This window comes from Manacus vitellinus, unplaced genomic scaffold, assembly GCF_001715985.3.
Source record: "Manacus vitellinus isolate BGI_N305 unplaced genomic scaffold, ASM171598v3 scaffold_2_pilon, whole genome shotgun sequence".
Lineage (NCBI taxonomy): Eukaryota > Metazoa > Chordata > Aves > Passeriformes > Pipridae > Manacus > Manacus vitellinus.
In genome coordinates, this window is record NW_021940208.1 from 30,091,943 (window position 1) to 30,164,031 (window position 72,089).

Genomic DNA, 72,089 nt, shown 5'->3' on the forward strand with positions numbered 1-72,089 from the left:
GCATTATGGGACACTGAGGCCACATTTCCCTTATGTCAAATGTGATTTGACAACACAGCAAGCAGTGGAGGTACGGCAGGACCTGCGTCCCTCCTCAGAGATCTCTATTACTTTTCACTGCTGTGGCTGATTGAGCCTTTCACTGTCACGTTACTTAACCACAGGACAGTTTCACTAACATGCAAGCAAACACAGGTCTTGAGGAGAAGGCATGTAGAGGTTGATGCTCCTAAGGTTTATCCACTACCTCTCAGACATGCAGGGTGTTCTGCTCCAGGGCTGCAAAATCAAGGGAGGGCACATTGCTGAGGGGCTGGCCAGAAGATACGTCCCCACCTTAGTGACAGACCAACACATGCTCTGAGGTGTCTGTTTGCTTAACTCCAGTGAAGAACCAGGACAACTTCATAGGCTGCCAAAGGTGCTTGGCAACGGGACACTGCTTTTCTGCCTACTGGAATCAAAGCAGCACCATGCTTGTCACTCGCCTGCTAGGAGATTTCCCGAGTGGATGTGTGGGGTTTCTCTCCATGCTTTGTGCATTTACAGATTTTCATTGCTGTAATCCTTTATATCCTTAACAAGTGCAGTAAATGAGTGCCTGTCCTGAAGGAGTTGAGTGTACCTATGCATGACTGGTTATGTAGATTTCTGCTCTTTTCACAAATTTAAGACATAGCATTACCTTTGAACACATGGTCTGTGTGAATTCTGACCTTTCTCAGCTTTGGACAATTTATCATGAATCAGTAATAGTAGTTTGCATCCTCGGAACAAATTAGGTTTCCTGTGAAGCACTGTTGCCTTTAAAATGTTATAAGGGCACAAAAAGTAAATAAGGTTCAATGAATACAGTGCTTAAAAAAATATAGTCATTTTACTCAGTGAAAACTAAAAGCTGTGTGTTACTTTCAGAGCAGCAAATGAATTGTCAGGAGAATGGCACAGTTTTCCTGATGGCAGAAGAGAACTGACACTGAGTGCTGACTAACAAAAATTATAAACAAAATGAGAACATTTTTTAAGTGATGCTGGTCCTAATTCAGAGTTTTCTCACACTAAGCTGTACAAAGTCCACAGATGTCACCTGGATATTAGGAAGAAAACAGAGCTCCTCTGTTTCGTATCCTACTTAATGAACTGCTTCTTAGGTTTGTGGATAAGTTTTAGCTCCAGTGTTGCTCAACACAGCATGCAATGAGAGCCGGGCATTCAGCAGTGGTGCTAATCTCTGCTGCTTGCCCTATCCACTTGCCTGAAAAGAACTGGACTTATGTGGCTGAGCAGCCTGAAGAAAAATGCTCCCAAATTCTTGTCAAGACTGTTCTTCAGATGGTGGAGGAGGATGCCAGAAGTAGCAGAAGATAGAGAGCTGGAGAGTCATGTTAGCAACTCAACACATGGGTTTTCAAGATCAGAGGCACAAGTATCCATTTCTCCATCGAGCTGAAAGTAGCAGTAGCTGAATAGTTGCTGTAGGACCAGTGCTGCTCATGTACTTTTTGCAGCCGTCTGCCAGAGACTGGGTCCTATTTTCCAAACAGAAGCCAGATCAAAGCTGCTGGTCAGTTAAGCAGCAATGAACACCAGGACCTGAAGTTTGTGATTAGGCTTGCAACAGAATTAAGCTGCACTTAGAAGGATGAGTGTCAGGTTGGGCTTTTAGTTCAGTTCCAACTCTGGAGGAAGTAGAAACATATCTTTACCTGTACAAGAGCACACAGCAGCCAGCCATACTGCTTGCTGACCCCTTCCCAAGGCCAGAACAGATGATTTCTAGCTAGGATAGATGATTTACAAGAAGGTGTAAAATCCTCATCATGCACCTAATTATACTTTACTACACTATGGGGGGATATTTCCTTCTGAGTCCATCTGGTGATCAGACTGTACCCTGAAGCATGTGGATTGATTGCCCTCATGTTTTTTAGTCTAACTGCTGATGCTTTATTTTTATTTCTATGAATGTCTAAGCCTTTTTGAAGCATTGAAAATTATGATTAATTGTGCAGTGAAGATCAATAATGGAAGTGCTTACAAAGCCAGCTTGATTTGGGAATGAATCCCAAAGGCAGCTGCTTTCTCTAAGAGTGATGGAGAAAGTTGGAGAAAAGCAACAGAAAAAAAGTCCTGGTGGGTTTTTTTGGTGATGCTTGTCTTAGGCTTAACCCCTTCAGCATCTGCTGGGAGCTTTGTTACTGGCTGATGTTACTGCTTCACAAAAGCAAAACCTCAAATCCATCAAATAAACAAGAATACCCAATTTAATAGGGATGCACTGAAAAGTGAGAATATTTACACTCCTGTACCAGAATGCAGCCCCATACCCTTGGGGTCATGACAGATCCATTTTTCAAGAGAGATTCCAGGGATAGGGATGAAGAAATGGCAAGGCATTTACTATAGTATCCCTGCCAACAGCACTTACTCCCTTTTGCACACTGACAGGTGCTGGCGTTTTGCCTAGGTTAAGTATCCAATTTTTTCTCTATTCTCAGAGGAGCCCATTGTCAGAGCTCATGCATGCCAGTTTCTAGAACTCCATATAGAGTGAGTGCCATCTCGTGGTTAGCTCTCCCTGCTGCACTGGGCCAGGGCTTGTGCCGGGGCTCTCAGCGCTGCTGCAGAGCTGCACGTTGGAGCTCAAAGATAGTGCTCCCAAAAGCAGCCTGGAGGCAGGGGACTAGATAAGGGGAGAGCTCTGTGGCAGGTGCCCGGCTCCAGTGCTAGGATACTAAGGAGGAGGAAAACCAGCCTCTTTCACAAAACATTCTTCAAATAAGAGTGTACATCACCTGGCCCCTCTCCAGAGACTGAGCTAGAGTCAGCTTTCAATCTCCAGGGCCCCTGCAGTCCTACAGAGTCTTAGGTCTTAAGCTCTGCCAGGGGAAGTTTAGGTTGGATATTAGGAAGAAATTCTTCACAGAGAGGGTAAACAGGCATTGGAATGGGCTGCCCAGGGAAGTGGTGGATTCTTCGTCCTGGAGGTTTTTAAGATGAGACTGGATGTGGCACTTAGTGCCGTGGTCTAGTAACCATGGCAGTGTTGGATCAAGGGTTGGACTTGATGATCTCAGAGGTCCTTTCCAACCCAGCTGATTCTATGATTCTATGGTCTTGCCTAGTGGAAATGCACAATGTGTGAAAGCCTCCTTTCTCTGCCTCTCTCAGCAGGCTCCTCTAAAAATCCTACCCCTATGCAAAACCGCAGTTGCTAAGGGCTGGTGTGGAAAATGCCTAAAAATCCCTTCTACTCTCTGAGTATAGCAAGTGACTCCATTCATTTGAGATCAACAGAAAAGCCACCCCTCTCACCCTGGCACTGCTGTTGTTTCCCATCTGTCAACTGCTTCATCTTTCATGACTGCCCCTGAGTCTGGGGTGAGACCATCTCCCTGACTGGGGAATGCAGAGCAGGGCTGTCTTCAGGCAAGATTACCTGGTCCTTTCAGATCTATACCACCTATCAAGCCAAAACAGCCTCTTCAATTTGCAAACATACACACATGTATGCAACACACATGAAACACATGGTCATCCCACCCAAGAGAATTGCTGCAGTCACAGGTTCTGCTTACACTTTCCTTTCTCTGGTGCTCCTCTGCAGGGCTCCCTAGTCAATCATAAGAGGAGAACAGCTGCTTTTTCAGTGCCACCCCTCTTCTCTAGCAACAGCAGGTCCTATCTCTGAAAACAGGAGGAGTGGCGTAGGGGCCATAGATAACTCCCTCTCTCTGGGCAGTAAGCTGGGGTGATATCTCCATCGTATAATACTTAAGATGTTCTCCTCCTTTATATTGTGACTGGACAGGATGGTCTTAGGATACTGTACCTTTCCTACCCTGTATTAAATACGTGGGCTCATAAGAGGAACAGGGCAGTCAGATCTGATCAGGAACAGGATCTGGCCATTACTGCAGAAACAAAGCAACATATTTGCATTGCAGAATGCTTAAAGAAGTTTATCGGTACATGAGCAAAGGAAGAGGATGATGGAGATGGTGCCAAATGGGGAAAAGCATACTGCAGGTCCAGCCAGCACAATATCCCACCTTTGGCAGTGTCTCAGAGTGGCATGTTCAGAAATAGCCTAGGAAATAATTTTTCCCACTCTGTGCAATCTGTGGTTTTGATAACAATACATAATACAGAAGACATATCCTTAGCGAGCCCACAGATTATTTTTAAATCTCTCCCTGTTTCAGCTATATGATACACACTTCCCAATTAGCACATGCACTACTTAAAGCAAAGACTACACATTTGGCTTTAAAGAACATTTTATTTGGAGAGACTTCTCACATCACTGAATATTGGTTTTTTATTAAGGCAATTCTGAAGGGTTGGAGGAGAGGGAGGGGGATAGGGAGAGAGCTGAGACTGTGTCAACGGGATTGCATTAAGGCAAAGTTCCCTCCTTCTGCATTTCACCACAGTAAAATCCACATAGAGGCCAGAACAGTAAATGTCTCATGCCAAGGAAGAGATTCAGTGCAAATATCCCGCTGACTATCTATAGACACGGCTAGGTCCTCATCTGAGACAAGTTGACAGTGCTTTGTTAGCCACAAAGCTAAGCTGATTTAGCCCCATTGAGGATCCCAGCCTGGGTTCAGGGAAGCATTTTAGTATTTGTTTCATATGCAAGCGCAGATTTAAATGCTCTCCTGAATCAGAGCCGCAGCCCTTTGAGTGCAAGTCTGTGAAGTTAACAGAGTTTAATTTTTATTGGCTACATAAATATATCATTCTGCATTCCTTTGGTTCACTTCTTACAGTATTGCTACCAACTGAGTACATTCCCTTAGTTTCTTTATCATGGTTTTCATTTCTACCATACTTTGCAATCTGTTTCTGTTTTAAGTATGTTATGACATAAAAATGAATTATCCTTTGGAGAATGTTTCTTGCAAAGGTTCCAGAGTTTGGAGGTCCAGGCTTCAGTATGTTTTTTTCCATGAGCAGTAATGTAATCTGTGAGTAATGCCACTGACAGCAGAGGCATAACTTGCAGGGAAAAGTACTGCTCAGTTCACGTAGCAGCAACACGTTGCAGACACCAAATACTTCTCTCTTTACAAAAGAATTTCCTAAGAGGATCCTACTATTCAAAAATATAGTCACTAATATTTGAATTGGCTTGGGGAAACCCCTTGAGTTATCCCAGGTGCAAACGGAAGGTAAGTATGGCAGAAATGCTATGAAAAGCATGACAATATTTTCAGGCAGAAGCAGCATATAACATTTCATAGTCCTAAAAGCTGTCTGTACCTCCCAAGACAAAGATCTCCAGGTGACCTCTGACAGAAAACCCTGGTATCCATTAATAAAACTGAAAGTATTGAAAGCTTATTCAGGAATATGAAATGGTTATATCTAGCAAAGTGGAAAATAAGGCAAAGAAATCAAGCACATATTACTGTTCAAATCAAAATATTTCCTGGATACACGTGAATACACAACTTCTGTATAATCTGGAACGATGTGTAACATTCATGCCTTAAAAGCATGAGCACCCTGCAATTTCTTTGATACAGAGAAGAGCATCCAGTTTGAGGGAATCTAAAGGATGAATAACAGGCACCAGTAAAAGTCTTTTGTGCTTTAAACTTTCTTCATGCCTTTTCCCATAAGGCAAGCAAAGACTGTCATGACCATTTTGGGTTTTACTTCAACCAAGTCTTCTGGAAGGGCATAGACTCTTGCTCCAATTTTTCTTGCCATAGAGATGGCATATCTGCATTTCAGGGGTGAAAAAAAAAAAGGAAAAAACAAAGACATAAATTAGTGCAGTAGCATTAATTTTCCCTCTGTTAAGTGTTTTACATGATCAATACCAGAGTGGGTTTTACTGATTCACCAAAGTTAAACTTTTCTACAGGAATGTATGAGACAGGCTCATAAAGAACTACATTTCTAGTAAAAGGTAGAGTGTATTTCCTGATGGTAAGAGCACTGATTACCCACAGGATGGGAGACTGTAGATCAAACTCTGATATGAAACATTTAGTCTCCCTTCCCCTGAAAGATTATCCTCATAACCAGCCATTCTGGTCTTGCTCCCCCTCAATCCCTGAGTCTCAGTCTGTGCATAAACAAGCTTGCAAGGATGGAAGCAGAAGGCTGATGTCAGTGGAGATCAGTGTTGTTGGAAATCAACATTCAGGGACTTCTATTTCAGTCATACCCAGAATGTGCAAGTTGACATTTCCGTCTCCCTGCTCAGAGTGCACTGATGCACAGGTACTGTCTGTTCTCCAGTGGGTTTGTCTCTTCTGTTTTTCATTTAAAAAGCTAGAAAATCCTAGGTTCTTCCTACTTCAAAGCACATACATTTGTGAAATTCTCCCCATAATGCAGAGAAACATTTGGAGGGTGAGGGGGATGGGAGTGAGAAATAAGGAAAAGAGCAGCAGAAGAATGAATAAGAACAGAGAAAAGCACACATAGTATTACAAGGAAAGAAAGAGAACAGATGGTAGGAAATGGAAGGGAAAAACAAGAGTGGGAAAAGTCTTCCAAAAAATGATGGCAGCTCTGATTGCCTTACAGTCATGTTTTTCTCTTTTGTAGTTACCACATAGAAAAAGAGAAGTTAAACTGATGATCAGACCAGGAGGTGATCTGTGTAACTCTGAAAGGAAAGGGAGATGCCCCTAGAATTGACTCTCTGCTAGGAAATCATTTGCATTCAGGGGAAAAAAAATCAATATCTGCATCCACAGAATCGGTTTTTCAGGCATGAATCCTGTCCTCCCCCTTCTCTCTTAAATATGCCTTTATTCCACCTGTATGTGCCTAAAGAGCTATCATGACCTCTAATCACTGTTTTCCATGGCTCACGATTGTTGGCATTGTTCCCTGATCTCTGAAAGAATTTTAAATTTAATATGAGAAAATAGAAGCCTGTGAAGCCAAGTGACTTTAATTCCTTCAAGGGATTTATAAAGCAGGAACTACATTACACATTTCATTTCCATTGATAGTCTTTTTACTACCTAATTCCTAGCCTTCATGCTTCTAACTCTTGTGGTATCTCTCAATTGAAGTTGTGCCAGATGGGAATGACAGAAGAGCAGTTTTCAAAGACAGAGTTAGGCAAGCCTGGGCAGGTAACTCATGTTAAGTGTCACTTGGCACAAACGTACTTAGCATTATTTAGTTTCTCCTCATCATTCAGGTCCTCTGTTTTCAAGAGGTCATACTTGATCGATCCTGGTTGAATGGCATCAATGAGATCCAGGACTGGCATGCTGGTGCTGATTTTGCTATCCTGCATACATGAAAAATAAAATTAGATGCAAGAAGTGGATGACAAATCTTCCACAGAGTCTAGACTCAAGAACAATGGACAGTTCAGTGAAATACCATTTAGATCTTCACAAAGGACTGCTTAGAATGATTTTTTATCTAAGGCAGACTAGAAACTTTTTCAAGGATCGTTTTTTACCCAATGAATGAGACATCATAGAATTGTTTAGGTTGGAAAAGACTTTTAAGATCATCAAGTCCACCCTTAACCTAGCACTTCCAAATCCACCACTAAATCATGTCCCTAAGCAACACGTCTGTATGTCTTTTAAATCCTCTAAGGATGGTGATTCAACCACTTCCCTGGGCAGCCTGTTCTAAGCCTGCACAACCCTTTCAGGGAAGAAATTTCCCCGGCCATCCAATCTAAACCTCCCCTGGCCATTTCCAAACTTGAGACCATTTCTTCTCATCCTGTCACTCATAACCTGGAAGAAGAGACCCCCACCTGACTACAACCTCCTTTCAGGTAGTTGTAGAGATCAATAATGTCTCCCCTCACCTTCCTTTTCCCCAAGCTAAACACTCCCCAGCTCTTCCAGCCCCTGCTCATAAGCCTCTCTTGTGCTCCAGACCCATCCCCAGCTTTGTTGCCCTTCTCTGGACACACTCCAGCACCTCAATGTCTGTCTTGTAGTGAGGGGCCCAAAACTGAACATAGAATTCGAAGTGTGGCCAAGTACAGAGGGACAATCACTTCCCTGACCCTGATGGCCACATTTTTCCTGATACAGGCCAGTGTGCCATTGGCCTTCTTGGCAACCTGGGCACGCTGCTGGCTCATGGCTGTTGACCAGGTCCTTTTCCACTGGGCGGCTTTCCAGCCACTCTTCCCCCAGCCTGTAGTCCTGTATGGGGTTATTGTGGCCAAACTTCAGGACTCAGCACTTGGTCTTGTTAAACCTCATACAATTGGCCTTGGTCCATCGATTCAGCCTGTCCAGGTCCCTCCACAGAGCCTTCCTCCCCTTCAGCAGATGCTCACTCCCACCCAACTTGGTGTCCTCTAAAAACTAACTGAGGATGCACTTGATCCCCCTGCCCAGACCTTCAATAAATATGTTAAACAGGATCAGCCTCAATAGTGAGCCTTGGGGAACCCCTCTAGTGAGCAGCCACCAGCTGGATGTAACTCCATTCACCACCACTCTCTGGACCCGGCCATCCAGACAGGTTTTTACCCAGGGAACATCCATGCCATAAGCAGCCAGTTTCTCCAGGAGAATGCTGTGGAAAACTGTGTCAAAGGCTTTACCAAAGCCCATGTAGACAACATCCACAGCCCTCCCCTCATCCATTAACCAGGTCACCCTGTCACAGCATACAGTGTCATTAAATCAAAAGATGAAGTGCGAGGCTAGTGAATTTGCTTCCTACGGGGAGAGGACATTGATACACATCTACTGATGGGAGGTGCAAGGGGGGACAGCTGGGTAATTTCTGAACTCTTTACATGAAGTTTCATAGATCTGTTCTCGCCTGGTGCAAACTGCTGATTTATATCCACTGAGTGTCCCCTAGCTTGGGAAGCATCATAGATTTGTTAGCAGAATTGGGAGCTCTCTAGAATTGGTCCATCTCTGTGTTTGTATGGTACCTTGCAAAGTAGGGTAAGGTACCCCTGAATAGTAGTACCAGATTATAAATGTATTGCTATTGTTCATTTTAACACTGTTATTTGTAATTGCCTTTAAATTATAATCAACAGCACAGCAGTTCTTGCTTAATTCCAGTCAGCATTCCTGGCTTCATACTTTGATGTCCCATGTCAAACTGGAATTCAAGGTGTTTTCTGTTATGTTCATATCATATTTTTATTACCTTTTCACATTAAAGCCTCTTGGATAAAATCTGTATATTTGAACATGCTTTTAAAAGGGAATACTCGAACTATGTAGTTAGTTATATCATAAGGTAGAGTGTGCAAGTATATGTACACATACATGTATATACAGGCAATGTATATAACATACACACAAACACACTGAATAAGAGTTTCCTAAGCAGAGACTTCTAACAAAAAACTGTACCTTGAAACTGGAGATGGTTGAATCCTTCCCAGCTGCGGTCAGTGTTTCATTGACCCAGCTGACAATGATTTCATCATTGACCTTTTCTCCGCCACCAATGTCTTCAAGGATATTCAGGGTGTACCTTAAAAGGGAAGCCAGGATCTTTTCTCAAAGTTTGCTGTAACCTCAGAACTGTCCTGTATGTGTGCAGATCGACTGGGATCACCCCAAAAGTCCTCTTTGACCTGATATTCCTCTGCCTCCCACACACTCGCCGTGCATATGATTTATATTATAACACAGTAATTAATCTAATAAATCTAATTCATCCCCAATTCCTTAATCACAGTTTTGGAAGTGTTAAAAGTTTTTGATACTCAAAATTCCTAGAAGGTCCCTCTTAATGGATCTCAGTGTAAGTGACTCATTCTCATGGTGCTTAAAAAATAATCACTGACTTCAGGAACAAAAGGGAATCATTCTGCTCACCTTCTGCATAAAAATAAGCCTGGAATATTTTTCTTATATGTGAGCATACACCTTGGAAAGACATCCGAATTTGATGGTAAATAATCACAACATTTCTAGCTTAAGTACCTGCCTGATAAACCTGTACCTTTCTCTATAGTCTGAATTTAGTCTGTATTCAGTTCCTAACTGGGTCTCTTTACAGCAGTTACAGAGCTCTTAAACACACAAACGTACACACACAGAGATTTCCGTTAAAGTGGGGAGAGCTACTGAGTTGTACCCACTTCAGACAGCAGGTTACACAACTTCTGCATCATTTCCTTGTCTCCAGTACATTCTCCCCATTCCCTGATATTGAGACCTTTCAACTTCTTTTCCTCTCTTCCATGCAATGAACATTTATTTATGTTATACAGGTAGTGACAATAATAATCTTCTGCATGTGCTGACTGTAATGGCCTTACCCACAAGACGTGCTTTCTGATCGTATCCCTAACTAGGATGCAATCCTAGCTAGGAATTCTGCCTTTGTATTTAAGTGCAAACAGAGGAGTGAGAAAGATGTAGCCTGTTGAGCCTTCTCAGAGATAGCATCAGGAAACTATTACAATGCAAACTGAGTATACCAAAATGCTCTGAAGTTTGTGGCTGACTGACATACCTTCTCATCAACTGCCAGATCAAGGCCAGGGTGAGTGTACGGTTTCCTTCATTGAGATCTTGCCCAGCAATGCCAACGAGGGAAAATTTGGCTTGATTCTTTCCCAGTTCCACTGCATAGTTGCAGTTTTCAAGCTGTTGATGGCACAGTCAATTGGTGTGGTTCAAAAACATAGGGAAAAAAAAAAAAGAAGACAAGATACTGTTACTTTAAATTCCTTGGATCACTCAGCCTAGATCTTCCTGGGCAAACAGAAACTTTGGGGCTCTGTGATAATATGGCTGCTTGACTACTAGCAGGCAGTTCCACCCCAAAAATACCATGGTAAACAGTTAATGTTGACAGAAATGTTATTCTTTGTCACCAGGGCCTGAAAAGTAGACTATCCCGGAAAATAAAAATTTTTGGCTCATAGGTACCTCCAGTGTCATGGCATTGCACTGAGACAAAGAGTTAGTGTCCCAGTTGATATTTTAGGTCCGTAGATTGCTCTGGTCTAACTGGATGAAATTATTCATCCAGATAGTTGCAAAAAAGCTTTACATTTAGCAGCAGCTGTGTGATTGGTTCTTGATGCATTTGGTCAAGAATGCTTATCATCACTCTCTTCATTTGATGTGGAGGGCAGTGATCCAGACAGCTGCAATTAAGCTGGTGCCACGTGTCTCTTGGTGCAGACACATTATAATTGGTGCTTAAAATAGTAGCAAAAGTGGTCTGCAAATACAGATTTTAAAGAATTATGCAGAAGTTGTCAAGTCTTTTTACTTTACAAATATTTTTCACCTGTCAACAGAGCGAGTTGAATGTATGTTTATTTTTCAGGATGAAAAATTAATCGCTAACTAGACAAAAAAATCATTTAATGTGCTGTAGTTGGCACTGGAGAGCAACATGAATATCCACACTGTTGTTTGAAACTACAGACATTCTCTAAGGACAAGGCATCACTACTGGATCTCTTCCAGGTTTTTTTACCTTCTTCATGTTGCCACCCAGTTTAGGATATGGTGGTTTGTTCACTCTGTTCCAGTCTACTGGCACTTTGATCTTTTCATAGAGCTGGAAGATAACCAAGGCATCTGACAGGTCACTGAAAGCAACAACAGAAAAAGAAACATTATTGTCTAAAGAACAGAGAAAGGAAACACGACTAAACTTAGTAGAGGTAAACTTAGTTTCCTAAAAAACCAAAAAGCAGCATATATTCTGTATATATATTTTGTAAGCAATTTCTGGCTGTGTTTATCATCTGAAGGAAATGTAATACCTTGTCTTACCTATATAAGTGATTTACACGTGGATTAACGCCCAGGGAATTCATCCAGTTCCTGAACGTCCTCTCTTCCCTTGTCTCACCTAAAACAAGAGATACATCAATCAACAAGCCTGGAAAACAAAACAATCCAGTAAAATAAGTGTCTTGTGAAGAAACACTAACTCTGAATTTACAGTGTGCTGAAATAACAAAAGGAGACACTGGTTGACGTGTGAAATAAGAAAGCATGGTACACCATGCAATATTTCTTCATGGCCTATATATTATAGTATTTTGCCAGATTGGCCTTTAAATGCCTTCAAGAAATCAAGAACGGCCTCTGCCCCAGCATGAACAGTTTCACTGTGAGGCTGAGAAAGAAGGACCTGAAGCTCAGCAAATGATCCGTACAATGATGCTCCTGACCCCAGTCCAGAGCAAGTAGGCAGCAGGTTTATGCAAGATCTGACTTTTAATTTATATCCTCAAATAAGAGAATGCCAGATCAACTCTAATTTCAGCTAAAAGCATGCTCAGTAGTCCGTACTGGTTCAGACATCCCAAAAACCTTTTTGTCTTTAAGCGTGTGTTATCCACAGAACAGAGCCCCAGATTACAAGAAGCTAAAAGCAGGTAAAGGACAGCCTCTGTTTCCAAAGACTGCCTGTGCTAACAGGGCAGTGAATATATGTCTGAAGGACATAAGATTAGGTTGATGTATCATCAATTCAAAGATGGGGATACTGTGGCACGGGTGGCCAGAAGCATCTTTTATTTGCATTTTCCTGACCTTCAATGGAGCTCCAGTCAATGTCCTGGTTCTCTGGCTTATGCAGGGCAGGGTATTTGTTGAACAAGTTGGCGATGAAGGCCAGATTTAGCTTGGGGTTCCCCCGGACGACATCAGTGGCAGTGACGAACTGCCGGCAGCCCAGGCGCTCCGCCTGCTGCAGCATGCACTCCGCTCGCTGGACATCATCCTTCTCCTGTGCTGGCACAAAGCAGGGCATCAGCCTCACCTCACTGCCTGGCACTGCATGCAAGACCCACCTGGGATCTCCATGTGTGGATCTAGATGTGGAACTGTCAAAGCTATTCCCTTTCCCACTTCTACTAATGGCAAGTTTGTGTTTTCAAATGGGCTTTGTCTATAATTCGACCATCTCACCATATTGCTTTTAAGTTGTATTCCTTACAAGATGTGATGGTTTTATGAAATTCCCAAATAAATTTACTTAAATACACTTGTTACATGGTAGTGTGGCTAAAGTTTTAGAGATAATATCTAACAAAAGTCGAAACACATAATTTAATTTTTTGAAAGCTTTGATTTCTGAAATACAAGATCATTTTGCAATGCTAAAAAGGATTTACTTGTTCCGACATCCCAGTGCAACCCTATGTTGACCAGCAATGCAAGTAACAGACAGAAAATATCGGCATTTACTCTAAACTTATCTCATCTTACCCTTAATCCTGACATGTCAATAGTAATAGCTGGAATGCCTTCTTCATCTCCCTTGGGGGCAACTTGGTTCAGCAAATGGTAATAAGCTCTTGAGTCCTGTGACAAACAGAGAAATTAAAGGGAAGAAAAATTACATCTAAAGCTAAGCCTCTGCATGCCAGTACTTCCCTGAACAATGCTTCATTTTTATTACATCGATCATTGGGCTACATAATTAAATTAATTAAGCTGGAAGCACTTAGCAATTCCTACTTTATGCTGTGTTTGCCAGATCTATTTCTTCCCTAAGCCCATGTGCTGCAGAATGTTCAACACACAATACAAAATCCTGTGTACTGCACTTACAAAAAGGACAGCAACAACAAAGAGATGTTAGAATTTACCTAATCTGAACATAAAATTAGAGATAACAAAATGCATACCTTTATAATGTTGTAGAAGTCAGGCTGCTGAGCATTTAAGAGAAGAAAATGCAGAAGGAGAAAGCAGATGTTTAAAGAGGATTTCTAAGCAATGCTTGAACAGTTATGGAAGAGAAAGCATAGTTTTCAAGGACAAAAGTTAAAACTAACAACAGTATCAGCATTTTTCAGGAAAAAGGGCAGGAACAAGACAAGAATTTAATATGTTGTGTCTTTAATCTTCTGTGAAGTATAACGTTGCTTCCACACGTGGAAAATATTAACTCACTTCAAAAATAGCTCAAAGAACTGAAAATAAAGCTACCTGTTAATGGCTAGGGACTTGACTAACTAACTCAACTAATGTTATTCAAAATATAAAGTAGATTACGTGCATTCAGGGCTACAGCAAAGGTTGGGGCAGAGGAGTGTGTAACCCAGGTGCCATACTGAAGGAAAGACCAAGTGGGGGAATTGGAAGAGCCCCATCCCCTTCCTCTACATCTAGTTACATATTTGAGTAAGGTTCAGGCTTTTCCAAACCAAAGTCAGGTCAAGAGTCACTTAAGGAAATTTAGGAAGGAGGAAAGCAATAGAGGCAAGAAACTGAAAATACAGTGGTAGAGTCCATATGCCCTGTCCAGAGCCAGCAGCCATTCCTTTCCCAGGCATTTGGTGTGCTGGGGCTGACAGTGATGACTGACTAAGAGGTTGGGACATGGAGGAATACTAGTGAGTGGAAAGGTAAACCCCACTAAAAACATTCTATGCACCCAGCTCCATGTCTTCAGCAAAGCAGTCTCAGCTGCTTGGATTGTTTCAGTGTTCAATCCCTGTGTGGAAGACAGAAATTTGGGTGGGAGCTGCTGTTTTGCTGTTGTTGGTCAGTGTTTCTCATACCTTGATGTCTGAGCTGAAGTTGTTGACTTTGTTGCATCCTGCATTTTCCAGATGATAGTTTGCCCACCTCAGCAGCAGGTCCTCTGGAGACAACTTCATCAGATCCTCCAGGCTCTCTCCTTCTCTCAGAAGAGCGATTAAGGCTAAGCAGGGATGGGAAAAAAAAACAACAAACAAACCAAGAAAAAAATAATAATGTGAATACTTTCTGAGGAGAATGTATGGCTGTTTTCTCTCTAAAGGTGAGTGGCCAAAGTGTTGCCAAAATTCAAGGTGTGTTAGCATGACAGAGGACATAAACAGAAAAAGGGTCTCATCAATAAAATGAGAAAAAGGCTGTTATTTGTGTATCTAGTAGTGGATCATGTAGAAGTGGAAGACAATTTCAGTGTGGTCTAAGAACTACCTATGAGAAGGGAAATCTTCAACTAAATCAGTTTGCTCAAAGCCCTATATGACCTGACCTTGAATGTTTTGGGGGATGGGACATCTACCACCTAGATGGAGCAACCTAGGCCAGTGTCTGACCACCTTTATCACAAAAAATGTCTTCCTTATAGCTAGTCTAAATCTACCCTCTTTTGTTTAAAACCACTATCCCTTATGTATCACAACAGGTCCTGCTAAAAAGTTTGTCCCCATCTTTCTTATAAGCCCCTTTAGGAACTGCTATAAGATCTCCCTGGAGCCTTTTCTTCTCCAGGCTGAAAAATCCCAGCTTTCCCAGTGTGCCTTCATAGAAGTGTTCCAGCACTCTGAGCCTTTCTGTGGCACTTCTCTGGACCTGCTCCAACAGGTCCAAGTCTTTCCTGAGCTAAGAAGTCCAGAGCTGGACTCAGCGATGCTGAACACAGGGGCAAGATTGGAATGAAAATATGAACATAGACTTTCTGCAGCTTAGATTAAAGAAATCTCAATGACCTTCACACTGAAACTGGATTCACACAGGTATTCTGGAGTACTTGCACATGACTTCATGGGCTCGCAGGCCAGTTGGGTTAACTCTTCTGTCAATTGGAGAAGATACCTATTTTATAGGAAAATTAATATAGTATTCATGTTCATAAAAGGAGAAACAGATAAGAGGGAAGGACTGACTCTTGCAACTGCAGTATGTTGAGCTGATCTCTGGATCATGAAAGGCTTTAGAACAAGTTTGGAAAAGAAGAACTAATAACCTGGAAACTAGTTGTTAATGTGATAAAAGGGGAGAGCATCACACTACTCTGATCTTCTTCCAATATCTTTTGTCAGTCCTTGAAAGAAATATGGATTTGCTACATAAAGGAAACAGTGGAGACATACTATATCTGGAGTTCCATAGATAATTTGATACAGGGTACAATGGGGTAAAACTGGACCAGAGGGGGATAATAAAAGCATTTGAAACTAGACAGAAGATTTTATGAAGGAAAGAGTGTTAACTGTAGGCTGGAAGAAGGATTCTTGTGGAGGATCATGGATTGATTTTCGGATTAATGTTTTCTTTCTTTTTTTTTTTTTGCATCAATCATCTTGGTACAAATACTAGCAATGTGCTAAAAATGTGAAGATGATATTCACTAGGTGGCATAGTCAATACAGAGGATGATCAGGAAATCAGACAGAACGGACTAGATGACAGTAATAAAAATGGAATGTAATTTAATAATGCCATATTCAAAGACTTTCACTAGGGAATTGATATGAATAACTGCTATTAGCTAAAAGCTTATATGAACAGAGGATGAGAACAACTTGAGTGTATTAGATATCTTCTGAGCTACTCTGAGCCACCATTTGATATGACCATAGGAAAAACAAACATGATATTAAGTGCATCCCAGGTAATTCCCATAGAGGTTGGGATGTACTACTGTCTTGATATCATATGCTCAGGAAAGTTCATTGGAAATACAGTGTCCCATGTTCAAGAAAGGGGAATTTTACCCAGAACAGCTGTAGAGAAGGGCTATCAGGGAAAGATAGAATCTGAAAAGAAATAAAAATTATCTTGGCTTGTCTACCCTGACAAACTGAAGTTTTAGATGAGAAGTGAAGGAGAAAATATCAGAAAGTCAAAAATAGCAATTAAGCAAGGCAAGGCTACCTACAGAGGAATGGAAACTGGAAACTCTGGGAACTGGTGACTCTGGCAATAAAAGGTATAGAAATGTGAAAGGGGTGAGGCAATAGAGGTAACACCTGCATGGAAACTAGAGGAAAGAAGTGTTGCTGTTGGTTGAGCAGACTATCCAGAGGCATGGGAAACAAGGCACAAGATGAGGTGCCATGTGAACTGCATGTACACACCCACACCCTCACCCTGCAGCTACTTCATGGAGAATTTTGGCATTGGTAGATACATCTGGAGTGCCAGTTTGTGGCTCCCCAATATGACAGAGACATTGACAAACCGAGGCAAATTAGTGGAGGGAGACCAAGCTGGTTGGAGTATGTAATATATGGGAAGAGGATGAGAAAACTGTGTTTGTTTAGCTTGGAAAGAGGTTTGAGAGGGGAACTAGTACTGTCTTCAACCATTATAGAGGAACCAGGTCTGCATTTGCCCAGTATGCAAAGCAAAAGCATGAGAAATTGCAGACACAAGGTGCAGGAAGGGAAATTCCAACTAGATATAAGAAAAAAAATTCAGAGCAAGAGTGGCTGGGCTCTGGAATAGGCTGCCCAAAGAATACTGGAGAAGGCCCTGAGCAACCTCATCTACCTGTACTGCTGTAAGCAAGTAGCTCGATGGCTGAATCAGAGGACCTCCAGAGGTTCCTTCCAGCCTAAATTATTCTGTAATTCTATAATTCTGATTTCACAAAGAAAGAGGAGATGTTTGGCAAGAAAGACCAAAGCTTTCTGAATGCAGACTTCCTTATCCCAGATTTAATACCAAAACACCAATACTTGGGTGTAGACCATTATTCCTGATCCAATGAGACTGAAATGGTCTGAACATATAAGTCTACAGACAGCCTTGGACTTTTGACTGCTGGAACTTGTGAAAAGCAAGGAAAACTAGAGCAGTCAAGAAAACAGGCGACATATACTTGAAGAAAAAATTATTTTTTTAAAAAAGACCTTTATCCTAAAGACTGTTCAGTGATAACAGTAGAGAACTGAAATCAAGAGCCATACGTACCTTCATTCCTGCTGATCTCTATGTCAGCAAAGAGTCCAATTTTGATGACTTGCCATAAAAGACCCAGAACCAGGTAAGGTTTTCCTTCTTTTAAGTCTTCAGCTCCAATGTTAACAACATGGCACCCAATGGCTGAAGCAGAGTTCAGGGCCAAGTTCAGATTTTCCTATGGAAAGAAGAGATGTTTTGAATGATGCAATAACTGGGGAACTGAGGATACAGGAAGGGAGCACAGCCAAAACTAGTGAAATCTGCAGGCAGCCTCACTGTGTATGCATTTTTATACCTAGAACCATGTCTTTCCTGATGCAGCACTCCAGGTGAAGTCTCACCAGAGAGAGGGACAGAATCACCTCCCTTGACCTGCTAGCCACACCTCTTTTGATGCAGCCCAGGATACATGTCTGACCACAGGGAGCAGGGGAATACAGTATCTCCTGAGGAGTACAAGTAAGTCTGGGTCCCAACATGAAGACAGAAAGAACCTCTCTTTGGCAAAGAAACCATGTCACCAGGCATTGGAGATCAAAGTGTATGTCTGCATTCACAGTGATGTCCTGGCTCAATCCTGGTTACCAAAGTCAGGATCTCCCTGTAACTAATGCTCAAGCACATACTCAAGTATAGACTTAGCTACAGCATGGGGCAGGCTCTCCTCTGCTCAGTCTTGCCCATGTGGAGGAACAAGGGAGCTACAACCCAAGTGACTGGCAGATATTCCAGGCCCAGCTCTCCCTAAGCACTATGCAAAAGCCCTGACGCCTAAGTTACAAGTTACTAGCTGGCAGTGTTTATAAAAAGCACACTGTCATAGGAATCAGTATGATTCCTGTTAAGTTTTTAACCTCACAGTTCAGCCAAGGTCAGAACTGGTGAAGTCTGGATATTTTCTTTCTGAACTTCAGATTATAGACTCCTGGGAGTGTTCAGTGGAATCAGAGGGACACAGTGATTCACAGTGAGAGGCAGAAAGCAAGTGACATTTCAGGAACATTATGTTCCTTTGCCATTTCCATTTAAAAAAAAGGAAATAAGAAAATTTGTTCCATAGGTCTATATTATTAAAAAAGGTGGCTTGGTAAACAGAGGACAAGTAAAGCGGGAAAAGAAGCCTGGAAAATATAATTTATGATACAGATTTGCAATTTTTCATGTGAATTTCAGCACTGCTGGCATGACAGGGAGATCAGATTAGATACCAAATGCAGAGAGAGACACAATGTAAATTCTCATAAGCTAGAAAAATTGGACCATTTCAAATTAATTACCTTTTCTCCACCAGACAGCTGTAAAAGGGTTAAGTTAAAGTGGAAGCTATATTGATCAAATCATGTCTATCTGTGACACGGATTGATCTGAGCTGCATCATTAAGCTATGCTGCTGACCAAAATGATTAGAACTGAAAAATGTGATATACAGCATAGAAATCCAATTTAATGGCTTTTGAGCTTACTTGAATCTGGCTAATGTTCCATCAATGCAGAGTAGCTGAGGGCTAAACTGGATTAGGTTCATGTCTATTTCATATATCTATTTATATTCTATACCCAGATACATAGATGCTGTTCATATAAAAATCTCTCTACATACTGCTCAGTGAGAAACACAATAAACTTTACATAGGTGAAAATTAGCACTATTATTTGTCCAATTTTAAAGTCATACACATGTGCATGTAATAGAAATAAAGAAGTGCTTCAGCATTCAAGGCGAAATAGCAAGGCTTGTAAAAGGCAGGCAAAGGCTATAGTCCCATTTCAGGCATGTTGCACCCCATGGTACTTCCAGGATCACAGTTAATATTTTGGTGAGAACATCAGACTGCTATACAGCAGTTGTGAGGTCAAGTCCATCACCATGCCTTAGATGTGGGGTTCAGCCTTTTGAGAGCTACTCCAGCTGGAATTGGTCACTGTACTATCTAGTTGCTCTTGCATTCATATGGCATCTGTCAAAAAAGTATCTAAAGCTTTGATCTGGTAAACATTATACATTGTGTTTGGTTAGTCAGATTGCTCATACGTTTGGAGAGAAACAGAAATATAAGTCTTTAAGTTTTTGTGACATGGACCTGAGCATCTCACTTTGCCACAAACAACTTTGCCTGATTGTGTTGGGCAGAACCATGGTATATCCAGCCTTTGCTCTAAGTGATTATGTGAAAGGATCCTAAGGGGAGAAGAAAAGAATCTTGTTGTATTTTAGTACCTGTATTGTGAAGGGTGTGAGTTTCTTTTTGTTGATTGTTCTCTCATCAATGGTATCTGGCACTGAAAAGTTGATCATCTTACTGGAAATATAAGGAAAAAAAACCAGAAATACACTAACAACTACACATGCACAAAATACAGATATAGCTCTTGTCACTACATTGTAGGACAAGTCCAAGAGCTGGAGAGTTACTTAACAAATATAGATAGTCACCCCCTGTTTCTACATATACACATAGAGGCACACACTCAATACTTGAGCAATTCTTTTGGGTCACATACAGATTGTACTACAGGTGCGAGGCCAAGAATGCCACAAGGTGAAGTCATGTGAAAAGTTTATTGGGCAGAAAATGTCTGTGAAAGCACTCACTATTTTGTGCTGCTTTGTGTGAAACCCCAAAAGTCCTTGGGCAAAAATAAAACCGAGTAGCTCCTCAAATTTCACTGACTTCATCTAATTGTAAGGGTCTAGAGGCAAGAAAAAATCCTCATTAAACATGAAAGATGCTTTATATTTTTGAAGATAAAAGAAGCAAAAAACCATAGAATTATTAAGGCCCTGAGTCTGCTAAGATTCATGAGCTTATTGTAAATTCAGCAGCTTCTGTTTAAGCAGAGATGTGAGTTTTTGCAGACTCATGGTTCCCATTTGTGAGAAAGACAGGTATTATTTACCAAAGCACTATGCCATCACCGACCGCCTGGAAGAGGTCATCTGTTTCTGGATTCATTGGGACCACGTGCTTACAGTCAGGGTCTTTCTCAAGGGCTTTGTTAATCCAGTTGACAAAGGCATATTTTTCTTCCTCTGCAGACACAATGTAAAATCCATAAGTTTGCTGTGCAGAACCTCTACCATCATTTTACTTACAAAGGCAGAACTCCTGGGGCAGACATCTCTCCCACCAGTGTAATTGATCAACAAAACCCTAAATGGAAGAAGGCTCTGAGGAGACAGGAAAATGAGCTGAAGACAGCAATCGGCTTGAGCTGGTTAATACACCGTTGATATTCCTTCTCACTCCCCAGGGTTGCCTGGTGTCATGAGGGCAAGCGTATTATAGAGACTGGTAGTGAAGCTCATGTGATTCAACTATATGGTGCAGATGCTAAGCTCTGCAAAGAGTATTTTGTACGTGCACCATAATTTGAATCCATTTTTGTACCATTCTGCTAAATAGAAATCCCACATAACTTCAAATAAATTCAAGAAAGTCAATTCTGTATTGTACTTTACACCCTCTTCACATGGAATATCTAGATTGGATTGGCCAATATTTTGAATGCATTGTTGTATCACTCTGCTAAATAGAAATCCCACATAGCTTCAAATAATCAATTCTGTACTGTACGTTACGCTCTCTTCATGTGGAATATCTAGATTTGCCAGGATTGGACTCTGACAAGGAGCATTCAGAGGGTAATGGGCAAATGTTGCCTGTAGTTCAACAGCATAGCTGTCCTGTACCAGCAACAGCTCACACTGCCCCAGTAGCTCAGAGAAGGAGACGTCTGTGCTCAGGTGGGTGGAAACATCACAGGAAGCATCCTCTGTTCTCCCTGCCCTGGAGAGAGTCAGTCCCCCACTCTTGCCCCTGGAGAAGACAGCCAAGGGTGGGACCTCCTCCCTGTGGAGTTGCTTCAGTGTGAGCTGTGCCCAGGCGGCAACAGAAGCAACCGTGGCTGCCCTGAACTTTCAGCTTGGAGAAACAGGCTGGGATAAGAGCCCTGATGGTGTTGTGCCCTCTAGAGAAAAAACGTCAGGAACTATCTGAGTTTACAGAATAATTGACAGATTACTGGTAAAATGTATGAGGAAATGGGTTAGAAACAGCAAGGAACTTGTGTCTTCCCTCACTGGTGAGCAGGACATCAATGGACCAGTCTCAACAGCTGCTGCAGCTGTGCCGGGAGGCTGTTCTCCAGCAGGACTGCAGTGCATTTAAAGTAGTGGAAGATAAATAGTTTGGAGCTTCCTCCGGTAGCCACAGCTGTGACCACCCCAGTAAACTGCCTCAGGCTACTTTTGACAAAGACCCTGCTCTGGTGCTTTGTCACCTTCACAGCTCTTTGGCACACACCAGCCTTGACTGAGCAGCCACCAAAGATCACTGAGGCCAGAGCACCTGGGCTTGCACTGAGATAAGGTGCACATGATCTCTGAGGCCTCACTTGTTGCTATCAACACAGAACAGCTGTACCTACCTGAGTAAGAATGTTGTGTGCCAGCACTGGACTGCTCGGATGTCCCACCAATAGCACAGATCCCCTCCTTCTTGTTGATTTGTTTTCTGAATGACTTGGCAACATCATCACTCTTCAGGTTTTGGAAAATCTTTCAAGCATGAGAGACAATTTTAAAATTTTAGAGAATTAAACCAAGCTAAAACAGTGAGCTCTTGGGCCAGGAGACACATTCTCTCTGCTTCATAAATAGGGAAGGACAGCTTGAGTATTTTTCAGTGGGTTTCTCTGTACAGTCTGTGTATCTGCTGTGGTACAACAGGATTATGCACAGCGTTTATGCTTTCAAAGCAGTGAACAACGACTGGCTAAATAATAGAAATGTTGCTTTGGAGGAGAGCAGTTTGGGTTTGAAGAAAGGGCAAGTAAAAACCTGCTTCTCCATCCCAAGGGAAATTCTACTATTTTAGTGTTTGCTTTTGACCCAGTTCAGACCAGAAAAAAGAAAAATGCCTCATAAAGTTTTCAGTTTCAATCTGCTGAAACTTTTTGTAATCATCTAGCCAGAATATAATCTTTTTGCAACTTGCAACTGAATAACTTTATCTTGCTGCATCAACCAAACTGAAACATACAAAGTCTGTGAAATGAGCAGCTGCATTCATGTAACTTGTCCCAGTTAATTGTAGGATTTCTAGTTTGGTTACCTTCTGCTTTCAACTTTTCCAGTGAGGAGACTCCTCGGATTAACGAGGTGCCCATGAGACCCTACGCATGTGCCTCTGCTGTGCCCCAGGGGCTGCCTTGAGTACCCCACCTGGCATTTTACTTACTGAAATAAATAATGTCTTACTTACTGAAATAAATTCATCAAAACTGATCCTGCCATTCCCTGTGGTTGTCAGATTCTGAATGAGTTCTCTGGCTTTATATCCTGGGAGAGGGAAATTGGCCGCCTTTAACGCTTCTGTTAATTCATTGGCATCGATGAAGCCATCCCCACTGATATCTGCAAAGATTAAAGCAAATTTTACATTTTACATCACCCAAATGAAATTTTCTGCATATAAAGGCTGTTGTTTTTATTTTACCCAAGAAAAGGCAGATTACATATAAAGATCTATTGTCTTGAAATCTGGTATTTTCAACTGCTTTGGTGTCATTCACACCCAAGAAAAAATTACAATCACCTTTTAACAAACAAAAACTCATAGTGATGAATTTATTTTTTTTTTACATATAACAAAGCCAGGTTTAAATGGATATAACTGCCTTTCCAAGATCTACATACAGACAAAGATGATTTATGGAGAAATCATCCTTTATACAGAACATTGAAAGAAAAAAAAGTTGATGCAATATACATGTGCATTTATTATATAACTTCTGATTTTGGCCTGTTTTCTGCATCTAATATCATCAGAAGTAATGAACTGAGAGTCTTGGAACTGCATATGGTTATCCTCAAAATAAAAACTTGGATGTTTCTTTGTGATAGTGCTAACATAAATAGCCATGCTGAGCTTCCTGCAAGATCTGGGGTAGTATTTTATAAGATCATAAACACAGGTTACACAGTCCTTTTTTCTTCACTAGTTTGTGAAAAAATCCACAGATAAAAATGCAAACTGAGTTTATCACATGGAGAGTTTCTGTTAAAACATTATGATTATGTACATAGATACATGTACATATAGTTTTTCATATTTGGCTTTTATATATCTGTGTTTCTTTTTTTACAGGTTTTTTTCCCCCGGCCTGCAGGCCGAGGTGATTTCAAAGAATTGCGTGCTGATTTCCTGCATAGTAAGTTGCAATTTGAGTCACTTGTTGCATACTGTGAAAAGGCACTCGGCTCTCAGCATCAGTAGCACGGATTAATACAGATTGCAAAGAATATCCTATCCATTTCTGAAGTCATAAGACAAAAGGATCTCGACTTGGAGAGGGAAATGTCTTGGAGAGCAATGAGAGCTGCTTTCTAGCATTTTGGGTTAGCAACCTGAGCAACCTGGTCTAGTGGAAGGTGTCCCTGCACATGGCAGGAGAGTTGGAACGAGATCATCTTTAAGTTCCCTTCCAATGCAGACCATGCTAGTATTCTATGATTTGTCTTGTCAGTGCATTCGGTGTATGGGACACTCACAGAGACCAGATTTTTAAGATTGCCAGCCTAGAGTACTGTGCGCTCAGAAATCAAACAACCACCGCCTGACAACTGATTAATGCAAGGCTGATAGATCTGCTAATAAAAGTTAAGTGAGCTGTGAGAAGAACAAGGACCTTTTCTTGGAATTTGAGTAGACAGTGATGGGTCTGTGTGATGTGACTTTGAAGGAGACAAATCAGATGAGACCTTTAAAGGTTTGGAAAGGAAACACATATTAAAAATATATGGGGTTTGAAAGATCATTGTAAAGGGATTACAAATTTTTTAGCCATTTGCACATTTGTCCTCTCCATATTCTTCCTTCCCATAGGGAGTACTCAATTCACATTAAAATACAACCTTTTTGCCTTCCAAATAATTTGTCAGAAATTAACAATATTCTTAGCAAAACATTTGAGCATATTTCCAACGTGGTTTTCTGTACAGCTTTTGATTTTTTCATAAACCCTGCTGGAGCCCAACATCCTCCTCTGATAAGAGGCCATTGCTCGGCAGCGTGCTGCTGTGGTTTCATCTGTGAGACCTGCAGTGGCAGGAAAAAGACTTTCTGTGGCTGCTGTGACACAGCAGATCAGTGCTGGAGCAAACTCCATTTCTTCACAGCTGGTCACTACATGACAAAAGAGCTTGCTATGGCTTCACACTTCAGCCATGTCTTTCCTGTTCTCTGTACTCACCGACTTTGCTGAAAGCCTCCTGTAGCTCTGCCATCTCCTCCTCTGAGAAGTGTGCTGTTGAAGCCATTTTTTATTTCTCTGAGTGGCAGGTCTGCAAGAAGAAAACACTTCTTTTTAATTGGTGCTTTTTGGGTTTGCAGTTGTGATGAAAAAGAGAGGTTTTCACTTGGATTTTCCAAGTCCCAGAGCAGCTCCCCATAGCCGAAAATCCAGCTCCTCTCTGTATCCTGAAATCAAGTGAAAGGGTAAAATCCTGTGTACTTGAAATACAAATCCATGTCCCTCTTGTTGTTTTGCCAGGCCCTGCTCAAAACCCCAACAGCTTTATTTATACTAATTTAATTGGAATTAAATCCCACCTTTGCAAACTTTTGCTTCTCAAGGAGAAAGCAGACCAAATTGTGCTGGCTCTTGCTATTCCCCCTTGGAAACACAATTCACAATGCATTTCTTCAGTAGTACAGGCAGAGAAGCAGCAGCCCTGGGTGCTTCCCAGGGCTCTGGGTTGGAGTGAGAGCCCCAGGGGATATTTGCACTGCTTACCTTTGGGTACCTAATGATGAGGCTGGGTCACCCTTACAAGGTGGAGGGTTGGAGAGAAGCTCCTTCACAAAGTGTTCAGAGCACCAGGTCTGGCTTCCCAGAAGTCAGCTACCTCTTTTAAGGACTTTCCTTCCCAAGCTATCCCAGTGCCTGAGGTTGGGTAGCTTTAGGAATGTGTGGCTGGAAAAAGTTTTCCTGCCTTTTCTCTCATCAAAGATATAAAGCAGGAGAAAGGACTGGACTTTCACTTTCTAGGTGCCTTTCTTAATAATCAGAACGGGAAAGTTTACTTCCTTGTATCACATCATTAAATACACTGCCAGAAGATGCACATTATACCCCTTTTCTTTTTTCATGCATCTACTGTCCCTTGCATCTATTCATGAGGAAACTATTCAGGAGACAGACTATCTATTATTCTATATTTGTGAGAATGACTCTAGTGTCCTATGTCTCTTTAACTATTAATTAACCAAGCAACTATTTAAATAGAATAGAATAGAAACCTGAGTTGATCTTGGGAAGTGGTTGCTGTAGCTACAGTGTTCAAATGAGAGGGGAAAAAAATCAGAAATACCTCATTCCCAGACTAAAGTTAATATTGCAAAATTAGAAAAAAAAAATACAGGTTTGCTATAGCCCTCAAACTGCCACACAGAGTTAGGTACAGCCTATCTGGGCTTCAGATTCAATGCTCTCCTGAACTCATGGATTGATTCCTTGTATCTGTGAAAACCACTATGGACATCATAGCTTTGAAATAGCCCAAAGGCAATCTCCTGTGATTAGCTTCTTGTCTGCTGTCTCTCTCTAGCATTATGCACCCTTTTTCTGCCTAGTCACTGTGGTTTTAGGATGAGGACAACAGTGAAAAAATCCATTTGTTCGCTCTAACCTTCACAACTAAAGAAATGCAGAAGAATCCACAATACTATCGCTCTTGTGGCATGAAAACCCATGTGAGGTTTTCAGCACAATGGAGCTGATGATTGCTATTGAAATATAATATTAAAAGTGGTTCTAACCACCATACTTTCAAGAATTACCTTCAGAAATCCCTCTGATACTCTAGCAATGTGGGTTATGTATACTAGGGTAAAACTAGATCCATAGTCTTCCCCCATCATCCTAGCATCTTTCCTGCCTCTGATGCCTCACTATCAATCTTTTTTGTTGCCTGCTGTGTGTTTTTGCAAATTGTGGATTAACTAAAATGCACCTGGACACATGAAAATCTTACACTATCAGCAAGAAAATCCATATTCTGCTGCAAGATCATCTCTTCTAGTCCAGTCACTTGATCAAGCAATATAATTTGCCACACAACTTTTGATAACATTAAGACTGTTCTAGGCTTAATGGGTAAGAAACACCACAGGTTGTTGCCTATAATATTGCTTTTGCAAAGTGACCTTGAGGAAAAATTATCACCGACATAAAACAGACTCTTCTTGATTGTATAAGAAGTTGTGGCCTCTGATAAGTGATCTGTTAAATACAGAGAATCCTATTAATAGTAAATCTGTTCACATGTGTGGGCATTTATACTACTAATAATAATAGGATGAAGGGCTTTGCTGTAATGACCCCTTTTGACATGATTTTTAGATCAGTATTATCCACTCCATTGTAAAGGTAACTACGCTTGGCTGAGCAACCAGACGCACCTCTGCACCGAGAACGAGAACTGGTCCTTGATCACCTGAGGAGTATTTGTACTCAGGCAACAGAAGGATTGTCACAGCCTGCTCCAACACACAACTGAGTTTCTTCTACATTTTCACCCCCCTATTATCTCTTGATTTCAGCCTGTCAGCTCCAGCATCTAACATCACTGGGTATTGCTGACTAATATCCCACTCTGCTTTTGCAGCCATGAGGTTTGGACAGGCACCCTGCTGCCATCTGCACAGCTATTTTGGCAGGTCAAATGCATCATAACCCATCATCTCTCTGAGGGTTAGACACTGGTGCTTACCACAGTATGTAAAATCCATACCAACAGAAAAAATCCATACCACATAATGCCATGTAAAATCCATACCAACAAAAAAATCCCTTTATAGCCACCACCTCTATATAGTTTCAGGGTTATCTCTAATGTCATTTTCAGCAAGGGAATGCAATAAAGGCAGGGAAAAAGTTTAATGTCTTCACTGCAGATCTTCTAGGCTCATCTGCAGCCAGAAGACCTCTGCCAACCCCCTTGGCAAGCATGTGAAAGCCCTTCAATTTACACTCAATTAATCAAAACCAGAATTTTTAGATTAAAGGTTTCAGAGTTATTCCCAGTTAAAAATCACTGTCATTTTTTAAATTGTTCAAGTAGTAAAAACAAAACATGAGGAAATCAAGAGATTAAAAGTCCAAAGCTTTAAAGGAGAAAATGGCAAAAAGGAGAAAAATCTGCTTTCAAAACCCCTACTTTTCAGTAAATAAAATGCTTATTTTGCTTAGATCATTAAATGATGATACTTAGACACACAGAAATGTAAAATGCTTCTGGATAATGCTGTGAGAGGTCAGGCTCAATATTTTCCTTCTGATTTTATCAGCCAAAAGAGAACCATTTGCTCCTAGGGGTCAATCACTTACAGCACTTCACCATCCTTAGTGCAAACTGAAAATGGTTTGGGCATCCCATCAAGAGGGCATCCAACAATCCTGGGTGAGTAGTCCAATAACTCACAACCCACAAGGCATTGCAAGCACATGGTGCACTGCTCTGCTCCAAACCATTTGCCAAATCAGTATGACAAGACAGATGCAGAGAAAAAAATGCAGAAGATAAGAGCAAAGGAGAATATGTGGAAATGATGAGCAATATGAACAAGTTGAAAAAGCTACTTTGAAGAGAATAGTTGTTGAGGAGCTGCCTGAGGGAGGCGCAAAGGGAAAATCAGCTGGTGAGACCCAAGAGATGGCTTTGAGCACAGTGATGTATGGCAAGAAGCAAAGAAAAAAGCTGGGAAGGGGAGAGGCATGGCAACACAGAGGGAGCTTAATAAGGACTGAATGCAAACAGCCTAGCTATCAGCACACATGAGATATTGAAGATCAGCAGCAGCTGATCTTGAGGAAGGATCTTGAATTTGGTGTGATGGAAGATCAGTGAAAGAACTGAAGTTCCTTGGAGAGAATGAAGTTAAAATCAGCACATGCTTGGATGCTGAGACAGGATGCTGAGGAGAGGAAGACAGCTCCCCAGGTTAGAGCAAGAAAGACAGTGGAACTGCCAACAAGAAAGAAATGGAAGGTAATAAACATTCAGAAGAAAAATAAAACACTCCCTGAGGCACTCTGAGACTCAGATGGCTTCAGGACATCCAGATTGCACACTGCCTGGAAGAGACACTTCCTTCTTGTTTGCCAAACAGCATAAACCCACTATTGCAAAAGTGAAAAATAAAATTGTGCACAGGCACTCTTTCCTCCTCAGAAGACTACTGAGTTACAAATTAACATTAAAAAAAGGGAAAATGATCTCACCTAAGCTGCTGAGAATTGTAACAAACTGACATCAAAAGAGCCTCTAACGAAGCACTCCCCTGCCATCATTTCCAAACTGATGTTTGGAAATGTCTCGTAAAGTCTCCTTTTGTTTGACCTTATCCTCAGAAGAACCTATGATCACACTGATGTTTTAAGAGATCTAATAACAAACTATTTTCAGACTGGAATATAAAGGAAGAGCTAAAATAATCCTAATACCTGAATGTTATTGCTAAATTGAAACACAGTGATATTGATTTTCTTACATTTTTTTTCAATTTTGAAGCCATAGTCTCAGAAGCAGCCTGGTTATGCATTGCTTGGCAAAGTGTGCACCCACCATGCAATATAAATAATAAATAAATGGCAAAGCCATTATAACCTCAAGGTTTTCCAAGAGTTGTATGAAATAGTTACCTTGTTTCGTATTTTCCTCCACTTCTCTGGTATTTAAGCCTTATTGCAAGCAAGGCAATGAAAACCTTGAAGATGTGAAATGGCACTTTACGGCTAGACATAAAGTTGTACCTTTTCCCAAAGCAAAAAAGCAAATTTCATGGGACAACATTATATTTCACGAACACATTTAGTCAGGAACAACTTAACTGAAAATTTGGTGCCAAGGAAGTTGAATTAACTACTAATATTTATGCACTTTATACCATCAGGGCTTTGTTTTGTTAATGTACCCTAACTTTGTTAATTATATGATGACCTCTCTAGCTGTTGGGAGAGTGACACAACACATGTTCCCTGTCATATATAAATTTCCCTATTTCTCCTACTATCTTCTCTTCAAACTTGCTTATTTTTTTCTGAAAGTGATGAAATAAGCAGCACTCACTGTTGCAAAACACGGCTGTTAGAGTTGGGTAAGACCGCCCCCCTCCTCACACAAAACTCTGCCTTTTATTTTATCAGAGCTCACAGCTCTAGTTCCTTTTCTCTTTCTTGTCTCATCCACAAATCCAGTTTCCAATGTCCAGCTTTCTGTAAGGGTTGGGGAATACTTTCCTAGCTCTTGTCTGCATTAGACTTTTCCTCCTAGCTGATATCAAAGGGGAACCCCCACCAATCCTCCTCCAATGCACATTCTGTTCTGGATCATTCCACCAGCAGGCAGGATTAAGAGAAGGGGCCTCAGAATTGTGCAGAAACTCTTGTGATGTGAAGCATCCCATAGACCAGAAAAATATAAGGGAAAAGGGAGTATCTTGAGCTTGAGCTTATTCAATCTTCCTCCCATATTTATTGCACCATTGTGTACCTGCCCATTCCTGTTCACTCATCAGAATATCCCTGATAAGATATTCCTCCCCAGAAAGATTTCCCTCTACCTTTCCCTCACAAGGTACTACACGTAAGTCCATATATTCATAGGCATTCTTTCTGTTCAAAAAACATGTCTCAGCTGGTTTTCTACAGTGTGGAAGGGCTGAGGAAGAGACGAGAAAAGATTTTTGAGTTAGGCTCTGATATTTTCTTTCTGGAGAAAAGTTTCTGCCATTTTCATTGGCACAAAGGGCTGAGAAAAAGAGAAATTACTCAGTGGATCTCATGTTGAAACAAGAATCAATGCTACAACCACAGCAGTGTGGCCTAGAAGTTCCTCAATTTGAAGTTTCATCTTGTGCTCATCAGCAAAATCCTTCAACAAAAATGTAGCAAGCAAAGCCATCTTGTAGGCAGTCAGCCAAACATATTCTTTTGTATAATCCAGAATAGTTTATGTCCCAATTAAACTTCACAGTCTCAAAATATTTGCTATTATCATGCTTGTCTCTCATATATTTCTTATCTGTTGGTTTTCTTACAATTCTGATCAAAATAACGTGCTTACATCCCTGGTCTAGCAGGGTGATCCACAGTGCAGCCACAGCACAATAGGATAGTAGGCTTAAAGCTAAATTTCCCAAGCCTTACAGCCAGTTTGAGGCTGCAGGTGATTATTTGCAGCAATAGCTCTGGGATATCCAAGCATCTTAGACAAACGAACAGTGTCCTTTATTCTTGTTTGTCACAGCTTCCAGGCAGGTTGAATGGACATTTTTTTGTGATAGCTTTTTTTTCTGCTAACGATGTAAGATAAAAACTAGAATCCATATGTCTCTTTCTTGCTAATGAGTTAGTCTCCAGCTAATCAGCTACTCACCATGGCTGACAGTATCAGCAAATACCATCTGACTGTGAACCACATGTCAATTAGACACATTTGTTACACAACAACTTTGAAAATCATTTAAGCGCAAACTGCAACATCTTCAAACATGTGTTGTTGCTCATTAAAAAAAGTTAATTTTTCAAGTTGTGCACTTAGAAGTATGACATTTTCCCTTCTTAAATAGCTATAGATGAATAAGAGTATTTTTTAAATTTCCTCAAAGATGCTGAGCTAAATTTTAAATCCTAAAGTGGACAGAAACATACTTGACTCAATTATCAATGTATCACAGGACTTCCAATTTGGGTGGGATCTTGCTGTTTAAATCAGCATACAAAACAGAGAGGAGTCTTTCTGAACTTATGGCAAATACTTCCTCCCTGGTACATTATAAAGACTAACAGTTTAGCCCACAATAAATTACAATCTTTGCCTCAAAGGCTTTTTAAAAGATTGGTGTCTGCAACAGCAAATCTCACCATGTATGCAGGCACTGGAATTATTAAACTGTTGCACTTCACCTATTTTATTTTGTATACAATTTGAAAAAAAAAAAAAAAACACAGAGAAAAGACATTTATCACTGTTCAGAAAGTCACATGGTGATGTCCATGAGTTATTTTCTTAATGTTCCATTTTATAAAGTACCTTATTTGTCAATGTGATGCCTGAGTCCTAAATCAAACCCAGTCAACAGAGCTTAGGAAGGGAAAATCCACAGAGTTTGGAGAGAGATGGAGGCCTCTTTCCAGTACCACTCAGTGGTAGGGAAGGCTAATCCTTCAAGGAAATTAAAACATTGAGAAGGCAGAGCTGTGAAACGATAAGTACTCTCCTTATATGTCTTTTATCTGTCATATACATCCTACTAGGGAGACAGTATATATATACATATTATTTTTTAATAGAGTCTGTAGAATTTTTCTCAAAAAAATAAGATCCAGTATACTACATTTTTTGTTGGGTCACTTATCTTTCCTATCCCTTTACCAACACAAACTAGCTAGCTTTAAAGTGAAAACATTTTTCCACAGATAAAGGAACATGCTGTCCAGTGATTTTTATTAATTTAATTTTTATTTTCCAAAGCTGGTTTTCAAACCAAGCTAAATTGACAAACATCTTCAGTCATTCAGCAGATGTCCCATTTGGTATGGAAAGTACTGCCCCACCCAGTTCCATCTGCAGGGGCTGCTTTGGCTATGGGTGTGAGGAGCTACCCCACCTCTGCCCCATCACAACTGGGGTGGCAGATGGGCACAAAACCCTGGACAGATAGATAAAATCTTCTCTTCCTATTCCTGAATACTGCAGTCTTATGGCAGGAGATCAGGTCACAAAGTACTGACTCAGTCACAGATGTCCTGTGGAAGCCTGATGCAAGAAAAGGAGAAGAGGACCTGTGTTTCCAGCTTGTTTGCAGGAAAACAGTTCCTCTGTGCATGGAAAATATTTAAAAACATGTTCCAGCTGTAAAAAGGAGATTTTTAGATACAAACATATATTTGCATTTGACTTATTCCCACATGGATTTATGAATCTGCTTCTGTCGCTCCCATGCCGGGAGTTGTAGTCTGTCCTCAGCTCTGCAGGACACCTCAGTGATTTCAGCAATGACCAGACCCTTCCACCCACAGAACCAGACCTGAAAATGAAGAGCATGTCTGAACATAGCCCCCCTCACCAGCTGTCCTGCTGCTTGGGCCCCCATCCTACAATGGTGCCATGTTGGGAGCTGTAATGTCTCTAAGTGTGCAACAGGGAACCGAAGCAGGCCCTGGAGCACTGGGAGGCACAGTCCTCCTGAGCCCCCTTTCCACTGAAGAATGATTTGGCTTTATGGCATGGTCACTGAGCCCTGCCACTGGGCATCCCTCTCATGCCTCTCACACGCCACTCTCCTCCCCATGGGTGCTGCCTCCATGTCCAGGACACCCTGCTTGTTTCACTCAGGGGAAGGGATTTACTTCTTGTCCTACATCTTTCCTTTGATAACTGCAAAAATGCACAGAGCGACCAAAGCAGAGTTCCGTGTTTCATCTTGCAACACCTAAATACTGTTTCAGATTTTTCCCTAAATATTTTTCATTTTCATAAATATTTTATGTTATGTATCAGCATTTCTCTGAAGTCTGCTGTTTTGCATGAAAGGGCTAAGAGTATAAAAATCAGCTACATTTCTCAATGCACTGTACTCGCCTGAACTCCCCTGTTTCCTTACTTGCCCTTTACTCAAGCTCTGTCTAAAATTCTTTCATACTTTATAAAAAACATATGGTGATGACTTCATGGTAGGTTTTCTGTCAAGATAACTCTCCTCCATGCTACAGAGCTGCATTTTGAACTGCTCTTGATTGAAATTGGAAGGGAACGGGATTAAAAAAATTGGTAGCAAAATACAAGACAGTGGAGTATGTGGCAGGTTCTGTGAGCAAGGGGAGAGAAGTAACACCACTAGATTTGTTTAGTAAAAGGAGCTTCATATAGACTCTCAAACATTTTATAATCATAATAGTATTCAGTCCAAACTGTTACTCAGTTTCAGTTGAAGAAGCAGATTCAAACCCAGTAATATAATGCATCCCTTTTTTGACCTGTAGAGTAAGCACTGTCTTCAACTTCTGAGCTAAGTAAATCTGGACCTCATGGTCAGGACTGAAGCAGAAACCCCTGCTCTTGTTACCAGCAAGCAGCCAGGTACTTCCCACTCCCTTCTGATTCTAGCAACCCTTCTCAATGGAGTTTCCCACCATAGAGGGGGTTTCCACATCTCCTATCTACTCAGGAGAGCTTCCCCAGCTGCATCTCTGACCTTCTGCAGAACCTCTGTCCCCATCTCAGGAGGCCAAACTGCTGCTGTCACGCAGTAGAAAGGTGATACATGCTGGAGTTCCTCTACAGGAGAGGCTTCAGAGTGCGATTTGCTTTTATCAAGATGATCAAACAGCAACCTGCTGAGCACCCAGCTGCATTTTCTAGAGATCATCTTCACTTGATATCTGTAGCAGAAAGATATCAGTCAGCCAACCTCGCCTTTGACTTTGGCTGTGATAGCAAAGACCTGAGGTCCCACTGGGTCGGTTGTATAGTGTTCAAACCAAATCCATGTGCTGATGAAACCGCCATATGACAAGAACAGCAAGGCTACTGCTGTTACAGAGCAAAAAGTTAAGCCTATAGACCGTTCCTCACCACACTACCACCTAAAATATCTGTAGGCATTTCCAAATCATAATTCATCTGCAGCTTGAGCAGAAATCCCAAAGGTGACAAGGGACAAGCCTGACCAGCTTTAACAGTCAAGATCTTAAAAGGCAAATATAATGTTAGGACTTCTCCATATCGCCATTTTTAAGCAGAAGTCCCTGCTACAATCAGGCTCCATAATGAATTAGTTTTATTTATTCTCTGGAAAATAAAATTACTTTTACAAAAGCCTGATATAAATATCCTATCAGCCAGCAGATTACATTGTAAACATTATGAGCCAAAATGCATTATCTGTATGAATCTGTGTTTTTGATCACTGGAATAAGAATTACTTTCTTATAGGGATCCTCTCTGCAATCTAAATAATAGTTTCTCACTTTATCATGCCCTGCCAAGCCAATGCCAAGTCAAAGACTACTATTCTACTCAGCCAAAAACCACTTTGCCTAATTAAATCCATCAAACAGTTTCCTGAAGGTCAGGAGAAATGCAAGGCACAAGACTACTGGATAATGCTTCACACTAATACAGAACATGCACTGTTTTTCGTGGTGACCACAATTTCCTGTGCAGTTAAAATGCTTGTAAGCTCAGTGAAGGCAACTTGCCAAAAAAACAGCAGATGCTGCGATCTTACCTCCTGGGCTAAGCAGTGGGTCCAAACTGCCAGAGCAACAAACACCTCAACAGCTGCAAATCCAACAGAAAGGGAAGAACTTCTTACAAAACCAAACTTCTTGTACAGTTGAGGAACTGCAAAGTAGTATGTTGAAATAGGTCACTGCGTGATCAGGAAATTCTTGCTTTTCTGCAGATCAGCCAGTCAAATATGAGCCCAAGACTATGAGCCCGAGACTGAGTCTAGAGTGGGAAGTGACTGGTGACAAAACATCATAGTGTCATAGATTTTGTCTTTATAAGGAAATTTAGCAGTCTCTAACCTCATTACTCCTACAATAGGTCCACTGGCGTGTACCACTTCCTCTCAGTTCTGTTCTCACTCACTAAGACATGCATCTGTGCACATGCACACAAAATGCTGATAGAAGCAGCCGTGGTTGAAATGTGTAACAGCAAGGTCTGCCGTCCCACCTCATGCTCAAGGCAGAGCTGGCTGCAAAGCCAGGCTGGGGTCCCTGGGACAGTGTCGTCAGGGATGGAAACTCTTCAGCATCTCTGGGCAACCCCTGCCAAAGTTTGACTGTCCTCACTGTGAAAACTTTTTTTCCATGCATGTAGTTGGAATTCCCTTTGATGCAACTTGTGGCCTTTCATTCTCAGTGTGCAATGCTGACAAAAGGCTGGCTCCATCTTCTCTATAACCTCTGATTAGGTAGGTGTAGACACCAGGAAGATCCCTCAGCCCTCTGCTCTCCAGGCTGAACAAGTTGAGCCCTTTCTGCCTCTTCTCTGATTTGTTGTGCTCCAGCCCAGGACCATCCTGCTGTCTCTCTACAGTTTGCCCAAGCCTTTATTGAACAAGGGAGCCTTAAAAAGACACGGCGCGCCTCACATGACCTCATGACTGACAGAGACTTCAAGGACAGATTTCCCAGCTACACTGAGGGTCAAGTGTAAAAGTGCTTTATGGGTGCAAATACAAACTGTCTTTTAACCCTGATGATGCAGCATTGCAGAAGCCTTAAGAGATCTGAAAACACAATATCAAGAGAGGAAAGTTGTTCATCAATCCCATAGGGATTTTAAGAAATGCCCTGCCTTAATAGCAAAATTCTTGTCACTTTTCACAGGCTTAAGAATCATCCTTCAGCTTTTTTAACAACTTCTGTTCTGACTTTTACCTCTGAAAAGAGGCAGCTGAAAAAATTACCAAGCTGAATGGCTTTAATGACAAAACTGTCATGCACAATTCCTTGGACCAGCTGGAACCATCAGCTATATGCTAACATAGAAAGAGCTTCAGGAAAACCTTCTCACAAAAAAAATCTCCATAGTTAAGATGCACCCTTGAAGCACACATGCATTTGCTATATTCAGAAATACACTGAAACCTGTTCCAGGCATTTTTGATTACTTACTTCTATTAGAAAAATACCTCTGCTATGGTATTTAATTATTTGATAGCCTGTGCCACAGCTCCTCTTCTTTGTTTTCTAGGATATTTTACACCAGCCTGATGGTTTGCCCCAACATTTTTCTTACAGACCTTATCCAAATCCTTAATTATTTCTGTTGGTCTCCATGACATCCTATTAAATGCTGCAATACCTTTTCTGAGATAGAAAAGAGAGGACCAAAGGGATGTATGCCTTAAATCTTACATCTTGCTTGCACAGGAAAACTAGGGGTGGGTGTTTCCTTAACAGAGATGTTTGCTTAACACCCTTAACATCCTCTCCTGAGTTATTACAGCTTATGCAGAAGGTAGGTGAGGAACTCAGATTTTCCACCGTACTGTATGGTATTTTATATTCATATCAACTAGACTGAGCTCAGTACTGTGTCATCAGCACTGATTCATACCAGTACATACCAATAGGCACCAGCTGTGGTAAAGAAGTGCTCAAACAAGCTTAGAAATACAAGGACAGCAGGGATATGATGGATTTATAAGGCCAACATAAAAAAAAGATTTTGATATATTAGTCATGTGAACCATGAATCCCTTTCTCTGCCTCATTTCGAGACCTACTGGAATGTCACTGTGTACACCTAATAATGCTGTGTCACCAAATATTATTAACTTAAGTAGTGTTCAGTCCCAGCTGAAGTCCTGTCATGACAATATGCTATTTAAACCCTGCCCTGTTCATCCTTGAAGTTTGACACAAGTAATGATTTTATTGGGCAGCGTTGAAATACATTTAAGTGGTATGGTGCAATAGTTAACATCTACCTGCACCTGGTTAACTTGTACCTGTGTGATGGTTGTTTGTGGTACTCCTGACAATGTATGATCCTATGACAATGATCTCTCCAAAGTAATTTCTTGAACAGGGCAGGATGCTGCAGGCTATCACTATAGTACTGATTTCCTAGAAGTGTGTTGTAACTCTTCAATATAAATAGCTCGTATTTTGCCATTAAGTATGCTTGTGGTTAACAACAGGCTAGCTGGTATTAAGACAGGATGTACTGTGATGCTGAGTTAACTGTCCATTACTGTCCTACATTAGAAAAACAGTACACTTGACCTACAGCTTCAGTCTTAGGGCCAAAAATACCAGTGCAGCTACTTTGAGATTTACTTGTATGAAAAGTAAAACAGTTAAAAGAGAGGTATTCCTCCAGTTACAGAAAAAGACATTAGAAAAAGACATCAAAGATAATTGTCTAAAAATTAAGTGTCATAAATTAACGTACACTGTGTCCAATCACTTGCAGAGAGAGGACTATAATTATAAACAGACCATTCCCCTGAGCCACAGCTAAACAGATCAAAACCAATCCTTTCCCCTCTGTTGTCACCACTAAAATACTTCAAAAGCCTTGGCTCTTATTGTCCCTGTGCCTGAAAGACTTTTCTTTCCACATACCTTTTGCAGCCCTGACACTCTCATCCTGCTGCCCATGTAATGCAGCCATGCTTCACTGCAGGTCAACCAGACCGTGCCACCACAGGCTTCAAACCCTTCCACAACTTATCTCTTCCTCTCCTCTACCTCTGAGTCAGCCCTGCAGCTTTGAGTGGCAGAGTTCTTTCAGTCCCACCTTCTCATTTGCCAACGGGCTCTCATCTTCCCCCACTTCATCCCCCAGAGCCTTAAGGAGCCTCGGGAAGAGTGGCAACTGCCTGTGTTCTCCTGTTATCAAACTTGGATGTTTCTTAGCAAGGTAAGTGACAACCCAAAAAGCATGCAGGAACCACTGATCCCACTTCCACCAATGAATGGGAATTATATTTGAAGGATCTGGGCCATCTGCCTAAGGAGATGTATAGCAGCTTGATCTTACTTGACAGCATTGTGTTCTGGCAGCCCTGAGGGGCTTGCAGGGGATCCCCAAGTGAGGAGGGAGTTTGGGTCTTCTGTAGAAGAGCACTTTCCTTATGGGAACTGGGGAAGCATATTCCTGTGGTGTCCTTTTCTGGCACAACCAGCTCTTGGCTCTCACATTTTTAACTGCCTACTGCAACCTCCCAAGACCTTTGCCTTCCTGCAGGCTGCTTCTGCTTCATGAAATGAATTTCTCCAAAAGCCATTACTTTGCAAAATCACATTCATATAATGCAACATCTTCCTTGCCACTGTAGATATAGTCACAGATTGTAGACATTCCCTCAATCCAAGAACATACACTGGATGGGAAGAGCCTGGTAGGGAGCAGAGCAGGCACTGCATTACAGATCTTCCAAGCTGACAATGGAAGACTCTTGTGGACTTTGCAAAGTGTCTTTGCTTTAATGATAGCATAATTTTAAATGAACCCTTTGAGGGGAATATCATGGTCAATGAAAAACTAGGGCAAATCAAAATTAATGGAAAAAATTTAAAAGTGATCTCATTTAAACAAATAATACCTTACCCTTATATAAGTAGAGAGGACCCAATCTAATTCCCATTACAATTTGACGCAATTTGAATTGCACCTTTATTTTGTGTGACCCTGCCCTTGTATCTGTTAAAGGTAGTGATGCTTCTTGGAGCCACATGATTTAGGTATGGAAATGCCTCTGAACATGGACTCTGAGAACTCAAATGCTGTTAAAAGGTAAATGAATCTTTGCAAAGCAGGAGTCATTACCCTGATGGCATGTACTCAGGTAAAAGTTGGTAATTTGACCACTACTGGGACTATTTTAGCAATGTACCCTGAAATGCCACCTGTGATCTCTGCAGGAGAGAGGATACTAAAGACTGCAGACTTTGCAGAATGCATATGAAAATAAGACCTTTTACACTTTCTTCCCACATTACATCTGCTGGAGAAAGCCTAGAGAATGCAAAGGAATGCTGGGAGATCCCATTGAACCTGTCACAACATGGATACTGGTGTTTGTTGGGGATAGAATCATGATATCATGAAATCATATGAATGAATCGTGAATTGGTGCAACAAGAGCATCTCACTCTTTGTCTAAATATGTTCATGCAGGAAGGAGTGGGGCAGATATACCCCTGCCAGGACTTCACCTCCAACTGGAGTCTGCTACCGTACTCTCTCTCCCTAAGAAATGTGGTCTCCGACTCCCACACTCCAGCCACCACACTCCATGCCAGGACTCACCAACCCCCCTGGACCTCCCTGCCCCCAGATTTCCCATGGCACTCTGCACAGCTGCTCTGTGGAGAGCAGGAAAGAGAAGGTAGGGTGTAGGGTGATGGCTCATGCCTAAAGGTATGAATGCAGAGAAACCTCTGCCACACAGCAACTACAGCAGCCTCAAGCATGAATCACCAACAAGACATTTGTACTTGGGCAGGGAAGGACATCTAGGCTTGTATACAGGCACAGCTGGAGGTAGAAGAATGTAGGAAGAAGTTCTCTCATACTGAAAAGCATATTTTTGGTGGACTAATTCTCAGAAGCAGAAGCTCTCCAAACCTCATTCCCTCCCCTGGATCTGGGCACAGGAACAAACAGGAGGATAATGTCCTCCTAGGCTGGGAGACTGGTTTATGATTTTACCTGCTTGTGCAGCTTTCAGTTTCCAAACCCTAAACCCTGAAACCTGTCTTAGGGTTTTCTAAATAAGTCTTTCTTTCAGTTTCACTACAACCTGTCTTATTTGTGAATCAAGATGAGCCACAAAGATCAAATAAGCTGTGAGTAGGCTGTTTCGACAAAGCAAAGCAAAAGACCACTCCTAATGAGGGGATACAACCTGCAATCAGCCCAGAGAGATTTGCACTCCCCAAAACCTGTGGGCAGGGGGCTTTGAAAGAAGAGTGCCCACTGGCAGAGGAGGAGACAGGGCAACAACTGATTGCTGGTCTTGGAGCAGGTTGTTCCCTCAGCAAAAGAAGCCAAATATCCCTATGAAACCAAAAGCAGACAGCTCTGAGGCCACGGATGAACTTTGAGCTGTCAGACCAAATTCCCCAAGTCATTTGTTTCAAAGAGATCTCCTGCAATGAAGTGACTGAGTGGATCTGGAAGTTTTCCTTATGGCTCAATCTCAGGCCCTCACAGAGAGCTTAGCCTTATTTAAAAGTCAGAAGAAACAAGATTAATTTCCTGCAAGCAGTCTGAACTTTGAAGGAGAGGCATTTAAGCAAGTGAAAAATGAAATAACAGGGAGAAAAAAAACCCTGTAAAATGAAAGCAATGATAAATAAATAACAGGAAAGTGTACACCCCACTTTGAATTTAATAGGCTACACCCAGCCATGAATTATTGATCAAAACCATCCATTTGCTGCAATGGGGAGTACTAGTGAAATATTAATGACTGTGCATGAGCTAATCTTAGGTTTTACTTGGTGGGAAAGTGACAAGAAGAAGTTGGAGAAGCCTGGCCACTGTTAACCCCCAGATCTGGCTGCAGCAGGAGAAGGGCGCACGCCCCTGGCTCTCCCAGGAAAGCATGCAAATCACACATCTCCAGCAGAGAATGGCAGTGACTCCCCTTGCTGAAAAGCCTGTTACCAGACAGATATGGGTCTAGAAGTGTCATTCACAGAGGCAGTTGCAATAATACTGGCTATCCTGTTTCTGGAGTTTTTTTGAACTCCCAAAAACCCAGAGTCTTGGTTACACCCTGACTGAGCCCAGAATGTGTTTCCTAGTTGTCGCGTATTTCTTTCAGGAAATACTTCATCTTTGGGATGGAAGGAAAAGTATCAAAACATGACTTTGGTGGGTCAGCTGGGCAGAGGCTTACAGGAGTAAAAAGCATGGAGAAACGGATGGAAAAAAACCCTTTTCTTTTTAGTTATATGTCACTTATTGTCACAAAACTGGGAGGAAACAAAGTACTGATTTTCGAGAATATGGATCTGGCAGGAGCTGTCTCATGGTTAACCAACTTTCTCATACACTTTCAGCCTCAATCTCACTCAGATTTTGGTGAATGAACAGTAGGTGGCTTTGATACAGTAGAAAAACAGGCTTCCCCAGGCCCCTCCCCGGCTGCTACAGGGGCACAGGGCTCCGCAGCACGCCCAGGGGCAGAGATAGAGCTGTTCTGCTGAGAGCCCAGGCGCTGCCCGTCCACTGACAGAATTTCCAGTACCTGTCTTATGCTACAAACCACGGCAGGAAAAAAACAAAGCTATTATAAATGAAACTGCTCTCCTGAAAAACAGGCAGCTTTTTGCCAAGAAAAGAATAATTCAATTTCCTTTGGATACAGATGAAAATTTGCACACAAATACCTGTAGGACTGAACAAAATGTTGTGTGCACATAGGCTCACTTGCATATGTGCCTTTTTAAATACTCTATCATTGTGTTTTGATTTTATATGTTTTTAAATGTTGGAAATTTTCGTAGGCTGTCTGCTCTGCTTTTAGCTGTTTTCTTTTATTTTTCCACTCAGATTTTTTAAAATCTGTATCCTTATATCTCTTCCTCTTTGTTTGGCATGCTTCCCTTTATTGTCTCATTTTCCCTCTGCACATTTTCTTTTTTTTTGTTCCTTCTCCATCTACCTCTTGTAATTTCCTCACTCCTTTACTCCTACCTTAGCAGTTTCTGCTTGCTTGCTCTCAAGCACTGAAGCCAGTGTTCTTCATAATATGTCTACAGGTATTCAGCTCAAAATCCCCACTTCTGTTTTGCAGCCTCTCTTGTGCATTTTCCAAGCCTGGAGACCAATGGGCCAAAATTTTGAACAGAAACTGCTGCTCAGAAACCCTTACAAGCAGTTAGTAGTTCCCTGTCAGGAGGGGAAGTTTACATCCCCCAGGAGGAACTTGCTGAGTTTCTACAGCACATCTGAAAAAAAATATTTTCCCCCACACTGCCACAGTGAGGGGAGGGTGGTTTCCAGCCTTGCCATGGTTGTGTTTGCAGAGCCAGTCGTGCGTCTGGAACTGCTTCAGGGGGACCTGTCACCTTCCTGCAAGTGAAGGATGAAAGCCAGCACTAGGTTGTCTGTGCCCTGTGGTGGGTGTCAGCCTTTCACTCGGAACATGTCCTGCATCAACTGAAGCTGTAGGAAAACAAAAAACAAATTGCATGGGTTTTCTTTGGTGTAGACATTAGTACGGAGATCATACACAGGAGGTATCTCTCTACCTGAAAGGAGGTTGTAGCCAGATTAGGGTCAATCTCTTCTCCCAAGTAACAAGTGGAAATGACCTCAGGTTGTGCCAGGGGAGGTTTAGATTGGATGTTAGGCAAAATTTCTACCACCAAAGGGTTGTGAGGCACTGGAACAGGCTGCTCAGGGAAGTGTTTGAGACACCATCCCTGGAGGTATTTAAAGTGTGTAGATGGGGTGCTTTGTGACGTGGTTTAGTGAACTTGACAGTGCTTGTTTTACTGTTGGACTTAATCTGAGTCTTTTCCAACCTAAAGGATTCTGTGATTCTATGATTTGAGTCAGGCTTTTCTCAAACAAATCCAAGAAATTCTTTCTTCTGAGGCAGAGCTTCCATACACATATAAACTAATAAATACGAGAGGAGAAAGCTTGGGAAGGGGGAGACATTTCTGCCCCTCTCTGCTGTTAGGAATCACAAACATGGATTACAGCTGTCCCCACAAAAACCCAGTTATCCTTCCTTCATGTTTTCAGTATCACCATTGCTTATCTCAAGTAAGCAAAACCAGACTTTTCCTTGCTTTTTGGTTTCTTTTTTTTCATCTTTCTGGTCAAACACCTTCCTCTCCTACTGGCTGGCATTGATAGTTCTTGGAAGCTCAGCTGAGATAAGGCTAGAAGAGATGTCAATACACCCTACAAGGCAACTGAAGGGTATTCATCCAAAGGCATGTTACTATTCTTGAAGTCTCTATAAAGCAGTATCTGGGCTTTGACAGTAACAGTGCCAAGACACACATGAGCAAAAGTTTGAGGCAGCCTGAACAAGTTTTAGCAAACAATGTATTTAGCAGCTGGCTAAAATATAGCCAGGAAGACCCTTGATATTGGAATAGTAGTTAAGTTAGAAAATCCCATGGAAGGCATGTGCTGTAAAAGAAAAAAAACAGACTTTAATTTTGCTCACTGCTAAAAGTAAAAGATTTTTGAGGGAGCACAGAGGGATGGAAGATCCACCACTTGAAAGCAAGTACTGACAGTGAAGTGTCAGATGCTTATCAGGTGGCATGAGTTTGCTCACACAGATGCTGCTTGTGTTGCTACCTGTGGGTATCATACAGGAGCTGCCTGCACTGCTAGGGAACAGGCAGAGCACATCCACAGACAAGCAGAGGAGTTTCTTGTTCCTGCATCCTCACTTCTCTGCTCCATTTTCTGTGCTGCTGTAGTCAATGCACACTGAAAGCTAATGAGGCAAAGTCAGCAGGTGTGTTTTCAAATGTCAGAGGACCCAATAGAGACCCTAAATGACTGTTCTTGAAAAGGAGAACAAAGCAAGAGGCACAGAGGAAACTGAAATGTTAAACAATTCAGTAGCAAAGAAAAACTCCACAGCCATATTGATCTTGTGTATGTGTGTTTGTTGGTAATGTCAGGAATTTAGAAACCAAGGCCTTCCAGGAGAAAAACCCTGTGCTAAACCAAGTGACACACACACTGGTCACTTCACCTTCTTTGCTCTCACAAATCATGCAAAAAGAACAAAGTCTTCTAGAGAGCTGCCCAAAAAATCCCCTGCAGAAACAGCATAAGGATCAGTAGTGTGTAGCCCTATTCAACTCTGCATCCCACCAAATAAATGCACAGACCAAGGCATCTTTGCAGGTCACCCCCAAGTCGACAGTGAGGTCCATTTTCCCAGGCACTCACTGACCACTAGGGAGCAAGTGCGCGCCACTCATCCACGAAACCAAAACCCCAAAAGGGACAGTTTCATTAGCCCTACTCCCAGCTGGCTTTGCTGCCCAATTTCAATCCCTTATTGTATAGCTGAGCCAATGAGCAGCATGGCTTTGGAGATGATCTTGGGCAGATCTGTTTAGCCCGTTCTTGGATATTTATCAACGCTTCACACAGTGAATAGCAAACTCCATCAACTGTGAGTTCAGCTACTCCCAAACACCAGGGACTTAGACCCCTGAACACAAGATGAAGGAAATCTCTGCAGATGATACCACTGGCCAGCTTATGCCATGACTGGAAGCAAGCAACTGGTCTGTATGAACAACTGAGGCATGGCCAGCAGTCCCACTGTCCCTCCCCTGGCCAGGCAGCTGAAGCTGTGCCAAGGACAAGACATAAGCATGCAGGGAGCCTGCGGCTGGGATTGCCCCAGTGAGCTAGTGCCTGCCCTGTGGCAGCAGGAGGGAAGAGGGAAAGCAGGTGCTCCATGGACAGGAAGCAGAGGTAATCAGACCAGCTTCCCAAATAGCTGAAAGCCACTCATGGAAGCATATTCTCTGCTTTGGTGTCCTCTGTATGCCCCATTCAGGTTAACTGAGGGTGCACAGAGGAGGGATAGGCATGAGGATTAACATCTGAGCAGTAGGATTTCTTGGTGTACTGTCAGTATGAGATGATTTCCTTCTGCAGCTCCAACACTCCACAGTGCTGGTGGCATTTTGCATGCTTCATGGATGCGAGGGCTGAGCCAAAGAGGCTGCATTGTACATCCTCTGTAGATCTCCACAGGCAAGAGTACCTACACATCCACCCAGGGGCTGCCAGTCCCATTCTGCTGGGCATGTTCCCACTGAAGCACCTGGCAAGCACTGCCATGGGCAATATGTACAGACTGGCTATGGAGTCCACCCCAAAACTTGGGATCAGGTACACTAAGCTATGCTGCTGCTCAAGGATGAAAATGGCCTCAGTTACTGTGAAGTGCTGACCAGAAACCATCCTCTCTGGCACATCAAGTTTGCATAGGGGAATGTGTAATGTAACCAAGAATTTTTTTTCCCAGAATGCTCCCGGATGTTCAGCTTTCTTTTCTTCACATCTTTGTGTCTTCTTTTTTCCTAAGTCTGGCTTCTACAAAAGTTCCTGGACCCTCCAGGCACTGTGGTTCCAGGAATTGAAGAAAGAGGGGAAGAAAGTAAGTTTCCCCAAAGGTCTTGCACTCTGACAGACGACAGAGAGAGAAGTAAGAGAAACCAGACATAAGAGACAGACAGAAAGATGGTTTGCTCTACCACCATAATTCAGAAAGTTGCAAAGGTGGGGGAGAAGAAAGGAGCATCCTCAGGTTTTTCTTTCAAACCCCTTTGTTAGCCAGGGCTGAAGGTCAGGCACACAGGAGAAGTGAAATGAGATGGAAATAAAAGATTAGCACAAATCATCAAGTAGCTCAAGGGAAAGAGGGTTCAGTGTCAGAGTAGCAGGAGCAGTCTGCCTGCTGCTTAAACTTGCTTTTGCTCATTTAATGCTCCTTCAGGCATTTTTATGTCTTTTCCCACATAGTGAATTATGGGCTTCACATGAGCAGCAATGAGTGTCTGACATGACAGTAACTCTAAATCCTTTTCTAAGTATTACTGTGGAAAGTATCTAAGTTTCAGGTTTGACTAAATATGTTCTTCAGCTCTTCACAGCACTATATATTACATGACTGAGTAGTGTGTAATGAAATATCCATTTTAGCTGTCAGAAACACTGGGCAGACAAACTATAGAAGAGCCAGGCAAAGATCTCACGCTGAACAAAATCCCACCAATTGGCCTGGTTCCCCTCCCTCCTATGCACGTGAGCTGCTCCTGCAACTGCATCAGGAGGAGGAAGAAAAACTGTGTGGTGGCTCTGATGGCCTGCAACAATCCCCTACAAACCAGTCTTCTCCTGCTTCCTTTCTCAGAGAAGTAAGATCCACCATGCTCCTGTGCAGCACACAAATACTGCAATGCACTCTCAACTGCACCATGCAGAACCTGGCTTGAAAATCATATTTAAACAAGGGTTCACAACTGCCTTTGTAGTAGATTTAGTTCATCCTGTTTACATTTCCACAGTAGTTTCAGCTGTATGTTGTAATCTCTGTTTCCTCCATTGCTGAAGAGCTCTTAACTTTCATTTTAAAAGTAAGTGCACTTCCCTTTCTGTGAGATTTCAGCACTGTGGGCTTTCTCTGCTTAAAGCCCAGGGACACCTTTGGCAAGTGCATTTCTGGCCATGGCACATGAGGACAGCTGGCATATAAACCAGGATGCTATTGTTACTCTATGCCTAAGGGTTTGTTCCAGCAATGAGTGCAAGAGATGTTGATTTATGAATAAGAAAGAAATTACTGTACATTTCCTAAGATCCCATGCACTAGCTGCTTTGCATCCCCCTCACAAAACTTTGTGGTCTCCCTTCCTTCCCGGCACACATTGCATTCTCAAACCACAACTTTTACTGAAGGACATATTTTCAGCAGGTCTTCCTACCTGCCCCTGAAAAATGTCAGAATTTAAGCAAAGGCTGTATTATTTTGGCATGCATCAAAAGAAGTGTTGATGGAGGTGATGTTCCCCCTCTTCTCTGCTGTTATGAGACCCCACCTGGAGTGCTACATCCAGCTTTGGAGCTGGGACCCCAATATAAGAAGGACATGAACCTGCAGGAACAAATCCAGAGGAGGGTAATGAAGATGATCAGAGGGCTGAAGCACCTCTCCTACTAAGACAGGCTCCAGGGAGACCTTCTAACAGCCTTCCAGCATCTAAAGGGGCCTACAAGATAGCTAGAAAATTTTCACAAGGGCATGCTTTAAGCTGAAAGATGACAGGTTTAGATTAGATATTAGGAAGAAAGTAATTACTGTGAGGGTGGTCAGGCACTGCAACAGGTTGCCCAGAGAAGTTGTGGATGCCCCACTCCTGGAAGCGTTCAAGAACAGTTTGAATGGTGCTTTGAGCAACCCGGCCTAGTGGAAGGTGTCCCTGTCTATGGCAGGGGGGCTGGAACTAGATGATCTTTAAATGTCCCTTCCAACCCAAACCATTCCATGATTCTGTCCATAATTTCTGTGACAACATCATTGCATGGATTCTGTGCACCTGGGCCAACACAAGAGTGCCCTCAAATCCCACAGCAAGAAAGTCTCTGAGAGGAAGGATAAGAGGACAAATACATGACAGACACATGGTAGTCACATACCTCTCTTGCAGATACATGGTGGTCACATACCTCTCTTGCAGCTACTAGGATTTTTGGTCACCATTGGTTGCATAAACCCATTTAGCTCTGTGCATGGAGACAATGAAGGCAGAGTATTGCAAAAATTCTGTGATTCTGAGAAATAATTGAGTCTATTTAAAGAAGTCTAGCACAACCAAGCTGCTGCTGACTAATGTATTCTACTTCTCTTTTTAAAAAAAAAAAAAAAAGAAAAAGGACATATATATAACATATTTGTCTGAAAGAGCTCTCCCACAGTCTCAAATAGTGGTCTAATCATTGGATGATTGTTCCTCTTCTGACCTTCTGCTTGTCTATGTCGGACATGTAATTCTGAAAGTAGATGTTGATGAAGACTGGACGTTGGGATGCAAATAAGAACTGCAAGCTGGGCATTTACAGCTTTGCAGGAGGGGCTGCCAATAGTGGTTATGTGAAAACCAGTGTAAAACACCAGTCCTTATCTAAGGGCTGCTTTTGAAAAATTGTTTTCTCACCTATGTGTGTAGCATTCACACAAAATTACTGGGGCTCACTGGTATATCACAGCATTAAGACTGTACTGCCTTTCTAACAGAATGAATGCCCAAAATGAAAAGAAGGAAGGGCAAGGGTGTTATTTGCTTTTAAAAAATTTATTAATACTAACAAATATTTTGATTCCTTCTGATACTAGAAACCGGATGTAAAAAAGTGTCAGTTACCCTGTTACTTACAGGAGATTGGAGGTGGATCTAAAGGATCTCTGGTAAGGACATTTTCCCTCTCTGATTGACTACAAATCTCTTTCTCATTTTCTGGGAAGTATCTCTCCTTTGGTATCTCTTTTATGACCTAGCAATCTCTTTTTGAGGCAAACAGACAATACAAGAACTGTGTTTGCAATATAAGAATAAAGAAACTGATTACTGCCCCATTGTGTTAAATATTTACAATTGTCAAGAAGCAAAATGTGGAAAATAACATTTTGTCTTGGAGGACTTTTTTATTTATTTGGCCCAAATGCCCTGTGCATACTGACAACACCTCCATTACTACCCAAAACCCAACAACTTTTGCAAATATCAGGCTTCCTACTGACATGCATATTCGAAGACAACTTCTCTTTAAAGATTTTATGGTTGATGATATTCTGAGATGCACTCTTCATGAGCACGGGAGGCCTTCAGTGGCTGACGACCACACCTCATCAGGAAGGGAGTAGTATGATATTTCTTTTTCTTCCCCATTGTCCCCTGGCACCATCTATCCATACGATTCTATGTTATTACTGCACCACTCCATAGGCAGCAGATGCCCCCAGGCTTATCAATTGATGGCACCTGAGGTATCCCCCACCAGGCAAAGGGGAGCCTATTCCCACACTCAGAGATGATTTCTTTACAGGGGCAACCCCATCAGCCACCTTGACAAGAAATTTGGCTTTGGGTACCTGGTGAGTGGGATGCTTTCCTCTAATTCTTGGCCTTTTAAGCAAGAGGAGCTTATCCAAGCTAGGAGTTATTCTGCCTAGCCTTACAACAGAGCAGTTAGTAAAGGCCCCTCCTGATGAGCTGGGTCCAAGAAAAGAGCTGTTAGGAGAAACTAAGGAGTTTTTTTAAGAACATCAAACTATTTCATTTTAATTCATAGGCAAAAATAAATGCACTGATGCTGCTCATTGTGTGTTCCTTTTCATGCTTCCTATGTTAATCGCAGTTCTGACTGACTTTGCTCATTAAAGCCAAGCTGATCAAGTCATTAACATGCAAATGACCTCACTGTGCCAGAAAGTGTAATTCAAGCTATTTCTGCTTATTTTGTGTTTTTTCTCACTCCAAGCAGAACCAGGTGAAATCTGAGATTCTAGAATGTCTGGATTTCTTAAACTGCATAATCTGAAATCTGAGTTTTACTTTGAAAACTCTGACCTGGATACACAGGTGAAAACACTGAAGAGTGAAATCATGATGCTCACATGTACATAAAGGCAGCAAACATATGGGGAGGGCAAGAGAAATCACTTCTTTACCGAATGTCAGGCAAGCAAGAATTGTATAGGAAATAAAAGGACAAAAGTACTAGAAAAGTTTGCTGACAGTTGGTACAGATGCTTTTGAATTTCAAAGTAGGGTAAAAGATGTATAGTTAGAAATTTTGATTTATGGCATAAATTATTTATTTTCTTGTAAGTGCAAAGAAGCATTTGTCTGTAAGATACACTGAAATCTCATCTCTGGAGTTCTTCCCATAAGCAAAAGAAAAATTACATTAGCAACTTCCTAGAGTTAATCATTCAGGAACTTTTCTGTATAAAAATCAGAGAATGTTCTCATGTTTCTTCAATTAATCATGAAACAAAGAAGTTGCTTCTAAAGATACTATTTTTAGGTATGTTTTCAGTGATTCCATTTGAAACTTCTGCTTCAGAGCAGACACTAGGGTTTGTTTCCTTGTTAATTAACATGATGACCAGATAAAACTATTAAAAAAAAAAAAAAAAAAGACAGTAACTGGCTTTTTTTCGGATTTTTTCCCACTCTATTCCTCTCTTACTCAGTACACTGGCTCTCTTTTACCAGTACACACAAGACAATGAAACTTTTTTGTTTTATTTTTCTGCCCTGAGAGGGATAGGCAATGCAATCCCAATGTGGCAACAAGCATTTCTAAAAAGTTAACAAAACTGCTTTCATTTCAATACTAGGCAACAAAACAGCATGGTGACAAGACCTATAATGAGGAAAAAAAATCCACTATGATAAGAAATATGGTTATTTCTGTCTAGAGGAACAAAAACATTTTGTAAAGTCCCCAGTTCTCTGAAATAAATATTTTTTACTGCTGCATTTACAGTGCTTTATCTTTGGGGAAATCAGTTCCAGAACTATGCTGACCTCCTTTTCCAGAAGCTTTTGGACTTTCTGATTTAAGTGTGATGTAAATGGCACTTGCTGCTGCACCATTGTCCCAGATGCACTTTGACACTACAGTTTTAACCATGCTTTTCCATCTTGTGTTACACAGTTTAAATAGACTGTGTATATGTTGGTTGGATGGGAACTCTGGAGTTCACCTACCTAAATCTCATATTCAGTGGATTACATGAAAATTCAATGCTATGAGGAAGGAAACTTTCCTGATGTAAAAGCATGCTTACTTAGCTCATACATATGAGTGTTCCCAGCTAAAACAGTCCACTTTCTGCAGGAAAAGGGCTTGCAAGAGCAAAATGAAATGTGTTGACCTTCTTCTGAGATTTTCTTTAATGAAAAAAGCCTGCAAAACAACTTCGGTGGCTTCCTGAAACAGTAGTAGTCAAGGGCATACATTCACAATCTATTAAAGGTCTACTAGCACTAAAATATCACAACAGGAAAGGAAGAGTAAATTTGAAGGTTCAGTAATGAAAACTAAGAAAATTACACAAATTTTAAACTAGGGAAATATGTTAAACATTTATTCAGAGTAAAATCCTAGGAAAAAGAAGTATAAGGATGATCAAAATATAAACAGATTAAATATGACTAGAGTAGATTAAAAAACAAATCAGGCTTATTCAGAATGCAGATTAAGTGGGCTGCTTTCTTCCCATGAGAAATAAAAGGACTAGTGGTCTTCCTTTGAGAAGGAAATGAGTGCACGGAAAATACTAAGGTTCAAGTCACTAGGTAAAGGAGAAAGGAAATGAGGAAGCCTACAGACTGTAGACATTTACATGGGGAATATTCCCCTCCCTAACACTGAACATCCAATTCAGACTTTTAAGCCTGCAGGCAGTGGGACCAACTTCAGGGCTCTTGAGAGATGTCTGAGTCAGGGGCTCTGCTCACAGGCAGCTCAGGGAAAGTCCGAAAAAAGCAAAATACTGAGAGAAAAGAAGTAGATGTTTTCTTTGCAGAGTCCATGATCAATTTAGAAATCTATCCCTCAAGTCCAACTTAAAATACTACTACCAATTTGTGAATCTTCCAGTTGTGTGCTCCCTATGCTGACAATACTAAAGGTCATTAGGAGGACTAGCAGCATTTCTTCTTCATGATATTCACTCTATTTGGTAACCCACACTGTTACAGGTGGTACTTATTCCATCCATTACTCAAAACTGAAACATGGATTCTCTAATAACAAGGAAGAGACTATAATTTCTGATGAATTATTGTATTTTCCTGAGAAAAACCTGCAGGTTATCTATAAAATATATAAATACATACATAAATAAATAAGTCTGGTAATTTAGTAGTAGTACAGGTTACATACGTGCATGCAAAGAGCAAAAGACATTTGGCTCTGATTTTCTCCCTTTGATCTCCCAGCATGTGCTCCCACAAAACCCTGTCCATGGTTCCTCACTGCTCCTTTCTCTGACTTTGAATGGATGATCAGAGGGCATGAGCTTTCTGAGGGCTTATTCTTTAGCAAAGGCTACCTGAAGTGTGAGTTGCACATGGGAAAATTGAGGAATTGCAGGTCTGTCATAGATATGATGATGGGATGTGAGGGAGAAAGCATTAGCAGTGTGGAAGCAGTGCATGATGTGGTAGTGTGGTAAAGAAAGTCTCATCTGAGTTTCATCTTATTTTCTAACTCAGGAATAACATGTATAGCATACTCCATTGTTGGACTGCCACTATTGCTGACCTTCTCACTCACAATTAGTACATCTTAACTATTGTTAAAGGAACAGAAGTGATAATTTTGGAAGCAGCTAATGGAAGCATCATCCCACCATAACCCAAAACAGATCTCTGATGGAGATCAGTGGCAGACACTGCCGGGGACCTGGGCCATAGACTCTCCCATGTGTCTTGTCACACCATCCAGCTGCTCTCATGGCCCCTGCCATCACAGTGGGAAGGGTCTGGAAGAGAAAATGGAAAATGGCTCCTTTCCCACCAGGTAAAACTCACACAAGCCCTTTGAGTGAGTTTTAAGCACAGCTTTTGTAATTGTCTTTTATGCTGAAACAAAAAAAGACAGGCCTTGATCTTGCAAACACAAAGGCCACTTTATTCCTCTCACCTGAAAAAAAGAAAAAAACCAATCCCACTGCAGCTTGCAAAGTTTTGCCAGAAATACCTATAAGAGGAAAATTTCATCCTCCTTGTAAAATACAGAATGGAAAACTTCCTCAGGAGGGGAAGCCTGAGTCACATTCTTGTATTCGATGAGTAGAATTTTCAGTCTGGGATCCACATACTCCCTTAGCTCTGGTCCATACAGACACTCAGACACAGCTGCAGAGCCAGGAGTCAGCACTGCAGGAAAGCCTTCCCCTTCTGTCCCTGACAGTGGGAACCAGGCAGGACTTGGCCAAGCCTGAGCCCAAACCCAAACCTGATCAAGCCCAAGCCCAGACCTGGCCAAGCCCAAGATCAAGGACCATTATCTGCTGTACCTGGGCTGACCCAATGTCCCACCTATCAAATGCTTGGCTTCCTGCATGTTGGTGAAACTAATAACCCTGCTTGAGTCACTCCTCTGGTGAAGGAAAATTTAAAATTAGGCAAGGGTTTGTCAGATTATCCCTACTGCCAGTCATAACATTCTACATATATCTCCAAGGGAATTCTGCAACCCAGTATTTCGCTGCCAATGGCAGGAACACATACAAAACATTTCAGCAGGGAGATTCTGGTATCCTGTGGGTATCCTCCTAGCCTTCCTCAGGGTGTCATCTTCACTGCATACGCCTACATATGACCAAGGGACTTGGGAGTGTGTCTGGGCTCCCAGATTTGGATGTTCACTCTGGCTGTACCCTAACTCCAAACACAAAGGCAAGCACGAACACCCCCATTCCACCTCCCACAGAAAGGCATGCTAGGACGGGCAGTAAGGTTTCCTGCCAGCCCTGAGCACCACACACTGAGGGGCTGCACCATGGTGCTGACACAACCATTACAAAGATGGTGACACCAGTGGTCCTGCCTAAAAGAACTCACAGCCTAACGGGGGAAAGCTGCAGTTTCATGTGGCAAACACGTAACATGTATTTGTTTGCTGTGACATTTTGCTTTGAATCTCGCACTGCTAAGCACAAAAGCCAATGATAAAATAAATCACTCGGACACAGTATTGATTCTTGAACGATGATTACATAAAAAAAAAAGTAAATGCTTTGGTGTGTTACATAAATAATTCCCCTCTGGCATCTATTATGCATGTTGCGACCATACCTTTAATTTCATTTACGCAGCTTTTTTTGAGGAAAGACATCCAAATTTTTGCCTCAGCCTATTCCACTCACTTTACACAGTGAAGTACATGCAAAGGAAGAGGAGAAGCAGAGAAAAGAGAGGGAAATTGATTGCTGCCAGCCTGGTAGGGAAACGTTAACCTTGCAGGCAGGAGACAAACAGCAGAGTCATCTGCAACATGCAAACCAGCTTCTTCATTTCCATAGTGAGGCAAAGGAAATGTCCTTCAGAAATTTGTGAACTATTACTGTTATAAAGAAGTTGTCTTTAGTGGGATCCTGTGTACAAAAACTAATTTAAAAATAAATACTAAGATTAAATGTATCAGCTAAGCAGTTTCTGACAGAGAAAACTATTCTGGGTGGTTGGTGTTCATGTAACACAGATGCAGACTACTCATCAGTCCCTAAATGCAACCTGAAGAGAACATTTTCGGCTACCAGAGATGCTAAAACTGCCTCCACTTCAGTATCCCGCCCTCTCCAATCCCTCTCCTATCCTATATTTCTAAGTCATGCTCAAAAGACTTTGTCTCCAGAGAAGATTTCTATCACACTTGATCAAACGGGGCTTGTTCGAATCAGGACTGCGGTGTCGGGCCTATTTCTCAAAGTAATTCTATTTCCGAGGTTAATTTGAAGAGGTTTGGCGCAGCTCGACCCAGTTTGCACGAAGAAGCACCAGCTTTACAACTACTACCCCATCCAGTACAGCCAGCGGCACTGCTGCGGCAGGGCAGAGCTTGAAACCAGGAGCAGGGAGCACCGCGTCCACCCCTCCGATCCTTCCCGAGAACGGCTCCGCACCCGCGCCCGCGTTCTCAGTCACGCACCGCTCCCCGCGCCCCGTGCCATCCCCGGCTGGATCGCCGCCGGCACTCCTGCACCGCTCCCCGCAGCGGAAAGAGTCACCGCCGGGACTCCCACACTGCTCCCCCCGGTCCCGCACCTCGAAAGGTCACTGCCGGCACTCTGGCACGGCTCCCCTCGGTCCCGCAGGGAGAAGGCTCGCTGCCGGGATTCCCGCATCCCTCCCCCTAGTCCCGCAGAGGAGACAGTCACCGCTCGCCTGGTGTCCTCTCTCCCCGGGCTCTCCCTGGCGGGCGGCGGGGGATCCGTTTAATCGTGACTTTAATTTTAATCTTTTTTTCCGTAAGCACAGAGTGGAAAATAACAATAACAACAATAACAATAACAACAACAACAATAACTGTAATAATGATGATGATGACGATGATAAATCCACCATCATCATTTCCTCCACCTGTCAATGACAATTACAGAGAATAGTTACCAGCGAGGAGCGGCGCAGCAACAGGCGATGCCGGCAAGCGGGAGGTGGGCGCGCTCGCGCGCTGCCGCAGCCCCTCCGCCCGCTCCCACCGGCGCCGCCGCCGCCGTGCCCCGTCCGTCCCCCGTGTGGGCACGCCCCAGGACACGCCCCTCCACCGGGACTCTTGTGGTACGCTGGACAGTCACTGTATTGCTCAATGAAATACGTATTTTAAGGGTACCTCTGTAACGAGTTCTGCTCTAAGCCGAAACACAGAACAGATGCTTCTTCCCCAGCAGTGTTAACGTGGTTTTGATACTGTGCAGCAGAAAGTTCCTGATATTTGGCCATGGTTAGAGTAGAATACAACTTTATCCAGGTTTCTTTGGATTCACATCTGAAGTCTCTCTTTGCCACTGTCCCTCTTCATGATATGTTTGTTGTGAATCAGTTCCCACTCCCACTCCCCCGCCTTCAGACCCTGACTTTGGTCTTCTTGCACAGCAAGGAGAATTGGCAGGGTTCATCACAGACACACCCTTCCTTTGCTCCTGTATCCTTCACCAGGTTGAATTTCCTCACTACTAGCTTCCTTCTTCCCTTCTGCAGCACTGATAAGTCTCGCTGGCTCAACTGTCTGGAGCCTTGAACTAGATTACACCTACAGTAGTGACTACAGCCATATTTTTGCGGCCACAGCCTTTATACTTCTGTGTTCTGCTTTCATTTTTATTTTTTTTCTAGAAACTCACCAAATATAATGGTCAATTTTATCTCATGAGAAAATTGTATTCCCTCTCCCTTTGACTTGCTTTTATCCTCCTTTCTGTCTCCTGTAGCTTGTACAACTCTACTTTTCTTCACTTCCAGAAGCACTAGGGTTTCTTGTCTGTGTGGCATTTACTCCACTCCCCCCCCACTGAGACTCCTGCTTTTCTTTTTATCAGTCTTGCTCATCTCCATAACTTCAGGTCTCCTCTTATGCTTTCACCACCTTCCCTGTCTGTGAGTCAATCGAACATGCTGTGTATACTCACTATGAGGAATTCTTTTACTCCACTTCCACCCTAGGCCTTCGTTTCTTTCCAATCTGCTCTTCTGCCAGGAATTTTGCAGGCACTGCTCCTCAAGGCAGTGATAATTTCTTCTTAACCAAGTCTGTGAACATTTCTCTACATCTTTGATCTGTCAACCAGTTTCAATAGAGGTTACCTATAAATGAGAGAAAACAAGAAGACTTACCTTTAAATGTGTGCCCTAAACAGGTGTGTACTCTATGTCTTGTTTTTTATCGATGTTGGAAGGAGGCCCAGAGGTTGCCCAGAAGGGTTGTGGTGTCTTCACCTTTGGGTACAGCTCTGAGCTGTCTGCTCAGACCTCATAGTCAACCCTGCTGTGAGCAGGAGGTTGGACTAGACACATCCTGGGGTATCTTCCAAGAATGCAATGATCCATGAAGCAGGTGCCAGAACCCTTATCTTGAAGAGTAAAAGACTGGAAAGTTAAGATGCAGTGTATCACCAGAGAAGTACAAACATGGTTTATAGAGCATTTTGTTCCTGTTCTTCAAACTCAGCTTCTTTGGCTTTTTAAGAAGCCGTGCATTGGAGGAGGGAGGACAGTTATTGTTGCTGTTATTGGGTTGTTTCATGTTTGGTTGGTTTTTTTTTTAATATCATATATATTATATACAAAATATATAATATATAATATATTTTATATATATTATATATAATATACATATTATATATATAATATATATTATATATTCTTCCTCCTATACCTCCAGTTTATTGCAAGGTTACTGTCCCCAGCCTCTGGTTAACATTGTGTCGTGGTATCTTGTCTTGTTGCAATATTTACCCATTTACTCAAGCTCATCATGGTTATAGTTGAACTCCAGGCTTCCTTTTCAATCTTCCCCTGTTTCTCCCATTCTCCAACCACTTGTTTAATTGCCGTTCAAGTCCACTAGGTAAGTTTCAAATCTGAATTCATTTCTGCTTATAGGCTTCAGGACTGTCTTAGTTTTTTTTCATCACAGTTTTATATAATGCTACACTTCATTTAAATTAATCTTTTCCACATGAAAAATTGCACCAAAGTCTCAACTTTATCTACTTTCAAATTAAATTACTGAAAAAAAATTTTTCCTGGAGATGTCCTTACTTCTAACTGTGTGTGACAATTTTCTTAACTTTGTAAATCTTTCTGTGAGCATTAGCTTCCTGATGGCACTTTCATTTTCTCTTCAGTCACTTTCACCAGTGCTTTCCCTTTTCTGTTGTCTTTCTGATTTCCAGTTCTTTAGGACTGAGTCTTTATACTGTGTGATGTCTTATATGTATTTAGCCCTACAAGGAAAAAAATATATGACCAACAATCTCTGCAATTTAGGATGTAGACAATCTTGAAAACTACTGTGAATCAGAGTTTTGCTAAAATTGGCTACTATTCAGAGGATTTCTGAAACCAAATCAGGGAGTCTTTGATTAAAATCAGTGCCATTGTATGCATTCATAAACTAATAGAAAACTAGAAAGAAGTATAAATTTGCTACTTGCAGACTCGGCCTTTTACAAGGGTTAACAGTTGCTCTTATTAAATCTATTTATCCAGCAAAAAACTGTTTCTCAGAAACTTTCAGAGCTTTCATGGTTGACATGAGGCATTTCTGTATTTTACTGTTCCTCCTTTGGCTCAGAGATTAAATACCCTAATTGCCTCACCTTTTGTGACAGAGGTCATAGAATTATAAAATCCTAGAATCATAGAATATCCTGAGTTGGGAAGGACCCACAAGGATCATCAAAATCCAACTCATGGTGCTGCACAGGACCATCCCAAGTGCTGAAAAACATTCTTTAACGAAAGCATTTGAAGTCAATAGAATAGGCCTTTTTTGTGTTCGTGTGTGTGTCACTGTTTTATTTCCTGAAACAGTAATGATAAAATAGGAAAACTGTTGAATCAGTCAGTAAGAGAACCAATGCCCTTTTTGGCCACTTCTTATGTTTTGTGACTTTAATAATCTGATTTATTTAAGCAGACATTTATAGCTCAGCACCTTAAACTAGAGATGATTATTTCTTTTGTTTTGCACTGTAAGATTTTTTCTGATTTTTGAAATATCTTCAATCATCCATCAGGAACAAAGGGTAAGCAGGAAATGGTTGAGCAACCAAAACCATTTCACAGACCTGCCTCCTAAGCTACTGTCTAAACTGTTTATGCCAAGGGAGAATGTTGAGAAAGGTAAACTGCACAAAGACAGTTCCTGAAGTGCATGGGTAAAAATTCCATGTGTTCTCTAAAATTAACATAGAAGAAGACAGATTGGCAGTTAAGTTACTAGTGCAAAGCAGTGTGAATGAGACTGCAGTATGACCCACATGACCTGCATCTTTTTGGGATGCTCTTCTTTTAAACAGGGAAAGAGTCTTCTGGGTAGGTCCTGGAAGCTGAGTCTTCCACCTATCAGATTTGAATACTACCCACTGGATAACAGAGGCATTCCCCCTAGCTCATCAAAAAATATGAGAGATAACATGGAAAACTGCTGGCATCAAGAAAAATTAAATTAGATCACGTGGAGTCAGACCACAGGGGAAGTGAGATACAACCCGGATTCAGAAAAAATGAAAAAAATTATGTTTGGGCAGATGGTCCTGCTCTTCTCAGAATATACATCCCTGTGAAAAGACAAATTTTGGCTTATATTATTTTACACTCATCAGGGGTTTCTAATTAAAACAAAGGACTTGCCATGCAGTACGCTTCAGAAATAACCAGGCCATTTGTGTGCCTATATATGTGAATGAAAAGATCTTTCCAGTTTATATAAAGTATCTATTGATTAAATATTTAAGGACTAACCTTTAAAAATAAATGTGCAAAACAATAACATGATCTGTAATCAAAACATTTTTAACCTAAGTAATACAAAAACAAGACGGAAACTAGGCACCACTCCTTAAAACAGATCTGTAGAAAAGAACTCTAGCATATGCACAGTTTCACTGACTTCTGTCAACATCATCAAGCCCCAGAATCTGCTGCAGAAGAACAGCATACAGAAAACTTACAATGTTTTTTCTCAGATCAGCACAGTAGAACAAAGTTGCAGCATGAAAAAAAATGCTGCCACTTTGAACTGAGATAAAGAGACCAAATCAAGTTTTGGTTTTTAATCCATTTAGCTTCTGTAATTCTATAGAAGTATTTAAATAGCTAAAACTCCTCAATATTCAAATAGTCAATAAAACAGGCAAAGAGAAACAAAATAAATTTAAATAATTTTTATTATGTTTGAGAGAAATGGTAATTTGAATTTTCATTTTGTTAGAATACTGTCATACTATATTTCTTATCATCACTATGTAATATTAAATTAGAAAGAATAACAATAATATATTAAAAGTAATACCTTTATAACAGTATGAAAAATAGTAGAGAAAATTCAGTAAGAGAAGTGAGGTTAAAAAGTCAGATAATACAATTATTGTTCCTTTGATACTATTAAGCCCGTCTGAATATTAGTTTAAAAGGCTGGTAAAATCTGCTTCTGTAGAATACAGTTCCAGTCTGGTGCTGCCCAAACAGATGTAAATATTTCTGGCTCACTACCAGAGCTGTGTTTCAATGATTTAAACAATTTTAAAAATTATAGGTAAACCTTGTATCCTGAAACAAAGTTCTGTTGTGATGGCTCTTGTTGCACTAGTACTTATTAGTGATGAATGCTATTTATAGATTGCGTATTTGTACAGTAAACATGACAAAAATCTAAGAGCTCACTTTAAAGTTTGTTTAAGGATCATTTTCTCCAAATGTGACTATCAGACCTGAAAGATATTTATACAGCAGCATGCCCATTGATCAGTAAGCAACACTTTATCAACGGCAATTCCATCATTTTGGTGGATGGAATTGTTTTGTGCTTCATGAAGTGTGAGACTGAAACATAAGAGCAGAAGCCCTGGGCTAGAAAAAAAAAATAATGTCATGTGGTCTAAGTGTCTTTTCCTCACAGGGGAGTGTAGAAAGTGAGGATGTTACGAAATGAAGTTGATTGAAAAGGCAGCAGAAATGTCGTGGGGGTGGACTGTGCCCAGCTGAAGGTTGAAAGCTGTCAGTCACTGGGGTGGGTCAAGAAAACCAAGGAGGCAAGCCAATAGCCCCAGCTTTCTTTGAGAACTGAGTTGTAGCAGAGAGCTATAAAGAGTGACTTCTCCCTCAGAAGGACCCTGGAAACAAATCTCCCTAGCAAAAGGTACAGAGCACAAACCTTGTGGAATTAAACAGGCTGAATGAAGGATAATATACTAAGAATTTTTTTGTTGATAAAAATGTTCAGAACTAACTGACTGCTGGCTGCAGTACTGTTCTGGGGACCAGCTAAGGAATCAATGGTCCTCCAGAATGAGGTCTTTGGAGCTAGCCCTGATAGAAGTATCCAAAATCCAATTTTAATGTGAGGTGTATGAAATGAACCTTTGATACATTTAGTTTCCGTGGCACAGTTTTGGTAGGAAGGGTGTCTTCTGTGAGAAGCTGCCAGAAGCCTCCCCTATGTCCAACAGAGTCAATGCCAGCTGGCTCCAGGATGGACCTGCCAATGGCCAGAGCTGAGCCCGTCAGCTATAGTGGTAGCACCTGTGGGATAGGAGATTTAAGAAAGGAAAAAATGTTATTGCACAGAAGCAATCTTATCCAGAGATGAAATGACTGAGAATACCTGAGAGAAACAGCCCTGCAGACACCAAGGTCAGTGAAGAAGGAGGAGGAGGAGGTGATCCAGGTGCTGGAACACAGATTCCCCTACAGCCTGTGGTGAAGACCATGGTGAGACAGCTGTGCTCCTGCAGCCTATGGGAAGTTCTCATGTCAGAGGTGTGTGTGGAGAACTCCCATGGGAGAGACCCACGCTGGAGCAGGGGAAGAGTGCAAAGAGACCCAAGGAGGAAGGAGCATCAGAGACAATGTGCCAACTGACCACAATCCCCATTCTCCATCCTCCTGCGTCACTGAGGGGGATGACAAGTCAAGTTAAGCCCAGAAAGGCAAGTGTAAGGGGAAGATGTTTTAAGATTTTGCTTTAGTTCTCATTACTCTACTCTGATTCAATTGGTAATAAATTCGGGTAATTTCCCCAGGTCGAATCTGTTTTCCCCATGATGCTAACTGGTGAATGATCTCTCCCTGTCCTTATCTCAACCCACAAGAGTGTCATTATACTTTGCCTCCCTGTCTAGCTCAGGGGAATGGCAGAGCAGTTTTGGTGGGCACCTGGCATACAGCCAGGGTCAACCCACCACAGTGGTGTAGGACACTAGGGCTCAGTGCCAACTGTTGCATTAAGGATATAAAAATCTAGCAGAAAATAAAGCCCCTTGAACTCCAGCTGGTCCTCAAAGATCAGAGGGGCTCGGTGTGGCTGGGCTTAATTTCTGATTATAGCAAATTTAGCACTACCAGCCTGGTCAAATTCAATAAGAACTTGTATGATCCAGATTCAAAAATAGGGCAGTTTATTGAAGCAACAGGAAAGCAGGTTCAGAATTGTTGGTGGTAAATGCACTGAGTGTTAATATTTGTCGCTACTGAAGGTATAGTAACAGAGGTCTATTAGCAACCTATATATACTAAATACATGTATAATATATCTGCTCCAACACAGTTGAAGGTGCAAAGCTCACCTCAGCATCCCTTCAGGGAGGAGAAACACTGTCCATTGACCAATCCAGAGCAGGCAGATGTTCTTCTCCTCTTTTCTCCTTTTTTTTTTTTAGTCACAAAACTCCCCTTGTCTCATAATATAATTTTACCCTTTCTTGACAAGGTAGAACAAACACTTTCTATAAGTGGGGTTTTGATGACTGTGGTCATACATGTAAGGCCTGTTAACTTTTCATTTGCATTCTTAGAGGGGGGAAAGTTTATACGCAAATTTGGCTTAATGAGGGTCTTGGTTAATTTTGGTCAGAATTTACAGTCAACACAAGAGGTAGAATAAACACTTTGATCATCCTCCACATGCTGACATGACAGTAAAGGCTGTCTGAGCTTCACCAGAGAATCTGTGCATGCATCCTTGTCTCCTTAACAGACCAGATCTGAAACAAGGCTTGTAACACACAGTGAAGGAAGAGTGAGGCCAATGGACGGTACAGTGGTGTGAGTGCTCTTTGTGTCTCACTGCAACAACATCAGTCTGTGAGGCCTCTGCTTTACTCCAGATATTGTCCCATTGTTAGCCCTTGCTTGACCCAGGTTCAAGGTAAGCTAGGGGCCCAGGGCATCTTTGTCACAATCAGCCTCATCAATTCTTTATAGATTTAAGGCACGTCTGACAGTGTGACCCATTACCCACCCCATGACCACAGTCACACAAGCAACACCTATAGAAGGCATCAGAAATTCTGTGAAGCTGCCTGTGACTGAAATTCTGTGAAGTGCCTGATCCTACAGTCACTGTTGAGACAATTTTTATAAGCTGATTTCCTTGTTCCTTTCACAGTCTGACCACAACTGACTTCACTTTTGTCATTGTACTTCAAACACACCCCTTCCATGGTGCTTTTTTCATACGGAATCTGCCCAAGTTGCCTTTCCCATTCGGTAGGATTAGCATGAGGTTTAAGTGATACAGGGAACACTATAGAGCACACAGGGCAACAATCACTGAAAGAGCCTCACCTACTTCTCAGGTGAAAGATCACATTGCATTGGCACATGGCTCCTTGCAAATGGATTGAAGATCCCTAAAGAGGGACTTGTCAGTGATACAAATGGCTGTATTTCACACATAGTAGAACAAACACTGCTCATTCATTCTTCATTAAACTCACAAGGCGTCTCTGAAAACCTGCCCTTTCTGTCCTGCTCTTCTACTATCCAGCTCTTCTACTGCATACTTCACATAATTCAAAACAGTGTGTAGTGAACTGCATTTGAGTTGAAAAAAAAAAGACTAACGTATTTTGCAATTGGCAGCACTGAGATGCTTAGTCTTAATTGCTGGTGCATTTTCTCTGAACAAGAAAAATCCATATAGGGCATGGAGAATTTGTAACACAATCTTTTCCTCAAAAACGATGCCAGAGCATGCCTCATTATAAACGTCTTTTTTCCTCTTGTTTTCAGCAGGAGGGATTTTTGGACAGTATCTAACTAGGGCAATAAAGGGCACAAATTATGAAAATAGAAGAGTCTGGCAGTGCTCAAGGGCAAGTCAAGCAGACAGATGCTTCCTGCAGCAATGAGCACATATTCCACAGTCCCTTGAAAATCCAGCCTAAAGATACGCACCAGTCTGTTTGTCAGATTTACCACAGTCAAACACAAATCCAGCTCAAAGAACTATTTCTTCAGACTCAGTTGCAGCCTGGCAATACACAAACTGTCCACGTTTGTTCTTGCCTTGTATGTTTCCAACACAGATATGCCTATCTCCTTAATCAGGGTAGTAACCATGGACAAACACTGTTCCAGACCAAAGCTACAGGTTTGCCTGACCTAAGGAGAGGTTTGATTCTCTCTGAAGCCAGTTTCCTGACAGTGAAAATGGAGCAGAATGATGATAGATAGTTCCCAGGTCTAGTTATAAGAATAACAACCCTGCATATTTGGTCTTCACCAGGCATAAACGCCTGGTGAAATTCCACTTTCACAATAGGTGTAGTGCTGAGCAAGTGACATGAAAATTATCCAGAATGCATCAGGAAGAAGATGAGACACAGTAAAGGTACAAAGGAAATGGCAAAAGAAGGTGAGACAAAAGCAAGGAGAAATAAACAATGGAGAACTTAAGGCAAGGGTACTACAGAAAAAAGCATGTAAATCAGTTATCCCACAGCTACAATAATATTAAGTTTTAAATCATTAATATTTAGTTTTAAATAATTCTAAGCACTTCTATTTCATGCAGTGACAGCCTAAGAACTACAAGATGATTTTTCAAGGTTACAGTTCCAAAAGATCCTTTGAATGAAAGCTGCTATTGACTCTTAAACACAACATGAGTAATGCATCTTTAAAGGATATACCTGAAGGCTAAAAGCAATTTTCTGCTACAAGAAGTGACACAACATTTCCACTTGGGACCTAGAGATCAGTTTTTCCCCAAACTGTCTTGTTCATACTACATCTCTTGACTGTTTCACAGCTACCATCACCTGTGTGTCTGCATGGGATTTTCATTTTTGCAGGCAATGGTTTTCATCTTTCGAATCACATGTAGATTGTAGTATACACAAAGAAAGATTTTCATTTGGATTTTTAATTTTCATGAAATATAGACATTGCTGTCTTACTCTGACTATAGTCATCTGTTACTACCTGGTACTTCAGCACTGAAGCATTGCTTTTCCTGCAAAATGGATGCCAGGAATCTAAGAAAATTCTAAACTCCAATGAAGTATATAAATTCTCTTTCATTATATTAATCTTGATTGTTTGCATTCATCTACCTACTTATTATAACTTAAATTTTATTGGAACACTTAGATTTAGATTTGATATTACTAGAGGTATTAATAAGTAATGTATGTTATATTGGTATACTTTATTGTATATCTGTCATGAAAAGGATTGTCTGGTTTACACAGAACTAGATGCCAGATTATATACACTAACATGCATTTGAAATGATATGTGACAATAGTTAAATATTATCTCAGCATCTACCTAGTTTGAGACAGTGTATGTAATAATAATAATAATAATTTTAATATGCATAAGCAGTGCTCTCCTATCAGAGTTTGTATAAAATTTCCTAGGTTAGAAATGAAAGAAAGAATTTAATAAAAGAGCAACAAACTGAAAAATAATTTCTCTGCCTGGGCTCTGGAGATGTTTTGGATTGCATGTTTGGATGGTTTGGATCCTCTCTAGGGGATGACTATAGTCCCGAATTTGACTAGGCTTCTTGAGTGAATATATTCAATATGCCTTCAGAAGGTTACAGAGGGAAGTCTAACACAGTTGGAACAACGTGGGAGAGTGGGATAAAAAGAAAATGCAAGCCAAAAATGACAGAGTTTAGAGACAACCACAGAACTGGGCCACTTATTTCATCACACAATTAGGAAAGCCTGAACCAAGGCACTGACAAGAGAGACATGACCTTGCTGCTCTCAATGACTGCAGGTGTAGAGCTTGTGTGTCAGTGTCTGTGCTCTATTTCATATTGGTTCCCTCATCATCTACATTGCAAAAGTATTCATTCATCTCCAGTTTTTCTTGGTGGGAGCAAACAGCTTCCTCTAAAAAAAAACTCTACTGTAGTGCTGTGGGTGGTTCATGCAGATGCCCAGCCTACAAAGGAGAACAGACAAGATTGCACATGACTTGTCCCCTTTTTCCATATTAATTGAATGATTTAGGGCTTGTCATCCTCTACCCTCTTGTATGTTATTGTACACACTATAGGCTTCAAGAAGTGTCCTCACTTTATTTTAGACTCTCTAATCCAAAAAAAATTCCTACCTTGCAGAATAATACTTATGCATGAAAGCAGAGAGAACACTGGTGGATGAGCTGAGTGGGTACTGGTGAATTAGAGACTGAACATGACCCAGCAATATATGCTGGCAGCCCAGAAAGCCAGCTGTATCCTGGACTGCATCAAAAGCATCATGGAAAGCAAGTTGAGGGAGGTGATTCTGCCCCTCGAAGTCCACTCTCCTAAGACCCCAAGTGGAGTACTGAGTCCAGCTTTGGTCACGCCCAAAATAAGAAGGACACAGGCCTGGAGCAGGTCCAGAGGAGGCTATGAAGATGATCAGAGAAATGGAACATCTCTCCTATAAGGAACAGCTGAGAGAGTTGGGATTGTTCATCCTGGAGAAGAGAAGGCTCCGGGGAGACCTTATAGTTTATAGCCTTCCAGTACATCAAGGGTCTTACAGGAAAGATGGGAACAAACTTTTTAGCAGGGCCTGTTGCAATAGCACAAGTGGTAATGGTTTCAAACTAAAAGAAGGCAGATTTAGATTAGATATAAGGAAGAAATTTCTTACGATGGTTTCCCCTGATCAGGCCCAGGACTGTGTCAGCCTGGGTAAAGGTTATCCTTGGATGACTTAGAGTTGTAGATGCAGGCTGGAAGGGAGTTTTGGAGGTCATCTTCTCCAAACCCTGTCTCAGAGTAGCACCGGTTTAGACCTTCAGTTGTCTCCCTCAGGGCTCTTGACCTAAGGAGATAAACCAGTATTTTTCAAACTTTTAAAAAATGCGATCCTCCCCCTCCACCTTTCTGACTCATCATCTGTGTGCACCCAATTATATAAGACCATAAAAATTAGAAAAGTGACTTAAATTAAGGTCCTTCTACCAGTCAAACCCCTTTTTCGAAAATCTTCACTACTCCTTTTGTGACCTGAGCTGCAGAGCTGGACTAGATGATCTCCAGAGGTCCCCTTCAGCCTAAATTATTCTGACTCTACAATTCTCTGTTGTGTTTCTAATTCATCATTCTGTTTTCTTTCTTTTAGGTTGTTTTTATTAGAAAATCTCTAGTGTCTGGATGCTGCCTATAATGACATTAGCTTCATTCCTAATGACATCAAGAACCTCATGTATATAAACAACATAAAATGAAAATAGATCCGTACATCAAAATATTGTGGACCACACTTGGATATTAATTGTGTCACTGAATACATTGGGAAGATTCACTCTCCCTCCCTCTTCTTAATCCCGTCCTATGTGAAGGTCTCATTTAAACAAAAACAGTAGATGATAATTGCACATCAGAAATATCTGTGGGTAGTGTAGAGCCAGCCACTTTTTGCAAGCATCTTGTTGATAGCTGTAAGTTGAATATCCCCATGCAAAACATGATAATTCCCTCATTTGAGCCATACATGTCCACATACTCCTGATTTGTATCAAAAGGAAAGAGAAACTGTATTTCTAAACCATGTGTAGTTATTTTCAAACAGTGCGAAGTGCTGGTGAGATAAGAATTAAAATGGGAACCCACCAAATAGAAACTGTAGAAAAGGAATTATCCATGCACGAGATAGTGTTGCTCTTTGTTGACCTTAGTGTTGATGTTGTCTCTGCACAGGTCTAATGCATTCAGATACACACACCCCTGTCCCTCTAGATAACCCAGGTATTTAAATTATCATTAGAAAAGCCTTGTACGTACAGTTGTGTCTAGAATGTAAAGTGCCCTGTGAGAAACACATAGCATTTTTTATATACATACCAGCTTGGTTTATTAATTCATCAAACGGGACTTAGGACATTATATAACTGTGGTCAAGTTGACTGTGGATGTAGTGTGAAGAGCCTGTAAATGCCTAGTGGTCCCTAAAACTACTGAAAAACTGTAATGTCTGAACACTGAAGAGAACCAGCTCTCTGCTTTGCCATCTGGGATTTTGAATCTTCCACTAAAATCCTCAGAATGGAAAATAACTTCATACATCCCTTGTTCTGAAAGAAGAGATTCAGAATTAGCTTCAGAAGCTCACTTGTCTGGCTGCCCTTTGCTTCTCCAGAAATAATCTGAAGGAAAGATATCTACAGAACACAGAAGACAGTAAAAAAATTGGATGAGTAATACAGTAGTACGTCCCGTTTCCTTGCTCCCTCCCCTAAGGAATATCGTGAGCAAGAAATATTCATAGATGGCCCCTAATCAGTAACTGTACAAGTATTTGGAGAGTGGAAGTTCATAACTGGTCAACTCTTTCACATGAAATTAATGTTGATCAAAGCCTGCTATTATATTATATGGGGTACATCATGGTTTCCAGCCAGCTATGCTCAGTTCAGATTCTGAGTGTAGCTGAATGAATGTGAAATTACTTTTAAGGGAGATTCATTAGGCATGCAAATATTTTCTTGTATCTATGGTTCCTAGGACTTTACACCGCCACCTGTCCTCCAGCTTCATGTTGTGGTTATGCATCAAACCAATCTGTTTGGAAGGGCGATTGACCTGAAGCTCCTGTCTGAGACAAAAATTATATCAGCTCCATTTCTGGGAATTGCAGAATCATTTTCTTCCCTCTGCCTTCACCTCATTCCACTGTACAGTTCATCTTTCTATTTTTGATGTATCTGTCTGCTTCTTCCCCATGGGAGCCACGCAGACTGTGCATTAAGACTAGAGTAATTACTTCTTTGCAATGGTGTGGGCCTCTGCTAAAGTGGAGCTGAAGAAGTTTAAGCACCTTCTCCAGTGATGAACCACAGTAATTTTGAGGCCAGCTAATTTCTTTAATCTGCATTTATGAGTGAGGAGGTTGAGTTGCTGCAGCTGTGGATATAATCTTAAAAGGATGATGCGAAGTTTTTGTCCCAGTTTCTTCCCCAATGTAGTTTTACTGTCTGTGATTGCTGCAGTAGACCTTGGTATGGCAAAGCACTTTGGCTCATCTGACATTACAGGAACATACTTCAAGTTGGAAGACTTCCCCTTTGTTTCCATGCTTACCCATCATTATTCCACAGAAACCTCATGTCCAGTACTTTGTGGAAAGTGATCCGAATTGCAGCAGAGGAACTCTGAACAGGATAAAATAGTCAAGATATAGGAGATCTCATGTTATGTTACGTTACTCTGTTGGACAACCTAAGACTCAGCTGGAGTGATGAGATCAGTACTTTCAGCCCTGAATGGCCTGTTTCATATCAAAGAGTATGTAGTTGTGTCAGAATGAAAGGCAGACTCAGCCCTATGTAAAATCAATGAAGTTACGTGCTGACCCTGTGCTTCCTCCAGTGTTACCCGGAGAGGGATCAAATTCTTTCTCTCTGCTAGCATTATGCCATTTTACATCATAAGACTTGACATTGCTTTAAAAAAAAAAAAAAAGAATAAATTTATTCCTGGACTACAAATTACATATAGGACCTATTTGTTAAAACCACAACATTTTTGCAAGCTATAGAAGGTCTTGTAAATAAATCTTGGTATTTCTTGTAAATACATTTCTTTTTTGCTATGGAAAATAAAACGTATTTTTAGTGAGTGGTGGTCCCCAAATCTGAAATGCCTCATGTTTTTTTTAAACACAAAATCCCCAAACAAATGAAACCCCACTGCCTAAGTGACTTGATGACAAAGACAGTCTGCAACAAAACTGGAATCAGAGCTCCAGTTTCTGACTTGTTACCCCTTAACCACAGTACTGCTCAATAAGTGCTTAGTTGATGCTTCGTACTGTTTCCCACATAGTACAATTACTGGTGATACAATATACAAACACAGCGAAACTCAATTTTAAAAAATAAAAACTGCAACCCCTGATTTTATTTTAATTCATTTAACAAGACAGATAACAGAATTATTAAGTGTGGCAGATTTTCATATTTTTTGGTTAAATTACAAAAATTCAGCATTTTTTCACAGCTACAGTTGAAGAGTTTTTGTTCTCATCTCTGTAACAAACATTGTACTTTTGCCTATTCCAAAGCAAACATTTCCTATATTGAAGGATTTTTATCACAGATCTGTAATAGACTTTGGACCCTGATGCACTGAAGCCAGTGCCTGAGATTTCCCTGGTTGTGGAATACCCACAACTACAACCTGGACAGAACAGGAGAAGGGGACTTTCCAGTATGGCCCTGTGGGACTGTCCCAAGCCTGGTGTTTTCACAACCTTCATTTGGAAGTGCCTTGGATTTGTTGTGTGTCTTAAGAGCCACTCCATATTGTTTGACTTGAGGATGGAAAGTCTGCAAACAGCTTTTCACAGATGTTGTATATACAGCACTATAAAGGCAGGTGAGACTGTGAGGCAGAGGAGGAAAATGCTGAGGGAGAGATGAAAAACTATTGACACAGGTCTTCTTTGTATCCAAGCACTCCTATGGGCAGATGGACACCTGTGCCCCAGTGACAGAAACACAGCATTTGTCACAAAATAATTGCTGGATAAATTGCATCAGTAGCATCAAGGACAGAGCCCAACACACAGGCCTCCTGCTTCTGTGAGCATTGAGCCGCAAAGGCAGGTGCCTTCTGCTCACTTCTTGCTCCAGCCCTATGAATATTGCATGCCTGATGACAGCTATGTAGCTGGAGTAGCCCCCCCTCTCTCTCTCCCCACCACTGCTTCTTCTTTCCACAGCATATATTATTCCTATAGACTTATGACTGGTGAGCTCTCCTGCAACAAAGTTATAAGTAGTGAAACTGCCTCAGTCTCAGAAGGAATGCTTTTCACCTCCCGGTAAGTGCTCCAACCTCTGCTCAGTTGGGCAGTTTCCTTTCTCCCTTCCTCCTCATCAATCTCAAGTGAACTCAATGTTGTCCTTATGTGTTTTCTACAGAACAGTAACCCATCTATGCATGCAGCAGTGAGTTTTCAAGTGCCTCAGGCAGCTACAAGGAGAATTTAGGTGCCTGTGGACAAAGGCCAAGCCAGGGATGCTGCTATGCTTCACTCTGTTAATACATCTGAAATCATGTTTCTGTGGAGCTGAAGGATGGAAGTAACTTTGTGACTCTTTCTTCATTTGCTATACTAATCATAGTGAAAAACTCAACTACTCATTTCTGCTGGGATTTTAACTGAGGTCAGTTAATCTCTGTACAAGTACCCAGGTACAGGATGCCAGAAATGGGAATAGACATCAATGGGGACTGGGAGTGAAACTAGAGACATTTAAATGTAGAAGCAGAAATGGATGTTGCAGAAAGAGAACTGAAAGAAGGAATTCAGAGGTTAAGCAAAACTCATGGACATTACAGTGAAGAGGGAAGATCTGAAGAAGTTTATGCAAATGATAATAAGCATTATTCAAACACAGAAAACAGGGCAATGTGTCACTTGCGTAAAGATTGCCACTGGCTAAGTGTTAAAGCTTCACATACAGAGGAGAAAATTCATCTAGACACCACAGCAGTTTCACTGCCTACCATGGAGCAGGTAGTCTGAACAACCACTCCATCATTTTGAGAGGAGCAGGAAAGGAAAAGGTCCATGGTTAAGAAGGAAGAGAGATTTTTCTTTTTCTTCAAAGTTGTTTGGGACTGATATATTCCAGAAGATTTGTGCACACTGTAGAGCCCATGGCTGAAATTCAAAAATAATCCACGAACTAGCAAGATGCCCAGCAAAATTAACAGCAACCTTTGGCTTTCCCTCACCTGTTCCTGGCTGCTTATGGTGAGGAAAATGAACTCTGACACTGGAGAGTACTGTAGGTGCTTCTGCAAGGCAAGATGCAGGCATAGATAAACATGGATACATGTGACCTCCTGTGCTCTGGGCTCAAAGCTGTCTGGCAGAGGAGGAGCTGTGAGCTGCAGTTACATTGTCTTCCATGCAAATTTATAGTAGTAGTAGTAGTAGTAGCAGCAGCAGCATCTCAAGTGCAGCACTCCTTTACTCTCTGGCTTCCAAGTGAGAGCTGGGCTGTGCCAGACATGGAAGACCATTCCTCCATGTCTTCCAAAGAAAAAATGTTCCCTAATATTGAGCTAGCTGCTAGGAACATCTAAGGATAACTTTAAGCAATTTGTTCCCAGAACTAATTAATAGGAAGTGTTTTCAGACTGAAAGAGCTACAAATGCATTTAGGATTTCTGGCCCAGATTCTCAGCCTATCTGCCAGGCTCCAGGGGCAGAGGGATGTACTTTGCATTGCTAACCTGGCAGCAGCAGAGAGAGTTGGCATTCAGTGTATCTTTCAGAAAACATGAATAATAAAAGGAGTCAAGGGAATATAGGAATAGAAGTGGGCAAGCTTGGAGAAGTGAGAATGAGGTGCCAGAGCTGGATGCAAACACACAGCGCAGTTGTGTTCCGCAGCCACTAAAACTGCTGGGAGTGTGGGCATTGCTTCCCGGGGGATGAACCTGTGCTCATCCCAGCTTGGGGTGGCTCTGCAGACGCACCTTTGGAACAGAGAGCAGCACGAACGCAGCAATACAGCTTTGTTGAGCTCAGCAGTCTGCGTTCTTCCCCCGGTTCCGGGCAGGATTTACAGTTTATGTGGCTACGGCCACAGCGAGGTGTGTTTGCCCAGAAGGTGGTGTCCCAGCCATTCCTGTACCCTCCCTACGCTGCAGCACAGAAACCCACCTGAGCTGCGTACAACCAGCCCCCTCTAGTGGCACTTGTCTCGTGAAGTTCTGATATTTTGTGAAACTGGGCTGGGATTTTTGTTTATTTATACATACAGCATGGTGTGACGAGATAGTGACATCGAATTACAGATTCACAGGGGTTTAAACTGTTTGACTCGCCTACACTCTCTCTTACCCTGCAGAGCAAGGTATATGGAGCAAGTAACCTT

General features: G+C 41.6%; 2 protein-coding genes across 2 annotated transcripts; one reads left to right on the plus strand and one right to left on the minus strand.

The window, feature by feature from the left end:
* Positions 1–4,273: 4,273 nt before the first annotated feature.
* Positions 4,274–35,075, minus strand: LCP1 (lymphocyte cytosolic protein 1). The gene is made up of 16 exons (XM_018071447.2): positions 34,901–35,075; positions 24,858–24,948; positions 22,868–23,019; positions 22,032–22,161; positions 20,502–20,634; positions 19,822–19,903; positions 17,613–17,778; positions 14,483–14,625; positions 13,182–13,277; positions 12,504–12,699; positions 11,736–11,814; positions 11,434–11,548; positions 10,456–10,589; positions 9,342–9,465; positions 7,149–7,273; positions 4,274–5,737 (listed from the first exon to the last, which is right to left on the minus strand). Exons 2-16 carry the CDS (start codon positions 24,922–24,924, stop codon positions 5,605–5,607), a joined length of 1,875 nt encoding a protein of 624 aa, XP_017926936.1. The 5' UTR covers positions 24,925–24,948; positions 34,901–35,075; the 3' UTR covers positions 4,274–5,604.
* A 22,915-nt stretch (positions 35,076–57,990) lies between these two features.
* On the plus strand, positions 57,991–68,349 carry LRRC63 (leucine rich repeat containing 63). The gene is given in 10 exon segments (XM_029960922.1): positions 57,991–58,022; positions 58,024–58,076; positions 62,967–63,030; positions 63,032–63,348; positions 65,862–65,883; positions 66,317–66,399; positions 67,155–67,229; positions 67,232–67,267; positions 67,270–67,402; positions 68,160–68,349. Coding segments are annotated over 10 exon segments (1,005 nt in total).
* The last annotated feature ends 3,740 nt before the right edge of the window (positions 68,350–72,089 follow it).

Bases quoted from the DNA above. Each gene is read 5' to 3' on its own strand.
- LCP1 (XM_018071447.2), bottom strand. From the start codon at position 24,924: ATGGCTTCAACAGCACACTTCTCAGAGGAGGAGATGGCAGAGCTACAG. The intron at 17,779-19,821 runs GTACTAAAATAC...TTCTTTCCATAG, and splicing joins TCACACCCTTCACAATACAG to GAAAATCTGAACTTGGCCCT. The intron at 5,738-7,148 runs GTACGTTTGTGC...CCTGAAATGCAG, and splicing joins GAGAAACTAAATAATGCTAA to ATATGCCATCTCTATGGCAA.